At 38.9% G+C, this 69980-nt stretch overlaps 1 protein-coding gene across 1 annotated transcript; it reads right to left on the bottom strand.

Annotated features, from left to right (window-relative positions):
* Window positions 1–18434: 18434 nt before the first annotated feature.
* Window positions 18435–59810, bottom strand: CERK (ceramide kinase). Its single transcript, XM_036400887.2, has 13 exons — window positions 59584–59810; window positions 50575–50688; window positions 49249–49371; window positions 47171–47296; window positions 46574–46637; window positions 42269–42414; window positions 33573–33647; window positions 31962–32114; window positions 31050–31155; window positions 29182–29252; window positions 24281–24486; window positions 22084–22292; window positions 18435–21172 (listed from the first exon to the last, which is right to left on the bottom strand). The coding sequence occupies exons 1-13, from the start codon at window positions 59720–59722 to the stop codon at window positions 21073–21075; spliced, it is 1632 nt and encodes a 543-aa protein (XP_036256780.1). The 5' UTR covers window positions 59723–59810; the 3' UTR covers window positions 18435–21072.
* Window positions 59811–69980: the final 10170 nt, after the last annotated feature.

Here is a 69980-nt window from a genome sequence, read left to right on the forward strand (position 1 = left end):
GGTGAGAGGCTTAATGCCAAAGTCACCCATTTGAAGATTTTATATAGGATTTCTGATTTAGCAGAGTGATATAAAATATACTGAAAACATAATACAAAGGTAAATTACATTTACCAGAATACAGCAACAGTTCAGTCGCAGTTCGAATGTGATTTCCCATCACCATTCTCTTTAATATGCTCACTCCCACAATGGAGGAGGTTCCCAGTCACCAAGAAGGAATGTGTAGATAGAAGCCAAGGCCATTGCTCTCTTTGAAATGCTTTTGCTAGTTGTCCAGTTTAAATTCTGAGTGAGCCTTCTTCCATGGCTGAGCTCGACTGGTCAGTCTCAAGACACCAGCCTTACTAAAGAAGAGGTAAAGATTTCAGCAAGTTGTAAAACTGTTACATTAAAAATGCCTTCAAAATAATTTTCTTTTAACAGTAAGCTTTGGGGAGGTTGGTGATAAGTGTTCTACAGCCTAATTAAGAAGGATGAGCATTTGTTATTTTTAATTGTGTCTGACAACATATTTAATTTCCTCCTCCTGGAGTGCAGCACAGAGGGGCACTTGCAATCCACACCCCAGCATACTCTGAGGGCCTCATGCTGGGAGAGGAGCAGTGCACACCATCCAGCTGCTGCAAACAGCATCTCAGCTCTTGTTTTAGATTCTAATCCTTCCTTCCGCACTTTTAATTCATTATAAATATTTGTTACTTTGTTATTATAATAGTGTGTCATTATATAATTGCTTTGTTCCTGTCACCTGAAAGTATTTAGAAATTTTAAAAAATGATGATGCATTTTTGTGTTTTCTTGGCTAATTTAAATTGTGCTTCTTACACAAAACAGCCCACAGCTAGGCACCTGTATGACCAGTGCAGTCTATGTCCAGTTAGGAGTTTGACCTTATTTTGGGAACTATCTTATACAGTCAGTGGGACATGGAAAGCATAAATAGATACCTCTGAGCACAGGCTTTAAGGAAGGGGAACAAATGAGAAAGATGCTTTGAAAGTGATGGGGGTGGAGAAAATATGTATTAGCCAGACATGAATTGTAGTCAAGTAATAAACTCCCATAATAATCACAGAAAACAGCAACATCCACTCCTCTCAATACACTTCAGGGAGCAATACTCACTGCTGGTTTGTGAGGTCAAAACATCCACATGAAATGTTTTTCCAAGAACAGAAACAAAGTCATGAAAATTGATGAGCTAAAATAACATAATATACCCAAAACCAAGGAGTAAAGTCCTGACCCTTTTACCTTCAAATGGCGCAGTCCCCTCAAGATGTGGTAGAATGTGCAGGAAATAGAATTATTTGCCCAGTTTATACAAACTCACAGAATCAATGAAAGCCCATGATAATTGTAATGTTTTTGAGAGAATATATTTCTGCTGTGTTCCTCCAAAGGGCAGATTTGTCCCCAGGCTAGGTAAAAACCAGGTGGATGCTGGCATCTTCCTATGGCACGGCTGGGGCTGGCAGCACCATTGTCCAGGCTCCTGCTCTCTGAGCTGTGGGCAAGCTTTCATAGCCATTTTGTCAGGTATATTGGCAGTGAAGAAATATCACAAGCAATCTACTCTGTACATGAATTACTTTTTAAGTAATACAAGCAAATTAATAAAATAATAAAGGTTGTCTCTTCTGGAATAAAAGACAAAGAGAAAAATGGCCTAAATGTATTGAGAGCATTATTAATTATCCATAAGCCCAGTGACTGAGTTTCATTTGCCCTACTTAGGGCTCTCAAAGAGTGAACTTCCCCCTCTGGGTATGAGCTTACACTGAGTAATGATGCAATTGCCCCAGACAGCAGATCTAATTCCCCTGGATTGCTAATAACACCCCAGATGTCCAGACACTATTTCGAGCCACTCAGCCCCATTTAGGTCCATTTGCTGGCTCACACCCTCATGCCCGAGAGGTGACTGCAAGATGTGCCATCCATCAGCAGCACTCTCATCCCCTGCCTTTCCCAGAGGGATGCACACTCCTGCTCCCTGGTGCTGCAAGGGCACTGAATGTGCCCAGCTTGGAGGGGGCAGGGGCTGGGCACACACCTGAGAGCTGTGTCACAGCTATCCATCTCTCGGAAAGCCTGATCAAGGGATGGGGCTGCTTGACAAGCTGCCTTCCCCAGCCACAAGTGCTGCTCCAGCACGGGTCTCTGGAGAGGTGAGCAGTCCCTAGGCACAACCCAGCCTGGGTTACTGGATCCTGTCCATTATCCATGTTATCATTTCCATGTTTTCAGGCTTCCCATATTTTTTGAAGAGGACATGTGCACACTGTGAACTTTAACTCTCCTGGAATAAGGAGAGTTGTAAGGGAATAACTCTCCCTTTAACTCTCTTGGGGACAAGATAAGGAGAAAAATATGGAGGCTATTCAGTGATTATAAAGGAAATAAAGAGTTTCCCAAACTCAGCTTCCCACTCCTCACACATACTCACCACAGAAGAGCCAGAGAGGCAGAAATCCTCCTTGGAAGCATCCTCAGATGCATCAGAGTCACACAGGAGCTTCATACCCCAACCCACATGCATGACTCACAAGCCTTCCCCCACTATGCTATATCATGCAATGTTCTGCCAGTACAGACCACGCTGGGCCTTTTCCCCATTTGGCAGAAGTTCCCATGCATTCACCTTCCAAGACACACAAACAAGCCACCCACACAGATATGGGATCCCTCCAGGACAGAAGTTGTGGGAGATGGCTGGTTTGTCTTGCCTGCATGCATCCCCAGAAAGCAGTGAGAGCCATGCCAGAGAGTTTGGAGGAGGTGAGGAGCCAAGGACAGAGAGAGTTTATGTGAAGGGGGCTGATGGAGGAGAAGCAGTCACAGTTGTCACTCAGACTGAATCAGTGACAGTGGGCTGTGACTGACTGCCCCAGACAGGAGCCATGAGCAGAAATTTGGGCGTGTGTGCCCTACCACCAGTCACTGCAGCTGGCCAATGCTGTCATAGTGTCCAAAGGTGGAAACAGCACCATGGGCTGGCTCACCAATCCTTTCACCCCTCAGCCTCAGGTTAATGGGATAGGAAGGAACTCAAGGTCTAATTTTGGCCTCATACTAGAGGGTATGCTAACAAATTAGTTTCTTGATGTTCTTGAAGGGCACGTTCACAATTTCCCTCAGAGAGCACGCACTAACCAGTACTAGACATCAGCCTGAGCAGGCATAGAAAAGAGCCAGAGGCCAGAATAGTTCCAGTAGGTTTCACAGACATCTCAGGAGAGGTGGTGACAGCAATTCTGCTGACAGCCTGTCTAAAGGCCATTGCAAAGGCACTGCATAATGCACATGCCTTGCTTGACCTAAGATTTTTGATGCAGACCTTGTCCATGAGACCTGAAAACTAGATTGTAGATAAAAGTCATAGGATTTAACAGCCAAAGAGCCTCCTGCAATGCCCAAGTCTGCTCCTGTAGGTCCTCTGAGCAGGAACTAGTGGTAAATGCACCAGGCCAAGCATGGCAGCTTGCATTCAGGACCTGTCTTCTGTCTCTGGCTCTGTGTGCCTCCAGGTCCCTCTCCTGCTCCCCAGCCCAGGTCTCCACCCTTTCTGGCCAGCCCCACCAGGCCATAAATCATCGTCCTGCCCCACATCCATAGTGCTTTCTCCACTGTAATGGATCCCTGGCTGCACTGTCAACCAGCTTATTTGCACCAATCTAATTTATTTTATTTGCCAAAAATATTTGTTGTCATCTTTATCTCAAATACTTTCTAACCCAGGTGACATAAACAAATGAGACAATGATGACTGAGATTTTAGCTGAGTACATGACTCAAAGAAAGCAAGTGCTCTGGAACGAGCTGTGAACCCCAGTGCTGTTGCTCTCATCTGGGTCTGAGTGGGCTCTGTGACACCTGGGAGGCTCGTGCTGGAGTGTGATACCATTAAAGGATGGGAGGACACAGCAACAAATGGATTTTTAGCAGAACACAAGCCATGAATGTTGACTCTAGCTGGTGACCAGTGTTTTGTCTTAAACCTGTAAGAACTGAAGAAAGACCCAGATTACTACTAGTATCATTATTTTTTGTTTTGTTATTGTTAATCATTCTGGATTTGGGAGTTGTTGCTTTTTTTTTTTCCTCCCAGATGCTGGAATGAGTAGATGGCAATAGCATGGTCTTATGCATTTAATACAATTTTCTGGATTCTAGCACAAAGAATATATTACTTATTCAATAGGGCAAGAATTGAGTGTAAATGTGCCTCTGGTAATCCTGAACTATGGATTGATCTGTTTTTATACATGTTTTGCTCTTATGAGTTGCATTTTTAAGACTTTCCCTTAGTGAATCATTCATCAGTATGATCCTGATTCATGCCAGTAATCAGCTATCAGCACAGGGGTACACTGCCATTGATAAGGCATCTAAAGGCATCTAGCCTTCAGCTCTGTGGTCCTGTTCTCCTTGCTCCAACATCAGGGACTATACTCATTTTATATGTATGTGATACCTTGGCAGTGGCCACGGCCGTACATAACTTGGTCACCAAAGTTACTGACCTTACTGACCTCCTTGCTCTGGCAGGGCAGCACTGTAGCTCATGCTCCATGCCAGCTGCTGGCAGTCCTGCCAGCATTGTTACAGGTGGAGCCTACCCAAGTGCATGGGAAGCTGGCTGGTAGAAATTTGGCAGAGGGGGAGATGGGAGATGTGGTCTCTGGGAGATGCAAGCTGCTGGCAGTCAGTGTACACCCCTGTACACAGCAGCTCTCCACTTCCTTTGAGTTGGTAATTTCCCCATGTGCTGCTTTCCTGTCATGTCTGTGAATGCCCTAAGCACTTGTCAGCCATGCCTGAAGTACCATGTTCTGTCCCAATAATTCACGAAAAACATGGAAAGAGGGTCCCAAGGAAGGCTATGAAGATGAGCAAAGAACTGGAGAACCTACCCTTTGGGAAATGACTGGAGGAGTTATGTTTTTAATCCCCAGGGAAGAGAAGGCTCAGTGTGAACCTCATTAAGCATTCCAGTACTAAAAGGGTGGCTACAAAGAGGATGGATGTCCCCTTCTCTTTACAAGGCAGCTCCTGGAGTAGAGCAGAGGTAACAGGTACAAGCTGCGCCAGGAGAGCTTTTATCTCAACATAAGAAATTTTTTACAGTGAGAACACTCATTCACTGGAAAAAAAAGCCCCCAAAGATGTGGTGAAGTCCCTGCTGCCAGAGGTTTTCAAGATGCAGTTGGGTAGGATGCCAGGTCATGTCATCCAGGCTCATTCTCCCACAAAAGGTGGACCAGATGGTCTTTTGAGGTCCCAAATCGGTGGTTATTGCCCTGTATGAAAACAGTTTTTCCAGTCAGAGTTCTGCTATCTTCATGATGGCATCGTAAGCCTGTACATCCATCTCCTGTTCCAGCTCTGAGTATAACCATGCCCCAGTTATGTATGTACTTCCTCACAAATGGCAAATGGTAGGGGAGCGCTGGCCACGTGATAAGCAGCTATCTTCCTCTGAGACTGTGGGTCTGGTAAGGGCCATGGACAATCTAGCTTAGGAGTCCTTAAGAGCAGGCATTTTTCAAACCCATGAAATCACAGACTTTTATACTTCAGGCACTTGATACAGCTGAAAGTAATTGCTCCAATGCTGAAAAACAAAATTGTTCTCTAGGGATGATAGTGTTCTTTAGTTAAAATCACAGGAAAATAAATAACTTACTTTTCTAAGAGAAAGCCAAAAATGTCATTTAGAGCAGAGCAATCATTCTTAAAAGGCAGCACTTGTCTGACACGACTACAGAAACAGCACTCTTCTCAGGAAGGAGCTTCTGTGGTTATTATTGTAATTCGTGCAGGTCCAGCTGCCTTGCCAGCAGCATGTGGAGCAGCTTTAATCACCATTTTAAACTAATGTGGCAGATATTTATGATAAAAACAGTGGTGTCAGCTGTGTCAGATGCTGTAAAAAAACCCTCAAAACAATCAGCTGTCAGATTGATTAAAAACCCACACATTTTCCTCTGAAAGTGCTGAGGTAATTTGGGGAAAAAATATAAAGAGCAAAATTAGTTTAATCAAACTATTTCAATGATAAATTGCAGCTGGAAAAGCCTCCTGGGGTTACAAAGAACGTGTTTATATTGTCAGGTGTGTCAAAAGGAAGATTAGACAGAGATATTTTACTGACAGGGGAGAAAAAGGGAAAATTGTTTCTCTCAGTTCTCTGCTGTTGGAGCATCCCAGAAGTGCCATATCCCACCCAACACAGCCAAGTGATGTCCCCTGACTGCTGCCTGCCCTCCTCAGACTTGCACCAATGAGAGCAATTGATTCCACAGAAAGAGTCAGGAACAGTAAGAAGTCACCCAATGTCACCTTATTCTTCTGAGCCTGCTCCTAAAACAACAGCTTGGGGTGCAATGATGGGTCATGGTCTGGCACTGCCTGTCCTGCTGTGGGGCCTCAGAACAGGGCCAGCCTGTGGCTGTGCTTTGCTGTGGTGTTGCATCAGCCCTCCTCTCACTGCCTTGGTCATGGCTGGCTAGGACCACACCTCTGTGCTGGGGCTGGCAGGAACAGCAAGTTTCTGAGGGCCACAGTTCCAGAGAATGCACCTCTGTGGGGAAATTAATCCTGCTGCTCTGTACTTGCTGTGCAAAATGATAAAGCCAATGTTCATCAGGTGAAGGTGGGGCTAAACCAGCTTTGTTTATGTGATATATGCTGTCATAATCCATGCTAAAGAGTAAACACATTAGAAGGGACATGTATGAAAATGATCAGACAGCTCTGTGTATTAATCTTAAATTTAAGAAAAAAACACCTAAACTCATCTCCTTGGTTGTTTCTGTATTTTTAATGGGAAAATTAATATGAGGAAACAGAAAAATTTACCAAGCTGATCACTCAGTGCCATGTGTTAAATGTTATCATTCAAGAGTGTTGTACACAGAAGACAGCAAATATTGTAGATATGTCAGGGATGATTCAATGTTACTGAAATAACTTGAGAACATAAGCTCTCCTTACCACTGTCAGAATAGCTAGACGTGTTTGATTTAGTTCATTCTGTTGTGCCGTGTTGTTCTGCTTTTTCTGCTAACTCCACAATTCAACCTTACAATTGGGAATTCAGATAACACAGCCCTTCACTTCTGATCTTAGCTGAATACCAATGCCATAATTTTATGCTTCCTTGCTTTCTCTACTCCCTGACCTTTCATGTTTCTTGGGGGACATCTCATTTCCTCTAGCTTTCAAACACCTTAACACTTATTTCTTTATATTGGTGATACAATTAAGTACACATCCTTAATTGAGTTACAAGCAAATACATAGAATAATAACAGGGTGTTTATCTTTGTCAACCCTAGACAGGTAATTAAAAAGTCTCCTTCACACTCTTCTAGGCAAACAGAACCCTTTAAACTGATATGCCGCCTTTACATAATGTCAATAGACTGTCTTCTCCTCTCCTCTGTTTAGATGGCCTTGTGTATCCAATAGAAAATGCAAATTTGCCTTACTCAAAACTCAGCTGGAAATAAACCTAACACTCCTATTAGTTTAGTTCCTCTGGTTTGGAGTACACTGAATTAGAATAAAAAGTTACTTCATTGCTAGAGCTGACAGAGCACAATTTCAGAGGTCATACCTTGGGTGCAAAGTCTGCTCAGATTTTCAGCGCAATAATTCCTGGTATGTGCTTGGATTTAACATATATATCAGCTAGGCAGAGCAGCAGGTTTTCATCTGTGGTAAACTGATGTGGCTCTATTAAAGGTCAAAGGAGATGATTTCCATCAGCTGAGGACATCGCTGACTGCCATTCATGTCTTGTCTCTTTGCTCTTCAGACGAGGAGGAAACCCTCTGGCATTCAGCAAGGTACTGATGGCCAAAGGCTCTGTTGAGGAACAGCTGAATTTCAAAACATTTCTGTAAGGCTGTTGAAGAGGAATGGTCACATGCCAAAGGCTCCAAAGCACAGTCAGTTTGGATTTTGTAATCAGCATGCCACTGGCTGGGGCTTGGGCTCAGCCAGTAACCTGACCTGGGATACCTCAACTGGCAGAGGTCTGGCTTCAGCTTGTAGTTTGCTCTGCTCCCTATTCCTCCACTGCTCCCTCCAGGGACTGGCACTTCTCCTGCTACCTTTTCAGTAGATTTGTGTTCTGCTTTATCATTTTCCACTACAGGCCCCAGAGATCTTAATGCTCCTGAATTAAAAGGTGCCCATAGGAACACAGACTACACAGCCTTTTTGGCCATGGGAACAGCCATTTTCCCGCTTATGGCTTCTGATGAAAGCCAGTTACAAGCATTAGGATGGATGCACTCCAATCCAATGTTGTGTGGATTATGGATCCCACTGTAAACAAGCCAGCTCATAGTAAGAAATGCAAGGAACATTTGCCCTGAAGTCACTCCACCCTATTTTCTGCAAAATTGCTCTTACACATATATCATTGCTCTGCTATAGAGGAGAAAATGTGTAGAGCATAAATATTGACATTCATATTGTTCATACTTGTACATGCTAAAGAAATCATTATTTTTTTAAGGCTTTTTTTTAAGGAAAGTTAAGAGAGAGAACAAACACCTTAGCAGTGCCTCACAGCAGTTCTGTTTCCTTGGAGATATGTTTTTAATGTAGAAATAAATAAGAAAAGCTCACGGTTCACAGCAATGTGCTTCTTTTACCTAGTGTTTTAGACAGAAAAGAAGTGTGAACATGACAGTGCCTTACCCCAGTGGTGACGTTATGTAGCCTCATATCAGTGGTACTTGGTTTTTAAGTGCTCCCTTGGGGAACATGCACTTATTTGCAATTGAACTATACGTAACAAATAATAATTTCCTATTGCTATTGTTACTCATTTATTATACATCAGTATTTCCCCTTGATGAAAGGAGTTTTGGAGAATTTTCAAATGCTCAGACAGAAAAACACTCACAAAGCCACAAACCCAAAGCTGATCAGTGAAAGCTGATAAGGTGAAAAACCCTCTGGTGCCCAAAGACATGTCCAGATGTCAAACATCTTTTCTCAGGGATGTACAAGTAAGTGAGTCCCTCATTCCAGATATATGTCTGCATCACAAAATCAAACAGAAAAGTTCTAGAAGAGAAACAACATAGAGAAGAGCTTGACAGCCTGTGTGCTGGAGCAGCAGGCAGCCAGACTGAGGGAGTGCAAAGGTGGAGAAAATGAGACCAAAGGAACAGAGAGCAGAATTATCAGGCCAGTAATACAGGTACTTGAACTCCAGAAGGGCCAGGGAAACAAAGTAATGGGAATAGTGGAAAGTCAGGACAGCAATGAGGAAGTGGAAAAGCTGGGGGAGACCAGGAGTGCTCAGAAATACTGCTATGGCCATAAAAGGAGCAAACAGGGCTGAGTCCAAGAGTCAGAAACTGGCAGGGAAAGAAAAACCACACCAGATCCAGTCAGGTTTGTTCCCACCTCCCATACACCACATGGTGCTGACTGGAATTGACAACATCTGGTCTGTCCTTGCAGGCTCTCTGCCTAACAGATATGGCAGCTGATTTTCTCTATTTATGACATTTGTCCACACTTGCTTAGGGCAGAGCAAAGTGAGAACTAGAACTACCTGAGACCTGGTGGAAACAAATATTTAAGCCATCTTTGATTGTGTGCCCAAGACACTTGCAACACAGGCAAATTCAGCTGAGTTGAGAAAGTTGGTATATGAACAAGGGTCCCAGATGCTAAAATTTATGATTGCACTTTTCCCCTGCTTGACGTGTTTCTGTGTTTCTGTCCCTTTTTAAGGAAGACATTGTTCAAATTGTTCAGTTCCTTGAGACAAAAAGCAACTACATAGCATCTATCATTGTTTGATCACATTGGATCCTGTAAAGAAAATTAAAAGTAGAAATCACCAGTGTGAAGTGACATGCAATTTGAACTGAAATAACGTTACTGCAAATCTCATCTGTAGGAAGCCATAGGAAATGGAGTTGCCAGACTACCTTAAAAATGAGTGCTGTATTTTGAAATGTGGAGTTATTTTCAAGAGAACTAATTTTCAGTAGAGGGAGCTGCAGGATAAGGTCAGACTTAAAACTCTGAATAGCAGTCACTGCAGCAAGGTAGATTTAAAAGTATTTATGCTAACATGCAGAATTATTAAACAGTACCAGAAGGTTTTTTATCATAAAATTATTTAAACTTTAGAACTCTCCACTGCATCTTAGGGTGTGGAAAAACAAGTGACGTATATAACTGCATGTAATGGCATTGTTTGATGTTTTACTGAAAAATAATCTTCTGTTTTCCTGGATTATAGGGACTCATTTGTAATACAAAGACTCCAAAAGCAAAACAAAGCTATATTTCTTCCCTTATTGAAAGATAGTGGCAATATTTCCTATATGGTAACTGCAGACTGCACATTCAGAGATTCAATCAGTGCACATGGGAGAGCCATAGGCAGAGTTCTCTCTGCTGTCTCCATCCACTCATATTTGTATGCAAAATAATCTGCTCCTACCCAAAGGCAAAACTCGAGTGTGTGCAGTTTTCTGTGGATGTGTCATTTTCAAGGGTTATCCTTTAGACTCAGCACGCACTGAGCCTTTTTCCCCTGACACGTCTCTACCAAGGCAGGCCAGGCAGTGACATCTGAGCTCTGTGCTGTTCACAGATGTTTAGCATTGCTCAGGCTGGCAAGAGCCTTCTCTGTGCTGACACCACTGCGTCGGCAGTGTCAGCCAAGATGGAAAAACAAGATCTTGACAGGTCCTTGAACAGAGAAAAATGAGGTTACAGCAAAATATTTGATGTTATTTACAAGCCTCAGACTACATCCAAGAATGCAGGCATGTCTTCCAGTGGACTGGCATGAAGAGGCCTCAAAAATAAATACACTTTGTCACAATTATTTCAGCATGTCAAATTGCTCCCAAATATTCACAGTCAAAAATATGCTGTACCACAGGAGTGGCAGCAGTAGGGCTGCTCTTCAGTCACTCAATTCACTGTACCAGTCCTCTCCATGACATATCTGTGTCACCTGGCATGTGACACAAACACAAATGACAAGGCTATGCTCTTCCACCTGAATTCTTATGCACTCCATAGGCCCTGCTGCCCTGTATAAAAGGTCATGATGCAACAACCTTTCAGTGTCAGTATTTTTCCTGCTCATTAGAGGTTTTAACAGGCTGGTACTCACAGAATCACAGAATATGCTGGGTTGGAAGGGACTCAAAAGGATCATCAAGTCCAACAACCTGGCCCTGCACAGCACCATCCCTGCAAGTCACCCCATGTGCCAGAGAGCACTGTCCAAACACTTCTTGAACTCTGTCAGGCTGGTGCTGTGACCACTGCCCTGGGGAGCCTGTTCCAGTGCCCAAATAACCTCTGGATGAAGCACCTCTTTCTAATATTCAACCTAAACCTCCCCCAACACAATTTCAGGCCACTCCCTCAGGTCCTGTCACTGGTCACCACAGAGAAGAGATCAGGGCCTCCTGATCCCCTCCTCTTCCCCTCATGAGGAAGTTGTAACTGCAGTGAGGTCTCCCCTCAGTCTCCTCCAGGCTGAACAGACCAAGTGACCTCAGCCACTCTTCATATGACTTCCCCTCAAGGCCTAGCTGGCTGCGAGAAGAGAAAGGCAAATTAGCAAACAGGAGCTTGGAGAGAGCTTTGGGTAGGTAGAAAAGCCACCAGAGCATCTCAGAAGCCATGCTGCCCAAGCCATTACCTAAACAATGGAGCGTCAGTAACTAGCTGGAGGCCACCACTCATGAGATCAGGCTTACTATGTGATCTAGGACTTGCTTCAGGACCTTTCAGCCTTTGTAGTACAACATACCCACCTACAAATGCTTTATTTGTAGATCAAGTCCTTACTTGCCAGTGCACTGGCTTCCAGGCCTCACTGCTTTCAATGAGCTGCCTGTGCTCAGCTGCTGCAGCTCTGGTGACTGCAGTGCACAGTCACCAGTCCTTTACAGACATTGTAATTAATGTCTGTGTTGCACTGCAGTGCACAGTCACCTCACCAGTCCATTACAGACATTGTAATGTCTGTGTTGCACTGCAGTGCACAGTCACCAGTCCATTACAGACATTGTAATGTCTGTGTTGCACTGCAGTGCACAGTCACCAGTCCATTACAGACATTATAATGTCTGTGTTGCACTGCAGTGCACAGTCACCAGTCCATTACAGACATTGTAATTAATGTCTCTGTTGCTCTGCAGTGCACAGTCACCAGTCCATTACAGACATTGTAATTAATGTCTGTGTTGCTCTGCAGTGCACAGTCACCTCACCAGTCCATTACAGACATTGTAATTAATGTCTGTGTTGCTCTGCAGTGCACAGTCACCTCACCAGTCCATTACAGACATTGTAATGTCTGTGTTGCTCTGCAGTGCACAGTCACCAGTCCATTACAGACACTGTAATGTCTCTCTTGTACTGCAGTGCACAGTCACCAGTCCATTACAGACATTGTAATTAATGTCTCTGTTGCTCTGCAGTGCACAGTCACCAGCTCCATTACAGACATTGTAATGTCTGTGTTGCTCTGCAGTGCACAGTCACCAGTCCATTACAGACATTGTAATGTCTGTGTTGCTCTGCAGTGCACAGTCACCTCACCAGTCCATTACAGACATTGTAATGTCTGTGTTGCTCTGCAGTGCACAGTCACCAGTCCATTACAGACATTGTAATGTCTGTGTTGCTCTGCAGTGCACAGTCACCAGTCCATTACAGACACTGTAATGTCTGTGTTGCTCTGCAGTGCACAGTCACCAATCCATTACAGACATTGTAATGTCTCTGTTGCTCTGCAGTGCACAGTCACCAATCCATTACAGACACTGTAATGTCTGTGTTGCTCTGCAGTGCACAGTCACCAGTCCATTACAGACACTGTAATGTCTCTGTTGCTCTGCAGTGCACAGTCACCAGTCCATTAACACCATCTCTGCCCTCTGCTCTGTTTCCTAGGAGCTGTTCTGTCTGTCCCTGTTGGTTGTTGCTCCCAGTGTCACATCTGCATTCTAGAGGCAGAGTATGGCTTGTGTCAGAGCCACCAATGCTGTGCACATCCTAGCACGAGCTCCTTTGCCACCAATGCTCCACGTTGGTGCTCCTGAGGGCCACAGGTCACCCCTGTCACCCACAGCAGCTGCCCACCCATGGAGATACCCACCTCTTCCTCCCGAGTTCCCAGCACACATTTCAATGTGTATGAAAGACAACAACTGCATAGTCATCAACAACATGAACTCTTCTGCTAAAATGTCTGAGGCCCCAACTCAAATATAATACCCACCTCATTTCCTGATAGATGTCAGCTGATTACACCTTCACATGGCCCACAGCCTGTTGGTATTGTCTAAGGCATCAGTGGATGTCAGAAAGAAGGGCACAGCAGGGGTCATTATGGCCCAATGTGAGTTGCCCAATCTTTCTGAATACAGCAGAGATGCATTCCCACCTGGGTGGCTTCATGAAAAACACTAAAACCACAGTAACTGTAGTTCTTTCCACTGATACCTTGCATTAACAGCATAGGAAGGCATTTTCCACTCCACAGGCAGCTCTGGCTGTCATTACTGCAGGATGTATGCAGTGTCCTGGAACTGAAGAGAATTCAAATTCAAAAAGAGAATTTGTGCCTTTAAATGGGAATAACATTCACTCCCTTTACCACTGCCCATGCCAAGTGGAGAACACAACTCTGGTGTCTCAGTAGCTTTGTTAGAAGGTCGAAACCAGAACTCCTGGTAGAAACCAATGCAAGCAGCCACAGCCTCCCACTCCCCTTGCATGTGCAATGTGAGGTGCATTGTGTTGGGTTACTTCAGTAAGGGCAGTGTGAATCAGCAACTCTTTCTTGGCCTCCTTTTTCCTCTATTTCAGCTCCAGTGAAAACACTGAACAGAGTCACTTTTGTTAATAAACTCCTGCTGTGCTTTCTTATAGCAGTGTTACAGGACAGATTTATCCCAAACCAGTGACATTTCCTCCAACAAATGAAGGCAGGGCAGGCAGAAATGGCCTTCAGTCCCAAACCTGAGCAATTGACACAGGTACAGTACAATGCTTTATTTACTGCATGGGTGAGTTTGGACTGCCAAGTCTGCATAGCCAGTGATCTTTGGATATTCCTGCTCACTGCATCCTTCTTCTGCACTGGTCCATGCATTAGTGCCTGGTGTTTCCACCACAAAAGCTTCAGGATGGACTCCCTGAGCACAGGAAGTAGCAACCTTGTGCTTCTTCCCCACCTCACTTTCTTCCACTGAGTCTGTAAAGTCTTTAATGCAGCAAAAAATACAAATTGTGTTGGCTCAAAGCTTTGCCTGCACACAGAGGAGAAGAAATAGCATTATCTGCTGTTCTGGTGAAAGAATATGCCTATGTTTACTCTTTCCCAACCCTACTCTCAACGTGTTGATGATTTTCTGAAAGTTCTTACTAGAAAATTACAACCACAGCAACATCCAGGTGCTCAGGTTTTGCCTGTTTTCCATAGAAAATTCAAACACTGTGAGACACAATAGAAATGAGAGGCTCCAACTATCTAAGAGCTACTTACTGGGTTGTTCTTTGATGTAGGGGCAGGGCAGCATCTACCAGCAGAGTAATCCTCAGAGCAGTTGTTTTCTGATAGGTTTTGCTGAGGGGAAATGTCTACCTTAAATGCATCCATCAGAGCTTTAAACAGCATTCTGTGAAAGCATGATATCTAGATACTAAACAGAAAATTATTTAAGACTTTATGCAACTACTCATTCTAGAGCAGCCCTGTCAGTACCAGCTCTCTTGTACAGAGCCCCTTCTTTCGTGGTAAATAAAAATCAGCTTCAAGTGGTTTTTCTTATCAATAAGTACTTGAATATTGTAGGGTTTTTCCTTCTATGTCTGAATAGTAATACTGTCTAGGCAAAGAGCAGGAGACTGAGAGCCAATAGAATAGCCCAGGGAGTGAATTCCCCAAAGGCAACAAGCTGCTCTCTGTGCCCACACAGAGAGGAATGTATGTAAATGCATTTGCATACATGCTGTATATAAATACAGCAAGGGAGATCCAGCTGAGTGACCAAGAGTTTCTAACTCACAGTCAGATTTAAGAAATCTGTTTTGATAGCTAATCTGCTTTGCTGAATATCTACCACTGAAAGCTCAGAAGAAGAGATTACACAAACACATTCTAGGAACTGCACAGGTATTTCTGCAGGGGACAATTTTCTGTGGGGACTTCCCCTGATGTTACAAGACCTATGGGACAGACCCTTAGCTGGGGTGAGTTGCTATCCCACCACCTTGACCTCAGCAGCATTCAAACACTAACCTAGCATTTCTTCTTATTGTCCAAACTCCCCTTTCCTAAAATACAGCTGCTAAATATTAACATAAAAAACAGTCTTTGGGAGATTAAATTGAACAGTTATTTCAGAATGTTTCACATTGCTACAGGAAACCATGAAGGTGCTTTTACAGTTCTCCTTTAGCAGCTCTTCTAGCTGTGCTGCTGTTACGGTAAAGTTTGTGAGTGGAAATACAGGGGGTGACACAGCATTTTTTTAGAAATATGTCTTCATAACAGTGATGAAGCTTTTATTTTCTCTACCAGTTGTAAATAGTCAAACTTCTAGCAATCTACTCAAACCTTTAGTGGTAGCTTTACTGTGCAGTTACAGTACATGTACCCAGGCAAAGCTTTCCAGCAGAAAAAATGGGGAAAAAAAATCTGTATTTTGTTTTATCTTTTATTTTTCTTTTTTTTTAATTTATTTTGTAGTTGTTCTCTTTCATCCTTTCCAGAATTCAGTTGTCATGGATTTTTAAATTTGCATCACTTCTGTTATTTGTTCAGTGTTTTTCCTTTATGAATAATTATTTTTCCATTATATTTTTCCTGTCCTATACTATTGAAATATTGAAAAAAAAAAGATTAAAAACCTGTAAATTTTATTTGTTGCTGGAGGATTTCTATAAAATAAGCCAGAAAATTGCACCTTAGGTAAAATTGCTACCAACAAGAACAAATCATCTTTTCAGACATGCAAGAATCACAAAGGAGCTAACATTTTTTGAAGACAACCTCATTGGAAATTTTGGTAGGTACATATTAGGAATAATTTCTCAACTGCAGGAAATTGACTAAAAAAAATAGTTAATCCTCTCATTGCAGAGTATTTGAAAGGCATGACTGAAGAACGAATGCCCCATCCCTTCTAATTAATTGGACTAGTCATGTAATAATTAAGAACATGCCTTTGTGAGATGTAGATCACGTGGGTAAGAGAAGTCTGGGAAGACTGCTCCTTCATTATGGACAGAACTCATTTACTGCAACTTAAACATCAGTTAGAATCTATTAAATTAGTGCACTCTCCCGCTGAAAAGTTGAAATAAGAACAATGTCACTAATGAGAATAAAAATGAACTCCTATTACTCATTTACTTCACAGAGACTGAGGCAGGAATTCTAGGGAAAGGAATTCTGTGTTCAGTTCTGGGCTCCTCATTAGAAGAGGTGCTGGATCATGTCCAGAGAATGGCAATGGAGCTGGGGGACATGTCTGGAGTGCAAGTCTGGTGAGGAGCTGCTGAGTGAGCTGGGAGTGTTTATTCTGGAGAAAAGGTGGCTCAGGGGGGACCTTATTACACTCTACAACTACCTGAAAAGAGCTTGTAGCCAGGTGGGGGGGGGTCAGTCTCCTTTTCTGTAAAAAAGCAAGAGAACAAGAGGAAACAGAGGAAACGGCCTTAAGTTTAGGCCAATATGAGCTTTAGAGTCAAGTTGATCTTTGAAGTCTCTTCCAATCCAAGTCCCTATGAAGTTGTGTGAGAGGAGGTTTAGACTCAGTATTAGGAAAGACTTTTTCATGGAAAGGATTATCAAGAATTGGAAAAGGCTGTCGAGGGAAGTGGCTGACACAGCATCCCTGGAGGTAATTAAAAGACATGTAGATGTGGCCCTTAGGGACATGGTTTAGTGGTGGACTTGGCAGTGCTGGTTTAAGGATTGGACTTGATGATATTAAAGGTCTTTTCCAACCTAAATGATTCTAAGATCCTATTATTCTAATACAGGAATTGCAAGACATGTTTCTTGCAAGAGAAATTTCTGAGTCTAGATCATCCTCCTCAGGACAGTGTAAAGAATGATTGTATAGCTTAGGGGTCAAGCTAAGGACAGGGAGGCCCCTCAGCAATTACAGTCAGGGGCAAAACAAAGTCATCTTGGGGAAAATTAATATAATTTATTGCCAGTTAATACTGGAGTAAGACAGAAATATACCCAAACCTAAATGCAACACTTCCTCTCCTCCCTCTCTGCTTCATTCCTATGCTCAACTTTACATCTGACTCTTCTACCTCATCCCCCTGCCTTGAGCAGTGCAGGGAGATGGAGAAGTGGGGAATCTAGTGAGTTCAACACTTTCTTCTTTCTCCTTTCTGAGGAGGAAAGCATCCCCCACAGGCCACAGTTCCTGTGAAAAATACCCGCTCGTGTATGTGCTCCTCTCCATGGCTGCAGCCCCTGCCAGGAAACTTGCTCCAGCATGGGCTCTCCATGAGTTGCAGCTTTCCTGGGGGCATGTCCACCTGCTCCAGTGTGAGGTCCTCCACAGGCTGCAGGCAATCTCATCTGGTGCCTGGAGCACCTCCTTCCCCTTTTTCACTGACCTTAAATGTCTGCAGGATGCTTATTCTCCACTCACTCCTTTCACAGCTGTTAAGCAGCACTTTTTACCCTTTCTTATTTATCACAGAAGTTCTAGCAGCGCCAGCCCATGAGCTCAGCTTTGGCCAGTGGCAGGTCCATCTTGGAGCTGGCTGGAGAAATGACTGTCAGACATGGGGACAATCCTCTGCTGCCTTCATCCACAAGTCCCCTCTGCATCCCCCAAAGCCTTGCCACACAAAAACACTACATTTCAAAAGGAGCAGTGTCTGCAGTGCTGAAAAGCATGTTCTCCTTCTGTGTCCATTGTTTATCTACAATGAACATATTTTACTTAGAATACATGCTTCATCTGTAGCAATTACTGCAACAAAACTCTAGATCCCCCCTCTATTTACCACAGTATTTATAGTATAATACATATTTATGCATCTTAGAACACCAGCTTCTTTTCTTTCTACAGCAATTACAACTCTAAATACCTGCATTATAGTAAGTTTCATATTCAGTTTACCCTTGTAGAGTTGCTTAGTATTAGCCTCAGTCCAGCTTCACTAGTTGCTTTCCTCCATTCTCAGTGTTTGTTCACTCACACTTGCCACAAAACTGTCATCAACCCAACTGGAAGGTTATGAATTGCTTCCCTCTGTTTGATCTTCACTTTGTTTGATCTGCTCACAGTGGTTACATTAAGCGTACAACTGCCAGATTTCTGTCAAAGTGAGATTTTTTTTCAAATTAAGTTGTGAAAAGAAGAACACCAATGTGCTGTTGTACAACGCAGTTTTATTTCTTTAGTGAAATGCCCTAGCGTCATAAAACAGAACACATTTTCTAATCTTGAAGCCAGCAAGATTGGGAAAAAAGAAAAATCAAAGCTGGTTTTCCTATACATAATTTCCATACTAAGATTACATTCAGAGAAAAAAATCCCTAGAATTAAAATGTAAGAAGACATTACTTACACAGCTCTCTTAAAAATAAACTGGACATGTAATACAACTCACATATGGTGCTTTGCTACTTTAATATGCTACAAATACAATTATTCAAATGCAACTATGCAGCTTTTCTATTACCTATGACCTTTAAATTTTATTATGTTGCAATACCTTTATTATTTACTTCACACTTCCTTACCATACTACACAATGATCTTTCATCCTTCTCTGGTGGCTTTTTTCTCAGAAAGGAGACCTTCACTGTGGCTTTCTTTGGAAACACCAAGCACTCAGTTTCAGATACTCAAATATTCAAAGCATTTCAATATACATCCACTATGAGATTATGTCTCCATTTTTCAAGTAGGGGTCTCATGACTTGCTAGTAAACTAATGGAAAAAGCTGGTTAGTATTTATTCCAGTTCTCATTGATGAGAATGTGCTCTGAATAGCTGCAATGCCTCCAACTCCCTCACTGTTGGTAAGCTGAGTGTGCACCACTACCTCCTGCACAAGAATTACTCTAACTTCAAAGTCTGGGTACTCTCACAATATTCATGGATTAACCACAACAACCATAGACATTTTTTAACAAATGACACTTTCAAAACATATTCACATTTGTAGAACTGCATAATTTCATTTTCAATGGGATGTTAGATCAAAAGTACTATTTCACTTATTAAACATGGCTTTAAAAATACAGTATACGTAACACCTGTTAGAAGTGTCAGAAAAACATTGGATGAATCAACATTTCAACTCATTGCAGTAACAAGGAAAGCAAAGAGCAGTAGCTCTGGAAAAGTATTCAAGTATTTTCCTGAAATACTATATAACAAAATAAAGATCCTAAACTTTGTATGATTGTACTTGAGGCAAATATAATTTGCAAGTGCTTTTTTTCATATAGAGCAATATGAATAATACTTTGTAGCAAAGATATAGAACACAATTGTGACAATACACAAAACTGGAATGTAAATAACTTCAATAGAAAAAAAATAACCTGCCATTTATAATAATATTCAAGTGCTTCAGTACTGAAATGACCAATTACCATGGCTTACATTAATCACATATATGAGAGACATGAAACTAACACAAACTGGATGACAGAAGTACCAATAAATATACATGAATACAGAATCATCAGCTGCTTGGATGCAAAAAAAATTCAGATGAAGTCAGTTTTAAAGAGAACGTTAAACTTAAAGAAACACTTTTAAAAAGATAGAATAGAACAGGGGCTAACTTCTGTCCTCATGCAGGAATAAGCCTGTACAAGAAAAGCAAAATTTAGCCCCAACCCTGGACACAAAACATGTATATGCCACAATACACAAAACTATATACAACTTAAATAATCACTCCATAGCTCTATATGACAGTCTCATGTTTTTTATTATAAAAACAAATCAGCACAGTGAATTCATGATTTGTCAGATGCCAGTTTCTTCCCTTGGCTTCACAAAAGCAAATTATTTTGTTTCCTATTTAGTTAAATTATTTAAGGATTTTCAATCATCAAATCATATTTCTAAACTTAACACTTCAACATCTTATTTTGCAAAGACATTTTAACACATGGAGTAGAATGTCCAGAGAATTGTGAAGAGGGAAGCTTTTAATATGTTAATATCAGATATTATTAAAACCTAAAACTTGCTGGTGTTTGAGAACTTATTTATATTTTCCTTTCCTGTGCCTTCCTGATATTATAGAAGTACTCCTGCAATTTGCTTACAAGACTTGACAGTTGCACTGTGTGGTATTTGGTATCATCCAAACAGTCATAAAACCTTTTATAATCCAAAAAGCATGATGCAAGGGAACCTTCAAAGACAGAATATATAGGATGAGGTGTGACCTGTATATAGTTGTGCTTTTATTTTTCAAATATCTGTACACTACTATTGTTATTACTTAAAGCCAGGAATGTGTGTTTGAATTGCATTGATAAGTTGCAAGGTATTGTCAAAATTACAAAATGAAATATTTTAATTTAAAAAAAAAAGCAAATGACAACACTGTTGTCCAGCATTTAAGCCACACACAATTACATAATACTCCCAGCAGAAAACATCTTCTCAGACACTGAAAATGTCTTATCTTGGTGCCAGTGGGAAGTCCAATGTTTCATAACATTTAGATATTATTGCAACACAACTACTAAATTAGCTGTCTAGAAAAGCAAAGAGAATTTATCAGTCATCATGAATACACAGATATAAGCCAATCCCATCTTTTCTAACATAATAGATTACATTGCTCCAATATATATTTTAATGATTACAATGTTTTTAAAAAAAAATGACACAATACAATAAGATGTCTAAAATTATAGTGAAGCCATAAAAAAAATCTAGAAGTTTAAAATACTTGTCAATTTGACTAAAATGCATATTTACTCAATTTCCTTGAGCTTTTATTTTTTCTTCTCCTCATTGGAGGAACAATGTCTATAGTAATTGTTCAATGCTACTCTGGCTGTGGGCAGCTTCATCTTTACAGTCTTCCTCAATTCCCCTCGCAAACAGTTTCATTAACTGGCAGTGAACCCTGAAAAATATAGAAATTAGTAAGAAATAAATGGGTTCCACATTTTTAACTTTAGTAATTTAATTCTAATAATCCATTTATTTTAAACAGCTGGACAAAGTTTCTTACTCCTGACTACAGAAACCACGCCCTCATTTTTAGATACAATCCTTCCCTGCTAAGAGGGCTGGATGCTTTCATGTGTCCTCTTTTATGCCCCTTGTCCACACAGGAAGTTCTATAGGCACCTAGATGAGTCAATCTTTATAAAACTCCCCTTTGGACTGCTAAGGGATTATATTTTAACACTCATATGTAAATATTATGGGTTTGGCTCCCTTTGTCTAAAAACAACAAACAAAACAAGGAACCAAAACTAATCCAAACAATAACAACAACAACAAAAAAACTAACCAAAAAACTCTTTCAAATTTCACAAACTTATTTTCAGATTTGATTATTTGCACAGCTGCAATATTCTTTCCCCATATGTGAAGACTAGAGATAAGACTGTGCTGTGTGCAAAAAAACCACAAAATATGGGACACAGTATTTTTGTCAGGCAAAGACGTTTACTTAAGCAAATAGAAAAAGCTATTGCTCAGAGTAATGAGGCATTCCACACATTTAAAAAGAATCCTTCCATCACCATCTTCACTTTCAGCACTTTAAACACATAATAACAGTTCCTAAGAAGTAAGTATGACTTCAAAGGTAGGGCCATCCATCTCAGAGTGATCATTTACAACATACATGGCTGCAGTGTTCTCTGGAAAGGATTCAAAATGGTAACAAAAATATTTAGGTTTATTATCAGAAGACTCGAATTTGCTATGCACAGGCATCTTTTTGGGATGCCTTTATAAGCATCTTCAAAATCAATGAGAAGGCTCAACGTGTTCTGCTATATAGACAGAAAAATCAATGCTTACCTCACTTCAATTGCTGAACTATCCAGAGTTTCTCCATCACAATTCCAGGTGCTATTAACAATATTACAGCAACAGGCTGGATGATCTCTGCAGAACTGGCCAAAACGTTTCTTTCCAATGTCCATGACATTGCTTTCATTGTCTTCTGAAAGCTTTGATGTAAATTGAAAACACTTAACCCGATAAACATCTACAAATGGAAAGTCAAACTACAGGGAAAAAAAAAAAGGCAAATCAGGCAATTATAATTAAATACATTTGATGTGTAAAGCCACTCAGCATTTTGTACTCCAGGAAAAGTCTGTCCACCCCAATTTTCTAGAAAAGCTTACGTGAGGTATAAAGTGATACTTGCTTTTGAAAAACTGCACAAGTCAAAAAAAATAAAGCCAAAATGAAATCTTACTTCTCAATGGTCACTGTATAGTGCCTATTATAGCAAAATGGTGTAACAAAAGCTGCATGGAAGACCATCCCACCCTGGACTGCCTCCTGACTGAGGCCCTGGACTGCAAGCTGATGGAGATAAGGGACTCAGGTCTGGGCTGAGGAAGGAGAATACATTCACAGGAGGATTAAGCCCAGCATCTTCAGGGTGGAGACCATGGCCCCGGGCTATCACTTGCCAGGCTCACCAGACCCACACATCAAAGGGGGGAGGAGGAGAGGATCTGGATGTGTGCTGAAAAAGCCTCTGGTCAGAAGCAGTGAATGCCCACCCTCTGCTGTGCAGAGGAGCTCCAGGGGCCCTCACCCTTGAAAGGCACATCCAAGGGACATCCACATGAGGGACAGCAGAGGGGGTGTCATGGCCCATCAAAGGCTGCCCTCAAAGGGGTCCCCAGACCCTGCACATGATGCAAAATAATGCAACAGATCCACAGTCTTACAGGCGACAGTGTCAAACCTGCTCCCTTCGGGGGACACACCTGGGTGCTCCCACCTGCACTTCCCATTACATTCAAAGAAAATAAAAATAATTTTAACTAGTTAATTCAGCTAGAAAAAGCTGAAGACCACTTAGATGGCTGCTCTTAAAATCGAGGCTGCAGATTTACACTACAATATTGAACAAATGCTTTAATACAGGAATCATCAATTGAAGGGACAATAAATTAGAGGATGCCTCCATCAGCCCTAAAAGCAACTTAACAGATACAGAGCTAACTATTCAGCAAGCTGTATATGGAATACAGACAGGTCATTTAGCAAAGACCATGGAAAATATCTGTGTGTGTCTACAGGAAGGGGATGACAGGGAAGCAAAGGTGAAAACCAATCTGTAGTGATGTATAGTCACTCTTTTCTTTTTGTTTTTTTTTTCCACATTTTCTTAAGTTTTCAAGAAGCGTTTCCCAAGAAGGGTTTTTATGGTAGACACTAACCTGAGATAAGGACACATGTACGACCTTGCATTTAATCTCCACTGCAAAACCAGCATATCCCAGAGAGAAATGGGATCAAAGCAATTTTTTATTGCTTTTATGCACTAGATATGACATTAGTCCATTGTTCAGGTAATTTCCAGAGATGTTAATAAAATCAGGTTGTGAAAAATATTAAATATGTGTAGTCACAGTCATAACTTGGTTTCAAGAGATATTAGGATCCAAAGCAGTGATGAATCTTCCTGTCTGACAGCTACAACAGATGCAAGAAATAATTTTCAAGCTGAATGCATAAAGCTCATCCTGGTCACTAATATGTAGTAAAATACTGCTAAAAGCCTGCAGTCTACAATCAAATTGCAGTTCTGGTAACTTAATTCTAAAACATATTTTTATACAGTTCTCAAAAGTGATTTATTATTCTTCACCACAGCTACTATCTACCTCAGCTACTCATGCTGTGAGTAGTTTCTCATGCTGTGAGCAGTTTTTCATGACAACTACATGATGGCACAGTTGTGATAAAATAACTTTAAATATTGCTCAAACAGCAAACACATGGAAAATGTTACAAAAATGAATTCAGATGGCAAAAATGGAATTTTGTTAAAATGCTAAAAGGCCAAGGAGTTGACTTTGGTAAAATGTTTTGAGCTGCTTTTTTTTTCCCCATGATACACATGCTGAGATTGCATCATGCAAAATGCATAAATTAAAAAAAACCAAACCTGCTTTATAGATATTATTTCTGTCCTATAAGAATAACAATATTTAAACCTTTGATGGATACAGTCAAAAGGAATACACACCTGATCATCTTGGTTCGTGTGTCTGACAAGATACCGTAGAAAATCGAATCTGGAGCATTTCCGAACTAGGATGAGGTCTGCTGAACCATCTGCCAAATGAGCTGCTGGTGAAAGACCTTTGGGACTTCGTGGACAGGCACAGCTCATATTTACTGCATTGATGGCTAGAAATTTCCCTTTTATAACCTTCCATTCTTCTTCACCTTCTGAAACACATCAATAAAGATGTGGAGACAGGTGATCATTTGATCTATTCACAAGAACACTAAAAAGCAATCAATGGCAACTTAAAAGTCTTCCCTGGCCATATTCATGTACTGTCAATAAATATCTAAAATAAACTACATTTAAAAATAATATTTTTAAGTATATGTTTTTCATACACTAACAGAGAAAGTTGCTTTCTCCCTTCTGACTGTGACAATCTCCCATAACTGCTTGCCTGCTCTGGCATATGCATGCTAAATTCAGGATCAGTGCTATCTGGGAAAACCTGCAAAGCCATAGGAAAGGAAAAGACAGGCAAGTTACAACTCTTGTAGTATGAAAGTTCAGAGGGATTAACTTTTTAAAATTCTATTTCTGCTCTTCAACTTGTTAATCTTAAACAATGATGCAAGGATTGTAGTTTAGTATTTGGCTTCTGAAGCAATATTCCTCTTCTGCCTCAATGCAGCAACTTAATGTTTTTAAAAAGTCAAAGGGAAGGGATGACTCAGGGAGCAGCAAGGACCAGCAGGCAGCATAGCAGGAGGCTGCTTCCACTCTAGCTCCAAATGCCCCAAGATTAGAACTATTAACAGAGTTAAATGTTCCTGTGTGCAAATCTTCAGAGATTTCTGGAAAACAACACAAAGCCTCTTTTCAATACCTTGAAACCCTGTTGGAGATTACACGTAGACAATGTGTGCTGGCATTGATACTACCAGGAAGCAGAGAAATTTTCTAGAACAAAGAAGCATTGGCAGGCAATGCAGACTTGATGCCAAAACTGTTTTTTCTTGAATATGGATAAAAATATATTAAAAATGCCTTTTTTATTTTTAGATTACATGTATTTGTCTTCCTTATTGCAATAAGAAAAAGCCAAAAAGCAGCCATAACACTGTTGTTCTCCTACCAATATAAGTGGACTCATTTCAAATGAACAATTCCACAGAAGTAATGAGTGCAGAACAGACTATGGACATGCATGCTGCTCTAAGACTGGGAAGAGTGAAGTGCCATTAGGGGTAAGATTAAGGAGCGAACAAAAAGTGCTTAAGTTTGTTTATGTATACAAGGTAGAGATTTTGAGGAATGTTAACTGGTATGGACTTGATCTAACATGATTTAGTTCCCCACATTTTGGTTAACTTACAGTGATTTTCAAGGTGCTTTTCTGATGGGATTCCAGATGATGTTTATGCTATATATTTCATGTCCTGAAATTCTGATATTCCTTACTGTCTCAGTTCTAGGAACTTCACATTTACTTTAGAGAATCATTATTACAATTGTCTAGGTTATTTTGAACCTGAAGTCTGTGATGCATTCATTTTGAATCAACATGTTCCAGGCTCTATGCATCAGGGAAAACAAAAAGAAAAAAATTGTTTCTGAAGTATTTTGTAGTTGTTCACTCTTTGAACTTCTCTTGTTTTCTGGAATTCATTGAAAGTTCTTACTATCCACTCTCTAGTAACAGAACAACAAAAACAATTTTCCAGGAAAAACCATGTAAACCATGTGACAAAAGACTTAAGGAAAACAAAAAGCTTTATTATAATTTTTCCATCTAGACTATTCCCTCTACCTCCTGAGAAACAAATCAGAAATAGCAAGAACAAACCGCGGCTTTTAAATTAAACATTTTTGCTTAATTTGCCACAGTGCTTTTTAGTATTGCTTGCTTTACTGCCGATCTTTTTATGTTGCTTTCAAACATGACATTACCAAAAGAAGTAATTTAAATCAGATTCAAAATGTGCATCTTTAGAGAGCTGAGACATATCTAAATGCCAGACTATAGAATGACAGTTCAGGCTGGAGGCAAATGACAAGACCCTGCTCTGAGATGAAGGTAACTGAACAGAACATGAACTACTGGAACTGAAAACAATAGACATTTTCCAATACACAAACAAGAAAATGCAAACATCTTCCTTTACTGATAAATTCTTTTGCTGTTTCTCTGAGAAGCATTAGTAATTTAGTCATCAGTGTGTCTAGATATGTATTAACATTTAAAGTATGCTTAAGGTAAAATGCTTCTTTATGTTACTGTAATAGATGGTTTTCATCTGGTATAAATCTCAGCATGTAACCAAAGAACACCTTCACTGTTCAAAGTAAGAATGAAGTCAGGGTATCAATCACATTTTAAATGATGAACTCTTTTTATAACCATTTTGCAGTGTGTATCACTGTAACAGCACAAATTATTTGCTCAAAATATCCTACAGGAGGGCAGTCATAAGGAGTGAGTGCATAAGTGACACTCATCAGTGGCCTATTGTGTACACACACTGCATGAAATGCTGAAATCAGCATAAAGTACTAACAGTCAACATTTACTCAGCACATGCCCAGAGATGCCTGCACAATACAAAGAAATATGTTCAGCAACAACCAATCAAGCATCCTTCTAAACTGATCTGAATTACACACAAACCTGGTAGGCACAATGCAAGAGTCAGCCAAGACACCCTGCTGAGTGAAAAGCTTCTCTGAAGTGGAGATTTAAAATCCTTTCTATAGTGAATCAAAAGTAGCTGATTGTATTATTTCCTTACCAGTACTGCATGGATAAGAGACTAGACTGCAAAGAAAGCCAGCTACCAGAAGTAGAGTGGAATAAAGTAAACAATATCCTACATAATCAGCTGCTTAATGTCACTTGCAATGTTGCCTAAAACTGTCTTGATTGCTAACTAACCTGTAGCTTTCTAGTAGCTCCTTTGCTAGATGAAAGGGAACAAAAAGGCAGATTTAAAAACCAAACCAACCAACCAACCAACCAAAAAAAACCAAACAACACACACAAACGTGAAAAAATACACATAAACCAACTGACAAATAAAAGATAAAAGGTCGGCAATTTATAACTACAATCACTTCTCAAAATGACAAATTTTTTTTCTTACCAAAGAACCTACTGTCATATTTATATTATTATTTCTATGCATTATTTATACTCTAAAAAAATTTCTTTAGTTGAATCTGGGCATAGATTAAAATAACCCAAGAAATATTCTGATTTGACCATCTCTTGTCTGTATCAAAGATCTGAAAGCAGCAGCTAGGATGAAAGCACTAAGCAAGTGTAATGGGAATTCAAGTTGCACAGAAATCTTTATGCTACCAGTGAATCTCCACAGTATGATGATCTTTTGGCTAACAAATGCCTAGAACCTGGCACAGTCACAGTGCAAAAAAACTGCAATTGTAGGACAATGTAGGTCATAAGGGCCAAACGCTTGTCATGAAAATTATAATTGTAAGCACTGGGCTCTACAATAAGAAATAAAAACAGAGTAAAGGCAGAAAGAAGCACCCACAGGAAGCCCTCCTGCTCTTTAAGACGGGCTTATCCAAAATGATGAACCAAAGCTGGAGGCAAAACTCAAGTGAATCTACGTTATCTTTCTCTAGGAAGGCTCCAGGTGTAGCAATATCAATACTTCTTCCCATTAGGATGTAGCAGCCAGGCACAAAGAGATACAACCAGGGGAATGACTGAAGAGAATTCATTAACACTTGTTTAAACAAGAGGAAAGAAAAGTTATGCCCATTAGAAAAAAACCCTACACAAGTGTGCACAGGGGTTAGAATGGGGATGAAAGAGAGAGTAAGGACAGCATAACTAGAGAAAGAGGACAGAAATCTCATTTATCATTTATAGTGAGTATTGGTGGGATGTTGTACAGAAATACTGAAGTCCACTAGATCAGTTACTAGTTGACCAAGTTATCAGCCTCATAGTAGGGTGACATTTCTGCTAACAAACACAAATTTTTAATCCTGATCTATTCTAAAAGTTATCTTAATGAACTGCTTCCTTCTATGACACATCACAGTTTATCCATTCAGTCCTTTTCACGAAAATCCATTGTCTTAGCTCACAGAATATTATTTTTCTTAAAGAAAAGAAACTAAACACACTGAAATATACAATTAGTATAATTTTATCAGAATTTTCTGAAGTTTGGGTAGAGAAGACACCTTACATGTTTTTCACATACTTAGAATCCGAGTGTCATAGAATCATTTTGTTTGGAAAAGACCTCTAAAATCAGAGTCCAAATGTCAAATTAGCACCACTAAACCACATCTGACCAAGTGCCACATCCATGTGTCTTCTGAACCCTTCCAGGACACCACTTCCATGGTCAGCCTTTTCCAATGCTTGACAACCCTTTCTGTGAAGAAATTTTTCCTAATATCCAAACTAAACCTTCCCTGGCATAATTTGAGGTCATTTCCTCATAACCTGGAAGAAGAAAGAGAACCCCACAAGGCTACAACCTCCTTTCAGGCAGTTGTAGAGTGTGATGAGATCTCTCCTGAGCCTCCTTTTCTCCAGGCTAAACACCCCCAGCTCCCTCAGCTGATCCTCACAGGACTTGTGCTCCAGACCCTTCACCAGCTCTGTTGCCCTTCTCTGGACATGTTTCAGCACCTCAATGTCCTTCTTAAAGTCAGGGGTTCAAAAGTGAACACAGGATTAAAGGTGTGGCCTCATCAGTGATGAGTACAGAGAGGCAATGACACAGGTGTTTTCTGTAAGCTGAAAGAAACAATGGATTATCAAGTAACTCAATGTTTAAAAAACCAAAATGCACGCACACTTGAATTGCTATCTTCTGAAAAGGAATAATTTGTGTAATACTATCACATTTTACTTTCTTTTGATAAATTACCTTCATGTTTCAATCCATGTTCCTTGTTCTGTTCTGCCAGCTGTTTCTCACTTTGCTTGCAAATGTAACATCTGAAAACAAAAATACCATTCAATTCCTGAAAGACCTCCACTATTATTCATTTCAACTTTTTTATTTTACCCAGTCATTACAAGATCTTCCCCCACCACAACATGCACCACAGCACTGACAATCCTCATGTGGCATGAACAATCATAGCCATGCACACATTATTTAAATACAGTTCTAAAGATTACTGGATGTCAGAGGTAACAGCAGCAGAGAGCTACAAGATCACAAAGGTTGGAAGGCATCTCTGATGTGACCAATGTTGGTCTCACAGGAGAGCTCAAAGTTGGCCTTGCAGGATCAGGATGCTCAGTGTCTTATTCAGTCAGGTTTTGAGGATCTGTGAGGGTAAAGTCCAGAGACCTCTGGGCACCTTGTTCCAACATCTGACTGCTCCAACACTGAAAGACACAGACATACTGGAGACACTCCATCTCACAAGTGTCCTTGCTCATCCAAATTGCTTTTCTATCCTGGTTATTCAAGGTACACTTTCTGAGTATCAGAATGGATTATTCTTGAACTCTGAGGAGGTACCAACTAACTCTCCTATGCCTCTTTGTACTCCAGGACAGTCTCCCATGGAATCTTGCCAAGATACCCAAATAAACCAAAGTCCAAGGTTGCAATTCTACTTTTTGTCTCATTTACTTCTCTCAGAAGTTAAAACTCTATAATCTCACAGTCACCACTGCCAAAACTGCCCTCAACCATCACATCCCCCACATCTCCACTTTTTATCTTCTGTATCAACACTGGCAGAGCAGTTGTTCTAGCCAGCCTGTCAATCACCTGCATGATCAATCTCATTACCACACCCCAGGATTCTCCTAAATTTCTTGTGCCTGGCCCTACCCCTTCCAGCAGTCATCAGGAAGGATAACTGATAACTGATAAGGAATGCCTGTGAGGCACCAGGCATTCCTTACTCCATTCCTGAGACCTGGATGACAGCTCTCTCCCTCTGAAGCCTCCCCTCTCTCTGATGCATGAGGGCACCTGATGGGTCAGGATAGCTGCTCCAGCTGATACTGGAGTCTGATCTCCAGTCTGTCACAGCACTGGCACAGCAGTCGTATTGTTTCTGGATGAAGTTTGTGGCTTCAGAAGTGGCTTTGAAGTTTGGCGCAGTGACAAGTACTTTATGTCTGATAGCTAAATCTATATATAAAGAGGAATAATTAATACTAGTGCTTAACTTCAAGCAAGTAAAAGCAAAGAGAAAGGAAGGAGCACTAGGAGATTAAGGCAGGTCCCCTGACTAAAGAAACAAGTGAAGCATATCAGAAAGAATTAATACAGCATCATAGTAGCATACAAAGAAACAGGCTAAATAGGCTAATTCCTGAGAGTACCTGTCCTCAGGACAAGCCATGCCAGCTGTTATGGTACTAAAACAACCACTAAAATTTCTAGATGCAGTTAGGATGTGAACACTTGAGAATTTCTGAATTATTATTTCCATTTGTAGAAGCTACAAGCCATCGAGATTTTGATTTCTTAGTAGGAACACAGCATAGTATCCTCAGCATCTTGTAACTGAATCCTGTGCTGTTATATTTTGCTTCACTTAAAATTGAGGGAGAAGGAGAACCAGCTAACAAAATTTTATTAGATTTCTGTTTAATGATCTGATAAAATGAGGTGTTCTTTTTAATGAGTCAATAATTGTTTTTACAAGCTTATCTCTTTCAGAGTAAGTCTTTTGATATTAAAACAAATAGTTCTGTAACCTCTATTTATGTACAGGCCTTTTTAAATAGTTCACACCAAATATCCAGAGATAAACATTAGCCTACCCTGTTCTGCAGCTCTCTTTATCTCGTGGAGATCCATGTGTGTGTTTTGCTGGTTGATAAGCAATTGTTCCTTCATAATAGTGATGAGAAAGAAAAGTTTTGAAGCCTACATTAAAAAAAAAAGGCATTATACACCATTAAGTCATTATAAGTCCACATGGCAAATATCTCTGCATACATTCCTTGATTTTTCATCTCTTTCCTTCTCTAAGGACTGCAAAACAATAGTAGCCCTCCTCAAGCTCAGAAGTCCTTTTCTTATGATGTTTTAGACTGTAAGGAACAAGAAAATACCACAGCACCACTCCAATGTTTTAACATTTGTCGGAAGTGCCATTATTTCACTTGACAGCTTTAAAAACCGACTAAACAATTTAGTAATATATCACTGCTGAATCTTAAAATTTGCCTGCACTTAAACTTTCCTCAAGTATCTTCTTTCCCTAACACAAGATAAATCAAACAGGGCAAAAGATACTTTCCACTAGCATAGGATTTATCCAAATTTTAGGTAACAAGACTAAATCACTCATCTCTCTCTATAAGGGCAAAATTAACAATTCATTCCATCAACTGAATGTTCAAGACGGAGGAGTGCCTATCTCTCTTTAAGTGAGTAAAAAGTAAGTCAAAACGATTAGGACAGAGAAGTTATTACTTTTTAGGCCATTTTCAATAGGTGGCACATATTCAACACAAATTTACTGAGCCCACTCTCAATGTTAACCCCAAAGTTACAGAGCTTTATGTAATGTAATCCAATATACTTGGTACTACAAAGAGTTTAAAATCAGGTTCAGTCTGTTTCTGATGTTTACAAGCTTGGAAGAAGGTTGGTTTGGAGAGAATAAACCAACTATTCCAATATGCTTACATGCTGACAAAATAATGTAGTAATTAAAAAAAAATTACCTGAGTAGTCATATCTCATTGGACCCATCCACCGCTTCTTCTCACTATCTTTCAATATATCTCCATAAAAACCATAACCCAGCAATGACACAGAGTATTTCAAAAATGTGTTGTTGTGATGTACAGAAGAGACATCCAGAGGCTGACAGTCACCTATGAAGATCAGAAGTGCAAGGGTTTGTCATGCCTTATTTCATTTGCAGCTGCAAGCATGATAGTAGCTTTAACACTGCAAAGTCATTAAAAATAAAAAATACATATTGCATTTATGTCAATATATGTCATAAATGCATATACTTCTTACACATAAAGAAAATGAAATATAATTTTTAATACTAATTTAATTTCATACTTCAAAAGCTTTAAACACTAAGTGAGAAGAAAGGGCTCAGTATGCTAAAAACTTGTAATGAAGAATTTACAGTCCTTTACCCTGTAGCAGTAGGAGGGGATAGAGTTGAAGAACTATTTAGATTAGAAAAGGCCTTTGGGATCATCAAGTCCAAACGCTAACCCAGCCCTCTCAAGGCCACTACTAAACCATGTCCCTAAGTGACATTTTGTCTTTTAAGTATTGGCACCTTGTGTCAATGCTTAACAGCCCCTTTCCCAGGCAGATCGATGCAGTATCTCCTGTACATCTCCTGGGTACTACTTACACTTCTGTGTCATACTATCAGAGGATATTCAAGCTGCAAGGAGCCTTTGAGGTTTCTCATCAAGCCTTCCACTCAGACCAGGTTCAGCTATAAGCCCAGGTTACTGGGCTTATCCAGTCAAGTCCTTGAAATCCCCAAGAACAAAGAATACACCACTTCTCATGCAAACTTTGGAATGATGGTGGAAGTTGGGGTGGGTTTTTTTGCTTTGTTTGTTATTTTGGTGTTTGGGGTTTTTTTCTGTTTCACAGGTAGGTTGGACCAGATGACCCACTGTGGTCCCTTCCAACCTGACCCATTCTGTGATTCTGGGACTTAACAACACAGCTAAAATACTATGAGATAGTAAAGCCACATCTTTCCAATCCTAGTCCAAAGGCTTTAACTCCACAGATGCTGAACAGAGTAAACCATAGGTTAGTAAGAGAAACACATGTAAATCTTTGCAACACCAGATCCTAAAACTGCAGCTGTTACTCAGTAATGATATCAGAAGGCATTGTAACTCTAACTTGGCAAGGGGATACTGAATTGCCCAGGACAATTGGACAACTAGCACAAAATAGTACCATTCAAGTGTACATGCATTTCTCAAAGCTTTTATTTTTCTCTAAGATAGATATACATATGTATAGAGATACAGTCCAACAACTGATGCTTATTGCTATTTACTACTTTCAAAAGAATGACAGAATTCATGAAAACTTTAGCACAACATTTTTGAAATATTATGTTCCCTTGAAAACAATGAATTACTGTAGGGAAAGCAATCGATTTTTAACCTCCCAAATTTCAAATCAGAGACTTAAATCCCAGACAAAAACTTTGTATTTCAATTCAGCCATTATGTTAAAATTACATTTCACAGACATAAAGGAAGAACTAAATGAAAATGGTATTTTGGGCTACTTCCATTGTTTTTGTAACAACACAGCAAACTGCGACCACCCACCTACAATAATATGAAGAGCTGAAGTTACTGGATCAGAAATGCCAACAGTTGAATAGCATATGCAATCTGTTGATCCTGAAAAATAAAAAACTAGGCATCAATTTGTATGTTTGCAAAACAAGTATTATTGGCACAGTCCTCCAAATAAAAGCATGATATTCCTTTGGTTTGCTCCTTTCTGTTTTATGGAACAAAGTAAATACAGGAATATTGTATTATTATTTTTATTATTTAAATTGTAACATCCCACCCCCCATGAACACAAGTTATTGCTCTCCACACAAAGTACAAAAATTTCACAATATAAGCAATAAATATATAGCAGTTCTAAAGGGAAGTGGGTTAATTTACATGGAAAATTTACCTATTACATTATAGCTTTTATATCAAATGAAGCAGCCATACATTGATTCTCCTCTGTTTAGGACTTCTTGCTCATTGAGATCTCATGAAAGCAAGAGAAATTGACTGGTCTGCTGTTTTTTGTGGTACTGATCTAAATTTCAGGATGTCATCTTATATAGAAACTTCTGCTCTGTTCTATTATTTGAAAATTAGTAAAAATACTTGCTTTCAGGAATTAGTTTCTGGATAACAAAATAGACAGAGATGTACCTTTACAGACTTGATGCAAAATACCTACAAGAAGAAAGTGGGGAAGCTTTAGGTTTCACCTATATGCTGTTTAGAAATTGACAACTCTCCCTCCCTGTTTCCTATAGAAAACAAGAGCCTAACACAGGGATCTGGTTTCTGCTCTGCAGCAGGGACTTGGAACTCAGATCCAGACAGACAGAAGTGTATTTGGTGCAGCACCTAACTCCGAATTTCTTACAGTTTCTCCCAACCCTTCCAAGAAACTGAATTCCTTCAAAGTCAAAGGTAGATAACTGAAAAGATAAACTCTGTCCACATACATGTTCTCAGATTTCCTACCAATGCATTAGGTGGAAGAGCAGCTCAAATACAGTGTACTTGATTTCTGAGGCCTTATCAAATTGAAATAGAAACTAATAATGGAGGAATGAGCAACCATTATTTAAAAACCACTTTTAGTTCTTTTTCATTTAGGAAATAGTCAGGGCATTAGCAATTAATAATGGGAGCAAAGAAAATCCTTTCCTTTTCAGAAGATTGACACCACTTCCCCTGCATGTGAATGGCAGGACAGAAGCTTTTACCAAGTAAATATTATGCAGAAATCTACCACAGTGAACAAGCAGCAGCTCCAGGAGCCAGTTAAAGAGAATATAACAGAACTGAAGTGTGACTAAACAGATCTTCCACTACAAGGCTGAGGTTCAAGACAGTGACAGTGTACCATTACAGGACAGAGGACTCCAATTTCCCTTGGTACCACAACAGATGGGGTACTCAGATGATGATCTTGTGTTACATTTAAGGTTCTATAAAAGAAAGTATTAAGTGGATTGCTGAAGCTATACTTTACTGCCAAGTTTCATATTGTCTCCTATGCTCATGAACAGAAAATTCTGACTACTTTTGAAAAGAAAAACAATCACTGAGAAATCTGGCCTAAACTTCTACTGCTGAATGTACAAGCCTAACACTTAATCCAGCATTTCTCATTTCTTCCACATCTGTGTGCGTTCTGCTCCTACAATTACCTCAATTACATTTGTCTTGACGCAAACAGAGCTTCCAAGTGGTTTTACACACAGATGGGAGGAAAAGAGGAGAATCCATGCAAGCTACTTTTCAACATCAGAGGCCCATCTCCCTGTGATCTTCTATATTCAATTAAAAGCTGATTCATCTGTTTGGCAATTACACAGAACTTATTTACATTTCTATTCATTAACTAGTAAGAAAAGTCTAAAATTAAAACCGAAGTCTGAAATTAATTCTGAGATTCTAAAATGGGAGACATACCAACAGTAAAATACTGTTGTCTTTTTCCTCTTGGAGCTGGTAGTATGGAGCAACAAAACCAGCGACCTATTTACATGGATGTGACTACTATGGCATTCCACACACATGAAAAGAGAATGTAACTTGCCATAACACCACACCAAGCATGAACTTAACAGTACCTGTTAAAGGTCAAAAAAATGTTAATGATGACTAAGGGTTTGAATTCTTTTGAATACTTAACCAAACAAGACTTCTAGATCTTTAGGTGGATCTTCACTAGATGTAGAACCTACAACTGCTGCACTCTGAACAGATGGACACACAAACCCACCAAAATCTGGATTATTTCACCAGTATAAGTCTGATATGAAAAGCAGGATTAGAATATAAATACAACTTGAATAATATCCCATTATTAATATCTTAGGATTGCCAGAGCACTCAGTTCAGACAAGAAGCTTCCCATAGAGCATGACTAATGTTAAGTGGTGGTTATTGTACACTCTGACAAAACCAACAGAAAAATTATGTACATACTCTGCCAGATTTTCTTTGGGGATTTTTAAGGCAACAGCCTGAGTGAAGGAACATAAAAGAGGTTTTTATGGATTGCAGAGAACTACAGGCAAATGTGAAGGAAGTAGTTGGACTACTTGCTAACTGGGTCCTAATTCACTTAAAAAAAAGACAAACACATTCAGTATAAAAACTAATTATTGCATTGGTTTGTTAGTAGAGAAGAAAATCAGCATGCAAAGCAACGATTAAGTTTCAGGTTAAGACACACACAGCTATATGTGTGCATGTTACACTGCAGACAATATGCCAAAGCTTCTGCCCTGGTCAAGGACATATTGCCAGGAATAGCTGATGGCAGCTTCAGCTTGAGTCAAGGTACTCACACACAGTGGAAGGCCTTGGAAAGCAAGACATCTGCATGTGACAAGCAGATACTACAGAAGATCAAGAGGCTCTGCTAATCCTATTGAACAGATGCCCCCTGCTATAAGTTTAGATGCTCATCTAAATGCAGACACCAAATGTAAGCATGAAAATTTGAGTGTCAGTTTCAAACTGAAACTTACCTTAAGGATATTAATTTCTTTATCTAAAATGCCATCAACCATCAGTGCTACAGATTATTCTTGTGTCCTCCAACTCCAACTCTAGCACTACAATCATCTTGCAAAGGACAGTACATTTCAACAATGGTGGCACCACACCACCATACCAGAGGTAGATGCTGAATGTCTGAATTCTCCCAGCTAAAGAAAGCTTTCATCCCAGATACTTTGATATTAAGAACTCACTGAAAACATGAAATATGTAGAAGGCACAACATTTTGTGTTTGATAAAGTAGGTATAATTACTTTGAATCTTTACCACACATCACTCATTTTCCTTAAAGTTGTTTTTTATTAGGTCTCATACAACCACATGATTGTTATACAGGCAAGTTCTTCTGTGTTCTTTTCCTCCACAAGTATGAAAAATGCAATCTTTTATATAAATACATTTAATGATATAAAATTCAGGAAATCCTTCCTTTTAATTAATCAATCACAAGGAAGAACAATCAAGATATTTATTGAAGTATGAATGAGCACATACCCTGCATAAGTAAGTTTTGTTAAAGCAATAGTAAAGAAAGCAAAGTGAGGGACTGCAGTACACAGAATGAACTACAGCCAAATCACCAGATTTCCCCTTTGCATGTGAACATTGTTACATATTTGTGAGTAGACAAGTCATGCAGACAGGTACACTCAAACACCCCTTCACAAGTTTAAATTAGTAACAGAACAACCAAAGTGGTTAGGCAAAAATCAGATAATTTGCTGGCTGTATGGAAGAGTTCATGCCATGGATTGGTGGACCAACGACAGTCAAAGAGCTAGACTTAATAATCTGAATTATGATTAGATTACTAACTAAGGTTTCTTAAACCAAAACACACACATGGTGTGGGGTACAAATATTTATCTTTGTGCTTTTATTGATGGAAAACTAAACAAATTACAGACAACTGAAGTATGAAACCAAGCAGGTGACAGAAGCAAGTCAGCTAGATGTTGATCCTATGGAAAACCATGAATTTAATAAAGAAAAAGAAATACTTATAGAGCTCAAGAGCATTGCTCTGTGTGAGATACTTTAGACAGAGGGAGATGCTCCCAAGGCACCTAGAGAATCCTCAGACAAATTAGTATAAGAACAATATTTGTAGTGAATAAAAGTAGAATAGCAACTTCAGTGGGGGTCTCATATTTGTGCAGAGTTTTTGTGAATCCGTAATCCATGCAGTTATCATACAGATGAAATGTCAGGTAAGCTGCCCTAATGACAGAGTAACTGCATGTTTTTGGATCAGACAGCATTTAATACTTTGAAAAATTCTACAAAACTATTTTTCTGAGAAGTGCTTCTTAAATGAGAAGGAGCTGGCACATTTGAAAGTAAGGAGAGAAGCTACTGCTACAGGGAGAGATGAATGGTCTGGGCTTACACCCAGGTACCTACTCAAAGTTTTGTATATCTTCCTTTACACATACAGAAACCAAGAATTCAAGTTTTATCTGCAGAACAACAGACTGGCTTAAAGAGAAACAGTCCAGAAAGACTTTGGTGTAGGATTTTTTTGGTAGATAATTACTTCAGCGTAAGCTCAGTAACACAAGACAACAAAAATGGCTTAAGCTAATAATGGCAGATTTTAGAGATGAAATGAACATCACAGGAGTAAGTAATATTGGCTTGCTTGTCTCCATGGCAGGCCCACTATATTAAATGCAGTATTTAGCCCTAAGACTGTCATTTCAACAAGTTTAATGGATTTAAAGTACTGAAGGAGGAGCATAAAACATGCACTTCAGATTTCAAAGTGGATATAGTTAACTTTTAAATGAGATGCTAACTAAATGGCAAAGATCATTAAATATTACCAGCTTTGTAGCTAAGAAGGCTAAGAACAGATCACTTGGAGTAATTAAACAAAAAAGATAACTTTTATTGCTATGCTTTAGCATTTTAAAGATAATTTTTACACTCTAAATGACAGTGGTATGCGTCCAGTCACACTTCACAACTTGACTTGAATCTATCTTTTAAACTTGTGAATGAATCCTCCATCTTTTTCCTTTATTACATTCATACAGAAGCCTGTACTGCCTTTGGCATTCTTAACTTCTACAGTGACACATCAACATTCTGATTATAATCATACTGCATCCTTCAATCCTAAACAGTACAGAGCTGACCACCAGAACCCAGTGATCTGGATACACTAGAAACCTAAAATCACCATAGCTATAAACTTTGTGTCTGTACTTTACTCAATATTCCCAAGGGCTTAGATTTTCCCCTACAGTGGGTTGCAGACTTGATTTTTGCAATGAATACAGTACAACAACACAGAGTGAAGTGGGTTTGTTTTTTCCTATCTGCTAAGATCATTAAAAATATTTAATCTAGTAAGTTTTTTAAACTAAAAAAAGAACAGCAGTTGACAGCTCTGTCCTCCTATTTTGTGCCAAGAACAGCATTCTATTCTGTGTAATAAGAATAGCAAATTACTATGGTTTACTCCAGAGGGTGCAATTTTAATACTAAAACATGTGGATGAAACCTCAGTGTCCAAGCTGTATCAGGACTCATTCTCTGTTTTGAAGTTCTATGGAGACATATTACTAGTCTGAATGCTGTGAGACCACATGGCTGAAAGTGCTTTTAAGGCTAGTAAGAAATAACTAGCTTTTAAGGCCTAGAGGAAAAAATAAGTAAACAGAGATTTCCAGAGATACACTACAGCTTCTAAGTACTCTTAACAGCAAATCCATTTACAATGGCAAACAGTCAATTTCCACCGACAGATTTGAAGAATGGCTGCAATGAAGAGAAATTCAAAAGTTAAAACTGCCATTTGAGTAGAAGTCTTTTATCCAGGTCAACACAACCACAAGTTATTCCATAGAAATGTTTCATAATGCATAAGAATAAATTATATTTTTCAACAATAAGATACACTAAGGAAAGAGGCTGATGGAAAACTGACGCAACTATTCAAGAAAAAAAAAAGAGCCAAGCAGGAACTTGCTGCAGAAAGTTAGAATCATGATAAAAAAATAGTATTCAACATTCAAAAAAAAGAGCTTGCACAATGGAATTCTGCTATGAAATAAAGCTTATCACTGAAACCCAGTCATTTAGATGAGTGTTTTAGCATTAAATCTCTTTTATTTGTAATTTCAAACCTCTGTACAATTGTCAGTCTCTGAGCAAAGACCATCTGCTGAATTTAGTTTTGTTTGAATACAGAAACTGTTTAATCACAACCACAAACCACAACCTGCCACATTTCTCTTAGCACAATGATACCAGGAACTAAGTGATAAAAAAGGTGAAAACACTGATCCACTGACACCTTACCCCAGGCTCCTGTCATCACTGAGTAAACCATCTCTATAGGTCTTCATCTCTAAACTATGGATAGTCTTTGTTTTCAATATCTATTAATGAGTTCCTAGGATATTGTAAAAAGGCTGGTTATAAAGAAGTAGAACACAATGGATGAAGTTTTATTAGATGTATGGTTAGTATTTCATTATTACTTTTGACTTATATTTCAGGACTACTGGTTTAGTTTAAAAAAAAAAAAAAAACAAGAAAGGTCCTCTTAAGAATTTAGCTTATTTTTGGAACAGACTTCTTGTACTAGTGATAGAGCTAGAGTATCTGTTGGGGTCAATACATGGCCAAAACTCCATTGTATCAAGCAAAGATGAATAGAGAACAGCTTTACCATGGGCTGGAAATATATCAACCAGAAAAAAAAAACCCAAATCTTGCTGCCTTATGCTATTTCATACTCAATTTAAGGTCATTGTAATGACTAGATGTGTCAAGACTTGTTCAGTGACTTGACTACCTTTTTCAATAAATAGGCACTTTCCCATATATACAGTAATGGATCATTTTAAATACCATACAATAGACAAACAGATCAAGATATATATTATCCTCTCCATTTCCAAACACTTAATTAATAGAACTTTAAGGTCAGCTTCCTTACACATCATTATAAAAACTTTCTGAGGGATTTGAATAATGACTTGGAGAAAATATTTGAACTATAGCACTGATTACAAGGCTCATGTACCTCATGTCAGTTCTAGGAATAGAAAATACAGTATACATTCAAATAGCAAAAGGATACAGTGGACAAAACACAACAAACAAAACATTAAAATATGTAAGAAAAGTGGCTTGATACATGCTAACAAAATTAAAATGTCAATGAAGCTCATACTTTTTGGGTGCAGAAGTAATGCACCCAATGAAAAAATGCATTAGGATAATGTTGAAAAAGCAAGGTTAATCTTTCCTGAGGACAAAGAAATTGCTCTTAATATTGAGGTTCTGGTTTTTCAATTGTATCTTCTTAGGGTCACATATCTCCAGTAGGCAAAACCTTCTGAAACCAGTAATGTAAACAAAATACCTTTAGTTCAAGAAATTTGCCCAAGTAAGAAAAAGGATGAGAAGAAGAACACTTTGAATTCTATTCTTCTGAAGTTCATTATACATACTGACTTAAATACAAAGCTTTAATAAAATCAGAATATACTTAAATATAATAGGAGGGTGAAAAACCATAAGGGGATATTCACATTGTAACTTTTAGATACCAAACATTTATTATACTGCAAGCAGAAAAGGTTAAGCTTCTTGGAAGTAACAATTCAGAATGTTTGGGTCTGGATACATTTTTCACAAAGATGAAAGGAATATAAAATTAGTCACCCATAGCTTGAGAGTACAAATGTTGTACTTCATTTGGTATAGTTTTACAACCTGAACTAAATTTTCTCAGAAGCTTTTATTTTAATTCTAACCAGAAGCTTACAATGTTTATTTCATGGCCAGTCCTTTAATTCAAAGCTCAAGCATCAGACAAGAAAAGTGAACAGCATAGAAAAGATACTGGACTGACCCCTGTTAAAGAGTTAAAACAGTTAATTCAGTCCTGTAAGAGAAAGCAAATATGTTAATCTGCTTTTGAAGGAATCTTTGAGGACCAAAGGAGCAGGATGAGTTAAGAGCTGGGACACCAGATTGAAAACACTAAGACTGATCCAAAGAATGCCTTTATGGTCAATAATAATAACAATAATCATATCAAGAAAGACTTCAGTGTGAAGAATGAATTCTCTCAAATGACAGCAATCAGGACTGCGTGAAAAAGTGACTGAAATTGACAACTGTGAATGTGTAGCCCCTCTAACAAGGGGCAGAAACTGCAACTTTGTCTGGAAAACGAGAACTGGTCCTCAGTTGTAGATGCCCTGTACTTGCTGTGAGAACAAATGGAAGAAAAGAGAGTCCAGGAATCTTAGCATTTGTTTGGAGTTTGCCAGACCAGCAGAAAGTTCTCATTATAATTCTAACTAAATTAGTGGATTTGGAACTGGAAAAATATTTATCAGGTAAATTTCTGTTTAGTAAATTCCACTCCTTAATGGGTTTAGAAGGGCATTACTGTCAACATCTTATTTCATTTTAACACACAGTAAGACACAAAAAAAAAAGTTGTTAAATTCTGAAGTTATACATCAAGATTTGATTTCCTTTACAAAATATTCTTCCTAAATAAAATTGCACGTGATCAAAAGTATTATATGGATACAAACAGCTTCGGTTAGATGTCTTGATAGAATATCATTGCTCAGATCTTACACGTAGGCCTAAATTCATCAAGCTACGAATAAGGAAAAAATGTCAAGAATGAATGAATAAATTAAACTGAAAGTTAGCCCTTTCTTACCAGCAGGAATTATGCCAATCCTTATATTGCACTGGACTAACGATGCTTTGGGATTATTTTGGTCTATGCCAGAGTCCTTCTGCATTCTTCCAATGAGACCATGCATCACTTCACTGAACATGCCGTCCCCACCAACACAAACAACACTGCCAGGAAACACAAATTAGAATGCACACTAACAGTCAATAAACAACACAGCAAGTGTTCTACTTAGGGCATGCACTGGGCACACCAAAAATAGTTGTTCTATTATCTTCCTTCATTTGTACAAGATATAGCAGCCCACAGTCAACTAGGCAATTAACAAAAAGCAAGAAAAAAAATTCAAGCTCCAAAACTGCAAATGCACCTAGATATATCTGGAACATAAGAAAAAAATGTTGGAATGCAACCTGCAAAAATCTTTATCCTCTACTACTGTGTGCAGACAAACAAATATTAGTGGAAATTCACTATACAAATAAAACACTGAACGGGACTGTACATACAGCTCTTGAAGTACACAAAATGGAAATAGGGTACCTTTACTAAAAAGGGAAAAGTTAACGTTTGCCACTTCAGGCAGAAGTGTAGTTTACACTATTTAATAGGAATATACATTAGATGAAAGCCAAAATCCAGAGAAGTGCCTGCCTGCATCTTCCTTTGAACATGCTCAGATCCCACCAAATTGACAGAAGTCATTTATATCTACATAACCATTCATAATGAGACAGAGTTCTAAATGTTACCAGATGCAAAACTTTGTTTCACAAATTTAATTCAGGTCAGAGCTGGTACAGCAACTGCACAGATCCTGAATATGTTAAAGCTCAGCAGAGAGTCCACAGCCAAGCAAAAACTAGGAAGTAAAAAGACTCTTTTACAGCAGTATACATTTTATGAACAACAATCAAACACACTCAGCAAGCATAAACATTCTTTAACTAAACAAACTAATTCAAATACACTTTAAAGGAACACATGAGAAATCCAGAGTTACATATGTAGCTCCTAGCACACAAGTCTAGGAATGTGTACTGGTATCTATAGCAATAATTTCCAACTCAAACTAATACTCTCTGATATCATCAATAACAGATATTGCAGAATGAGCAAGACAAATTAATCTAATTTTTAAGTATAGATGATTTTAATTTTAGTTATTATTGCATTTTCAGCAGATGGAAAGCTGTCATTTTTTTCCATTAAACAATGGAAACAAAAAACAGTCATTTTTTTCCATTTACAGTGAGTACAGTCTTAAAAACATGAACTCTCCAACTCTAAGTTAAGACCTAGGAGACTGAGAGAGAAGGAATAAAAGGATATTTGTTTTCAATTTTTTTTCTCTTCCAATAGTTTAACTACACTATTCCTGAATTTTAGCCCAATGTTTCTCTGCAGACTCAAAAAAAAAATGGGCTAAAGAAACACAAATTTCCATGTCAGTTCAAGGGCAGTGTTGTCTCAGTAGTAGTCTGCTCAAAGCTCCATACAGCCTTGCCTTTAACACTTCCAGGGATGGGGAATCCATGACTTCTCTGGACAGTCTATTCCAGCGCCTCTCCACTCTCACAGCAAGGAGTTTCTTCCTTAAACCTAATCCAAACATTCCCTCATCCAGTTTAAAACTGTTCCCTCTTGTCCTATTGTTCTATGCCCTTGTAAAATGTCCCTCTCCAGCCCTCTTTTAAGTCCCCTTGAGGTACTGAAACTGCTCTAAAGTCTCCCTGGAGCATTCCCTTCTTCAGGCTGAACAAGCTCAGCTCTCCCAACCTGTCTTCATAGGAGAGGTGCTCCAGCCCTTTGATCATCTGTAACAAATAAATACTATATCCAGACTCAGAGGGGACAGTTATATGAATGTCTATACCTATCAAAGGTAAATTTGATAAAAACTTCACATATGCAATAACAGCACAACCAAATTCACAGCAAATATCAGAAGACCAATGTACAAGTCAGACATAAAATGCACATGTGAAGGCCCCTGGTGAAGAATGTCTGAAAGAAGCATCTTAGAGTGATTGTTACTTGTTGGCTTTATTTTACTGGAGGGAGAGCATTTCACTTTTTAAATAGATGACAACAGTAAACAACACCTGCTGCTAGAGGACTTCAGAAGCTAAGCCACAAGTAAATTGAGTTTTTAAGAACTACAGTCCCTTCTAATCTCAGCCATTCTATGAACTAACTCAAAAAGTAGGGAAAAAACCCCAACCAGAAACAATTTTTCAAAGGCTTGTGGAACAGACATATGCATAAGAAACCACAGTGTTATGTGTCACTGCTTCCAAACATGGCTATTACCTGCATGATATTGCAGCATGTTCTGATTGACGCACAAAACCCTGCTATGTTGTAACCAAGTGAATATTTTAGGTAACTGTGCTTAAAGAAAAGCTGTTCTATCATTGAGCTATTAGGTGACTACATTCACTGTAAGAAATTACTATAAGGCAAAATAGGAATACCTTATTCCTGTAAGGTAAAATAGGAAGAAAAAACAGGAAACATACATAAGATATTTGAATCAGGTGTCTAAAGTAAAACAATTGAAAAGAAGTAAACCAATTATCATTAAGAATCCTGTATCTACTTGCAGAATTCCATGTATACTTTGCCAAATAGGGAATCTGGAGATGAAATGAAGAAATTCATCACTGAATGAAAGGAAAGCCACACAGCAGAACCAGTCTACAGGGACAGCTGAACATCAATTAGATGCAGGAATCCAAAGAACCTTTTACTCTAGGTGAGGAAAGTGAAACCTGAAGAAACACACATTTATGTGCTTCAACCATTTTTTAAATTTTCACGATAACCACTTAATCTGCTATTTAAAAAGTAGTTTTAATTCAGGAAGTCCTTCCTAACATCACTGTTGACCACAGAAAAAGAGTTGTACATGAGGCACAAAAGTTAGGCTTGGAAAGACAGGCTGCAGATCCCAAGCAAACTGCCACTCAGGCCTAATCCAGGAATAGAAGAATCCTAAGAGTCTAAAAAGATGCAGTGCTCTGGCCTCTATTGGTCATCTTGGAATGTTAGAGAGAAACCAAAAAAAAAACCAAACGAAAAACCCCCCAAAACAAAACAAACAAACAAAAAAAAACCAAAGGAAAAAAAAACTCTACAAGATGAGACTTTGAATCTGCCAAAAGTACTTCAGATACTACCACAACTGGTCACTGCCACTTCCTATAAAAAACAATTTGCTAGGAGTGGACATGGGCTCATTTGCCTCCCGTTCTGCTCCATATTGAAATTTCGCCAAGCGTAAGCACACTTATTTCAAATCACAGATCAAATTAAAAGGAAAAATAACAACTAACTAGGTTTCTCTAGGATCAATGTTTTCCTCCTTTGAACTTCTGAAAAATTAAGAAAAATCACAGCATAAACAAAACTGTTTATTTGAAGGCAAGTAATTTTAAAGCAGGTGAAGTCTGGGAACTCAGCCTATGAATGTCATTTCTTACTAACACTCTTTCCCAACATCATACCTTTACTCAAAATAGGCAATGTATATAGCAAAGTACCACAGCAAAAGTACTCTGAAAAGACTTAATGTGTTTTCTTTTTGCAATTTACCAGTTTAAATGTACCTGTTAACAGGCACAAAAAAGAATTCTAAAATACTGTACTTATGAGTGCTTATCTGCATACATTTTCATGTTTTTTCAGACATGTAACTTGTTTCATGTCATGGACTGGAAACTGAAATTACCATAGCATTTATTAAAATATTCTGGTTCTACAGCAGACTCAATAATGGAATAATGGAATGTAAGATCACCATTCAGTCAGATCTTCTTTTAAAGCAGTAACTTTGAAAAAGAAGAAATGCAAATAAATGCAGCCACGATGTAGGCACTATTGAACAGTCATATACAGCAAGAGGAACCACCTGAAACATTTCTGAACAGCCCATGTTTTTACACACAGGCTGAATGCTACTGGTGCAGTGCTCTGAACTCATGTATATCAAGACCACTAAACATTTCTGGGTAGCTTTTGAGCTATAACAGAATGCTCAACTGAGTAGAATTAATCTAACATTCATCTTTTGAACACAAATCTCATGCAAACATTGTTATACTATGCTCGAATATATTGTGTTGAACAAGTTTACTGAAACAGTTTACTTTTCTGTTATACTCCTAAATGTGGATCTCCTACAAAAAGGAACATGCCTCAGGACTTTCAGCTGTTGCAATAAATGTATTAGTAATGAATGCTACCCTTTTAAATCAGAGACAGAAACAGACCAATTACGTAATTACTGACTCAAATATAGTAAAGGCAAGTAAAGTTACTTACCCATCATATTTATAAATATTAACTTCAAATAAGTTGTCCTTAGCATGGTTAGCATGTTCAGTTACTGTGAAGAAATAAACACATTACAATTTATTATTAAAAACTATAATAAAGCTATATATAATATAGAATTATAAAAATAAATTCATTAATAACCATGATTCTATTACTAATGTGACTATAAAATAGCCTGTCCATAAGATGTGTCTCAAAAGATTTTTGCCAGGGAAAGAATTAAAGGAGACATCCACAGTACATACAGAAAAAATATTTCAGTAAAATTTGCACAAATGATCAATTAGCTTTAACAGTGAAACTGAAAAAAAGGCAGCATCTTTTACTACGAGCTTAAATATCTCAAGAGCACAAGAAGTTTTATTTTAGTAAGTAGGAAGCCAATAGAAGGCTGCCATTTACACTGTATTTAGAAAACTACTAATGCTACTACTACCTATGCTGTATTTAGATAACATTCTCTACCATTTTCTTTCATTTCCTTAGTGAGAAAAGGTAACTAACAGAAAGAACTTCAGCTACTCAGGATTGTTTTAGAGTTCATACTGTGCATATTAAGAAATTAAAGTACTTATTACTCACTAACAACATCAGTGGATATAGAAGCCAGACTGAAGAGTGGAGCAACTTTCTGTTCATAAATCCTCTTGCCTTGTCTTTTTCCTCCATAGGGATTAATATACACAAGCAGCTGCTTTGGTCTAGACTCTGCAGTAAGGAAAACCATAGTGCACTGCTTTTGTACACAAACCAAAAAATTCATCAAGTCATACAAACCCAAACCTATTAACATCAAAGCAAACACAGCATAATAGACTTGTAACTCTTTAACAAAGAGCTATAAAAGCCTGTTTCATCTGCTCTCTTTATTATACTGGTATCAACAGTATTGAACAAATTGTTAATAAGACAGCAGATGAAATTCAGAATAATTTCTTTTGACTCCCTATCTCACATTCTTACTTGTCATTCTTGCAGTACCTTCCCACTACACAAGATACTCTAATTACATGAGTATTATGGGCATAGAAGACAAAAAGGGCGGCAACAGCAAAGCCACTTGTAAGTGAAGCATACATAAAAATACTTTTACATAAATTTATTTAAACTTTTTTTTTTAATAACATGGTTAAAATCCATTTCCCTTCTGTGATCAAGTCACACTAAGAATGCCTCACAAAACTACATGCTGCACAGCAAGTGCTTGAGCTACAGTGTCAGTTGCCCTAAAGTGTTACCCCTTCTCCTCTCCAAAAGCACCTTTGATATTACTACCTCAAATTTGTCCAAACAGTTATGGATTTACACTAGTAGAGTCAATTAAAACAACTATTACACCTCTGTATTAACAGAGATAAAAAACAGTAATGCTTGCTGCACCTGGGAGACCTCCTTTTTCAGGGAGCAGACAAGAACATTAACATACTTCCTCAAATGTCATTCTAGATTATTAGTTTAAAAGGAAAAAATATCAGATTATTACATCAGCACACTTTTACAGCAAATCCACCCAAGCTAGACAGACTGAGTGGTTTAAATCTGCCGTACACTCAAAGCACTCTTCTGCCCATCTGAGAAAACATTCCCTTTCCTGAAAGAATTTGTTACCAATAAAATGAACAACTGTATTCAAATGAATTGGCTCAGGCCACATTTCTCACAGGTGTACTGAATGGGTGCACAAACCCCATTTTTTGGAAAAGACAGATGTTCCTTGTGTAATGTATACAAAACAAAAACATTTAGAATGCTTTGACTACCTGTTCAGAACAGTTTTTCTAAAATACTAATTTTTATTCTATAAGCTTTAAGTATTTGTTTAAGTCCCACTGTAGGTGTATTTGTATCCAACCCCTTCTCCAGCTCTGTATCTCAAATGGGCCTCAGACCTACCCTGTAGAGAGCTCATCCCTAATCCCATCTCCAGCTGTTCCACTCCAGCCTCCCTGGCTGGACCCAATTGCTTTATCTCACCTGGGCTGTAAATTGGACCCGTATCTATCCCCATCCTTGCTCTGCCCACCCTGCTCAGATACAGTGGGACCCTGGTGAGCAAGGCACTGCCTCTGCTGCGATCACCCTTGAGCTCCTTTCTATCAGTTTCTCTGCTCCTGCTGCTTCCTGACATCTATCAATGTATCTTTCAGGAATAACTCCTTCAAAATTACTTTTAGCCTCCCATGAAGTAGATGTCCAAGAGTCTCAGAAATTATTAATGGGAACTCTTCCTACATAAGACACATTTTCTTGATGACAGAGTCTTTTATACCCATAAATCTTCCAATTGCTACAGTCCTTGACCTCAAATCTCTAGAGTACCTTAAGTCCCTGAGCTTACATCTACCCATTACTTTTTCCAAAGCTACTGTCATTTAAACCCTCTGCTAAGCTTCCAATGTGTCTTTATTTTGTGAAAATAATCTATGTCTGGGTAAAATTATATGACACAAACAGTCCTGACTGATTAAAGCACTCAGTACAACTTAGGGAATACATAAGATAAAGTAGTGATAAGGAAAGACTTCAACTCTTGGCTCCCTCAAATTTTGAGCAAAAGCTGCTCTTAAGAGCTCAAAAAAGCAGATATATCAAAATAACATTGATTGATGTACAAGCCTCCAGAATGATGGTGCAAATGTTCATCGTTTATTCAAACTTACTCTGCATTTCAAGTAGTTCCTTCAGCGCCTGTGTCCACTGATTACATAAGTGCTCATCAACACACCAGAACGTCGCAGCACTGCACCGCCAGCGGTGATTTCGGGCTTTCTTCACATAATGCACTATTGAAATTTAGAAAAAAACAAACAAAAACCAAAACCATTATGAGATGGTTCTGTGAAATGAACAATGCATTTCAGAAAGATCTCCAAAATACTGACCTGTAATTAACCTCCACTACACACTTCTACAAATGACAGAAGCATTCAGAGTATGACCAGCATATTTGTAGAGAGTCCAAATGAAAACATAAATGAAAACACTTGCTAACAAGCAGACATCCAAACAAAGACTTCTTTTAAAAGAAGCCATGTCTCATCAACTAATTATAGACACACTTGTTCAGAAGTTCACTGAGCTTAGCTATTATCTGTAATAAAGTCTGCAAAATCTACATAAAAAGCCACAAGCTTAAGAAGATAAGCCATGCTGACATCAACTCTCATGTAACCAACAGGGTGAATTTATTCTATAAAGCTGAAATTTGAGAAAAAAATATTTTGTTTTAAGACCTTATACTTACACTTCATATACAGTATCTCAAATCACTCTTACTGGAGAACTAAAGGTGGGGAAAGTACAGCATAAAATTCTGGCATGACATCTTTTCAGCACAGAAGTCATCACCCTTTTCCTAAATCAGACACATATTTCTGGCACTTTGTTTTAAGAATGCAGTCAATAATACAAAGTAACTTTAATGCATACATCCTGATGGTTAGGGCAATTTAAGAATGTTTAGGACTCATTCTTTCACCCTCTCTCGATTTTCTGGTAAAGAAGTAGAAAGCAGGTGTCCTGCAGCAGAGTCATTCAGCAGCAAAAAGACTCCAGGGTGAACATTCAGACATTAGTTTGAACTTCATTAAAAAACAGCTAAACACAGCATGTGATCTTAAAGGAAGAGTTTTATATAAAAGAGTTTTGTATAAAAAAGGATCTTTAAATATAAACCAACAGATTTTTGGTGGGGTTTCTTTTGTTTGTTTTTTGTGGAACTTTTGCTTGGGTTTATTTCAGTTTGGGATTTTGCTGGGGATTTTTTTAAAATTTGTTTAGGGGGGGATCTTTTATGGTGTTTTTTTTTTGGTTGTTGTTTTTGGTTTGTTTTCTTTGGGTTTTTTTTGTTCTTTAGATGTGGAGTTTTTTTAAACACATCATTTCTGTTAAAAAAACCCCAAAACTCTGACAACTCCTTTTGAGTCTGCCTTAAACTATCTTCACAGAATAGCAAGCACAAGCATCCAGAGACTTATTTGCCTTACCTGTGAAAGCATGTAGCTTTGCCATTTTTTGCCATCTGCCAATGTTACGTTGTTTCTTGTTAAACTCAGTTTCTTCTACAGCAATGATCTCAGAGATTGGTACAAAACAATTTTCTGTATGAACACAAGATCTTACAGGTTAGAATCTTCAAATATCACCTGAATGATTATTTCTATACCTAATATGACACAGACATATGATTAGAGCAGTTGCTCAACAAGCACAGCCAAGAGCATAACTAGAAATTTTCTGAATATTTTCAATTTTCTTTTGTCTTTAGTCAAAGCACATAATCCATGACCACCCACCAACTACCTGAAATAGTATTTTAAATGCCTATGATTTCTCAGAAAATAAGGTATTTCATGTATAAAAATATTTTTGCATGAAGCCAAAATCCAGCAACATTGATTTCAGAGTAATCAAACTGCCCCTCCTATGAGGCCTAGTCCAGATACTTCACAGTGAACAGCACAAGCTATTTCAAAGAATGTGCAAATAAATCTAGTGCACAGACTACAAAGGGTATTTGTTATTCTCAAGTAAGTATTTGTCTTATGAAAGAAGGGCATTCATATGAATTCTTAAGATTTTAAATCCCACCAAGCTTTTAAAGTTTAGTATCTCTTAAGAAGAGAATTCTAGATGTTATGTTTATGTACTGTGAAATATTTTCACGCATCAACTTCAAACCTGTTTTTCCGAATTAAAGGGCCTCTTGTATGAAATAATTCCTCCAACCTCATTCTCTTTTCTTCTATAGTTCCTAAACGTCATCTCAGACTTCTTAACTCCTGCCAAATTAGACTTTTGTCTCATTTCCATTACTGATTTCAACACTGTTCTGTTGTTACTTCATCTCAAAAAAGTGAAACTTCAAATGCATGCCTTGTATTTATGTACAAGCAAGTCCTCTCTGTATGCATATGCCTGTATAAAAGATTTATATTATAATAACATAGTCTTATGTAAATAATCTCTTATAGAATAAGAATATATACTTGCTTCTCTCACATGTACAAAGGGAGTGATACCAAGATATTCGACACATAAAATACAGACAATAATACCATTGTTACCAGGGTTTATTCTACATTTCATTTTCCTCACTATCTTGCAGCAGTACAGTGCAAGTGGTGAGGAATGTAAAATAACTGAAAAGTTTCCCTGACCTCTTCGCAGTGATTATTGCAATTCATTTGCCACCAATTCACTTTGATTATTTTTTCCCATCCTATTTAATTGGTTTAGTCAAAAGAGTGTTTACATATCATCATACTTATGGACAATTTGTGGACTACTCACTCAAGGGGTTTTGGTATTTGATGTGATTTGTACCCATTTTGTAATTTTATCTTCCTTGAATTTTTTAGCATCATTCAAAAGAAATGTAGCCTTCAAACTTTACTTTGAGATCATTTAGGAATCTGGCTGTTTTTCACAGCTTATAATAATTATATTTACTATACTCAAGGCACAATAGGGAAGTGCAGCAATCACATAATGTTGTTATAAAGATCCAAGAGCAGAGATAAACTCTGAGATGTATGATACTATATGTATTTACTGTATATACACACCTGCAAGACTATATCTAGTACTGGACAGTAACAGCTATTTGGTCTTCCTAATAGATACAAGATCTGCTAATATGATTAACCTATACATTTATCCAAGGAAAAAGAAATACAGGACAGAGATGGTACAATAAAGGAAAGGAAGTACATTCTTCAATCTTTCTTTTCCAAAACTGCTTTTAATTATTTTTCTACTGGCTCTGCCACTGATCCATATGTCAAAATATGAAAGAAAGCTTGTTGCATCTATGAAGATTGCATTTAAATGGTAATTTGTTTTGTTACTCCTCAAAGATATGCTATAAAACTTAGAAACTATATATAGATCAAAATTTAAATGACAGTGCTCTAAATAACATTTTTGGAAATAGTTGTACATAGTGCATACTTATTAGTATGTATGCTGGGGGCAGCAAGTGAAGTAATTATTTTATTAGGTATTTTTTATATAATAAAGCTGTTCAACTGAACAGATAGCAAATCGATTTTGAAGTACTTCCAAACCTGTATCACTGAAAGCATTTCTTTGGAGTATATACTTCAGCACACATTACACAGCGTCTATTAACCTTGAAACTACTTATAAGCTCTCCTATTTCAGTGTTCCCCCTCTGATAGCTGCATGACTGTTTTGATTTTCCAGCAAATCTCTTCAGAGACGTGGCAAAAAAACCCAAAAAGTAAATATTTTTAATTTATATTTTTTTTATCTTATAGCACTGGAGTTACAAATCTGAAAAACAAATTCCTGAAAAATGGAAAGGCAAAAAAACCAAAGGAACAAAAGTGAAGAAGAGATCCCACTCTCCATCTGTAAACCTTTGGCTTTGGTGAAAGTCTGGCGAGTTTCTGTTCTGGCCATACCAGCTCTGCCAATTATACCCCTCAGTACTACATAGCACCATAAAAGCACCAAGCAACCCCACTGTCCTGACAGCACACTCCAATCTTAAGCAGTCAAAAATCACACACTACTGAACCCAGTAACTGCAGATGGCCAGAAAGATGCAGAGCTGTCTCAAATAACATGTGTATTCAGAACATTCCCTACTGCTTGTAACAACAAATTCCAATGTGCTTGAATAGAACTCAAGAATTTTTATCAGGCCAAATATTTCTTATCACTATTTGACTTAGTGCTACATAGAATATTGTTTCATCTCATAGCAAACCAACTACTTAGTCCCACCCCGTCCCCCTTTTCCCCAAAAGGAGGAAGCTTTCAATGTGAAGCAGAGACCTTCAGTATGAGTACAATAGTCCAGTTCCTAAGAACACAATGCCCTCATGTGCCATTTAGTCACCAAAACCTGCCCCATAAAATATAGTACTAACCCAGCCTCTCTTGAAGCTTCACGTATTATATAGCTTCACTAATTATAGTCCTTTCCCACAGCTACTTTTGTAGCATTTACCCTATTATCAAGTAGCATGAGACATTTATTTCACTGACATAGCATAAAGGTGTTCACTCAAAGCTCTTCACCTTTATGTATTTCTCCCAAAACATGGAAAATCTTATTGCCACATTAACAAAACAAACACACACACACACAAAAAGTTACTTACACCAGTACTACAAGATGAACATTAATGAAAAAAGGTTGAAATATGGACTCAGACAATATCAAACAAAGAACTTTACTTGGCTCAGTCCAATCTATTAAACCAAGCAGCACACAACAGCTTCTAGACAAAATTTTCAGCATGGTAAATGGTTAGCATATTAGAGACAGAGAGCTGACCATCCACAGAAGGTGGATGAAAGGGCATGGCAGAAAAAGGAGTAAAAAGTTAAAAAGCCAAACAAAATACACAGCAAACAGGTGACAGTCTTCTCAGCACTCTGGCTGTGCCAGTCATTACTCATTCTGGGTCACAGTGCTCTTAATCTTAACACTCTTCCTAAAAGCAAACTGATAAATCAGCGCAACGCTGGATTAGATACACACTTCTTTTCCCACATTAAGCAAGTGGGAGAGGGGAAAAAAAACACCCCACAGAAATAAAACCAAGGTAAGCACATTAGCAGTGGGCTTTCTTGGTGCAAAATGCAGCCAGCAATTGGGAAGTGTGTTTTTCTGCGTTAAGAAAAGATTTTTGGTGCGTCATGGCTGTCTGCCACTCCCACAGAACACTTCCTGGGTTTATAAGCACTCACTCAGAACTCCAGTCAGACTTGTTCATTCATCACTGCCAGCTACAAACAGCTACAAGTTTGGCTACAGACCAAACTTCCCCCTCACAAATGTGTCAGCTCAAGGCAACCTAGACCCATGCACAAGCACAAATATGTTGCTGATCACAGCATTTGGTTTATTCTTAAAACTTAGCTGAGACCCACGGATGCAGCAGCATTTAGAATTTATTTAAACTATTAGCATATTCTCATGACTTAAAAATATCAACAAGGAAAAGGCTGGGATATAGGTTTAAAGAAAAAGTGTATTTTCACTTTTTCTTTAAAAAAAAAAAAATTGCTGTTAGAGCCCACATGAAGGGTCAAGCTTCCAGGTTTAAGATTTCCTTCACCTAAAAGCAAGGGAACAGGATACTTTCTATCAGAAGGTACATGGTATTATACCAATCATGCACTATAGAAAGCTGTGTTTAATAAACACTAGAATAAGAGAAGGTAGGATATTGAGCAGAATTACTGACAATTCACATCTTAAAGGAGGGGGAAGAAAAAAGGTATCACAACTGATTTAAATCCTGTGGAGGAGTCACAAACATCCAAAGATCATGATTCCACCATGCACAGCCATGTATAAGGAAATTTCCTTCTTTTATTTTAAAGTAAATCTTCAAGTACTTGGTAAGCCAAGAGACCAGTTTCTACTGTGATCACACACTAATTCACATCACACGAATCTGAATCAAAGCACAGCAGTTTGAACTTGGGTCAACTTGAATATTTAAATCATACTATTGAATGTCTTCCCACTGCTTCTTCTGCATTTCCAAATATAATCTTTCCTGCTCAACTATGAATATTTCAACAATAAAGTAGAGAGTAAGATGCACTTATTTACCTTAAGGGGGGGGAAACAACACAGCAAAAAGGTGTATGCTAAAGAACGTGCATTTTTTAATGGAGTGTATTTGAATAATGTATCTCCCAGAAAACAACACATTCCAAAGAGGCAATGCCTGCTGCAGCAACTGCTCCCCACATCCTACCTGTGTAAGGAGTTGTGGCATTGCTTACAGAGAAACATGGTTCACATTTCTGCACACGCCCGCCCGCTGCCAGATGGGAATGACTGATGACAAATGATCCCGACTAAGGATGTGCCAACACTCGGCAAGCACCAGGTTCTGGACAGACCTTGCTGCCAAGCTGGCCCATCCTCTGCTAAGTACCCTGTTTATCAAGCTGAGCTTTCTTTAGAATCCACCAGAATGACAGCACTGCTGTGAATGCTAGGACTGAAGGCTTCCTCAGGTGGTTGTTTTGGAAAGGACATATGGAAGAGAATTCTGAAATACAAAGGCTAAAAGAAAGCACACATTGTAAGTGAATGCATAGAGCTGAGGGTCTAGTTTGGTCATTCTCTTCATGTTTTACTTTAGCAAAAAAAGAAAAAAATCATAGAAAAATGACAGGAGAATCTCATTCTGCATTTGTAATGCTTTTAGTACCAGGCACAATAAAACCTTAGCCAATGCTTCTGAAATACCTCTAAGTATATATGTACAATATACACTCTGCTATGAATTTGTTACAAAAAGTTTTATCACGTGTTACTTGAGAAAAACCTGACTGTGCCATCAACATGAGGGCAATAATAAAATAATTTAGCTGACCAGCTTTGCATATGCTATTTATGATTCATGACTGAATCTCATGGAAAAATGTAACAAGGTTGAAAAATATAGCTCATCAGAAAAATTTAAGATGAAGGCATCCCTAGGGAAAAAAAAATGCATAGCTGAAAGCAACAGAGAAACATATGAAAATACAGGTCAAAGCTTTTCATGTAAGTTCAAACATGTCTAACCATCAAAGAACAGGAAACAGGAACCTGATTACGCTGAAGAGAGAACTTGAAAGTATGATGTTGTTAAACAAAGTCTAACAGCAGGAAATTGTATTTCAGAATTTAAAAATATACCATGACTTGAACAAACATTTGATGTTTTTGTTGTTGTTGGTATCTTCCAAATAACAGCTTTAAAAAGAATTGTCCTGAATTAATACTTCTGCATTTTGACAGAATAGGATTTAAATACATACACACACACACACATATATATATAGATGTATGCATATAAATATCACTGTACAGAGATGAGAAAACAGAAGAATCTCCCCATACTCTCTAAAACTACATCTACTTTCCTGGACAACAAGACAAAGTCTGTGTTGCTTCCTATCTGTTTCTGATTTTAGATGCAACAGGGAAAGGTAAACATTTTAACACTTCTATAATACACCTAGCTATAGCTCTAGTTCTGCATATGTCAGGGTCTGAAAACCTTTAAAAAACATATACCAAACAATTTTCATTTATATACCAAAATTCAAGACAGTAATAAATGCTCTGAAAATAAGCAGCCTGAGTTTCTACAGTTTAAAGACAACTGGTTCACTGTAATAGCTACCTACTAAACAAGAAATATAGCACTTTTATACTCCATAATTTAGTCTGTATTTAGACACAATGTAGTCATGTAGTCAAAGGCTAAATGGTAGAAAGATACCAATCTTGGTCAAGCAACTCTTCTGAAATTATAGGCTTCTAACTAACCACCCTCCATATTATTAAGTTTATTTATATATTGTCATGTATGCTGCTCATATTTCCAAAATAATTGTAGAGAGCACAATGAATCATCATTGGTCTTAAAAAGAGCTTGGAGACACCAGGGCAGCAATAATACAAAACTGTGATGAAATTAAAGCTCAAATGCAGGGAACACATGAATTAACTAGTGTGTTGAGAAGGTACATTATTGAGCACTACATTAAGCCCATTGTATTGAGCCCTACATAAATTATACCTGTGCCTCCACAACACTTAGGCATTTCTTTTTCTTCTCTTTTCCCTTGTCATTTCACATGATGTTTTCCAAAATATTGTGAATAGCTGTGCTACAAGACAGTGGCTGCAGTCTAACCACACTTGCCACCACAGCATCTCCAGCTGGGTACTACTCCAGAAACTGCCTCATCAGTAACTCATACTTAACTCTAATTTACTGTGTCCCACTCTCCTTCCACCACTCCCAGAATTCTGACATTGGGAACATGCTTCAGGGCAGGTGCATACACTGTTTGGTCTACCAGGAGCAAGTCAAGAAAACTTACAACTTAAAAAGTAGTAAGAATTCACAACTGCAAGCAGCTGTAAACTTTAGAGTGCTCATGAGAGAGCTAGTGAGAATCTATGGCACTCGTGCTTGGTCTAAAGGAATTCATCAGACAGGAGAATGGCACCCCCCTTGAACTTGCTCTAGCCAACACAACAGTCTGTGACTGTTGTGATGTGACTTTAGAGACAATAGTGACTTTGAAAGGCATTTTTAGAAGGATTTTACACAATTCCACCAAATTATCTCCAAAGTAAGAGCTAGGTTACCTAGTGGGAACAATTATCCTGCAAGGCCTAAAACTTTCTATTTTAAATTTAAGATCCAGCTACCTTTATCTAGACTAATTTTATAACATTTTGAAAAGTATAAAGCCTATTTTTCACAACAATGTTTCAAGTTCAGCAGAATCAAAGAATCAATTTGTCCTTAAAGTCTAAAGTTCCTTTAACTGAGAAAAGTTCAGGAATTTTTGATTACTTTTTTCATCAGTATTATTGATGAACATTAGATTATGTCAAACTACTTGCACAATAGCAAGGGAAGGATAACAAACTCTATTTTTGTATTATGAATAAGAGGGGTTGTACTTAAAACATAACCAAATCTCGGTTATGTAAACTGTCGCACCAAATTCTTACAATTCTTGAGTTCTCTTTCTCCTTTTTCCCTCACCTTCTTGAAAATAGCCTCAGGCCAATAAGATAATATGATAAAATCTGAAAAATACTTAACGAAGGTACATTATAAGAATAGAAGAACTATTTAACTATTTAAGTTTGGGGACTTGCCAGGGATTAGAAACATCTATATTCAAACCTTTCTCAGATAAAGCTTCTAGTCAGCCTTTCTATTATTAGTGTCTGTCTCAGATCCTGCAACCTCTAAAATGGAGATGACAGCAGTTTTCAACTCTAGAGCAGCTGCTGTGAAAAAAAGGACATTACACATTTTCAAACGTTCCCATGCCATGTTAATAAGGCTACATTAACAATGGGAATAATTACTATATAAAACCACTGAAGTCGAAGACCCTGAAAAAATACCTCTCAAAAGTACAGTAGAAAGTTTGATATGCAAACATCCTCACAAGTTAATCTGATTTTTTTTCAGGTATTTTCATCAGTGACTTCTCAGACTGGCAGTTTTGTCCATTTACACTATGCTAACTGCACAAAAGGGCAACTGTAGAAATCACTGTTGCCACACTGCAAACTGGTATCCTGTATTAAATATTTCCAAACCAGTAAATCTCAGAAGTTAAACTTTCTTTGTAAAATTTCCACTAAGCCCCTGAGAAAGCTGAGTTTTCTTAAAAGCTCAAAAAAACCCCAACCCAAACAACAAAAGTAGTCGTTGCCTGAGACACTGCCTCAGCATGAAAGTGTTTTTAACCAAAAGTCTTGTTGTAACTAAAAGAACCAAAACTGCTTCTAAGATTTTGTAAGTCTCTTATGTACTGCTATGATTACTTTAAATACATTACAAACTACGCGCTTCTCCGTACTCGCGGCGCCAAACAATGGGGCTCAGCCGAACAAATCTGTGTTGTGCCCGGCCAGCTGCGGGGACAGGTGTGTGTGTCCCCGGTGCCATCAGCGGCACGCTGGGCACGGATGCTGGCCCGGGCTGCTCCGCGACACGCGGGACGCGCTGCGCTCGCTCGCAGGGGCTGCGGCTCAGCGAGAGCAGCTCTCGGCTTTGTTTGGGAAGGCACAGCCCGACCAGCGCCCAGCACAGCCGGGGCTGCCGAGCACGGTCCCGCCTGCATCTCCCCGCTCCGAGCACCCTGTCTGGCCCCGCGTAGGACCGGGCCAGCCTCCGCTTGTCGGACTCTGATCCCGGAGGCGCCGCACAGGCGCCCGAGGGCAGGAAGCGCTCACGCCGGCGGAGCTCTCCGGATGCTCAGCGAGCCCCGGGCGCGGAGACTCCGCCGCGGGCGCCAGGGCAGCGCTGGCCGCAGGCCGCCCCCGCCGAGACCCGCGCCGCGGCAGCGGGGACGCCGCGGACGCCCTTCCTTCCCCCGCCGCCGAGAGCAGGCGCCTCCCGGGCGGCCCCGGCCCGCCCGCCCCAGGCCGCGGCAGGTGCGCCCCGGCCCCCGCCCGCCCCACTCACCGCCGGCGCGGCGCGGCGGGCGGGGGTCGCGCCAGGCCAGCCGCCCCCGCTCCTCGTCTAAGGTGACCTCCCAGGAGCGCCGCCCCAGCCCCAGCGAGGACACGAGCCGGGGCCGGCGGCCGCCGGGGAGCCGCTCCATGGCCGCCGAGAGCCCGGCCCGCCGCAGCCGCTACCGCATGGCCCGGCGGAGCGGGCGGGCGCCGCGGGGCGAGCCCAGCAGCTGCTAACGGCGCCCCCGGCCCGCCGCTACCCCGGCTGGCCCGGGCGGGGCGGGCCCGGCGTCAGCGCTACGCCAGCGCCGCGGGGCGGGGCCGCGGCTCCCGGATCGGGGCCGGGGCCGGGGCCGGGGCCGTGGGGACAACGGGGACGCCTTGTCTTCTCGGCCCGCTGGAGAGGGACACGTGCCCTACGGCCCTGCAGCCCACCCCAAGCCCCCAGCTCCGGGCAGAGACACCAGGGCTGACACCCCAGTGTACGGGCTTGGATTGCTTTCGTGGGGTTTTTTGCGGGGCGACGAAGCACCCATGTCAGTGAGGGTGGTCTCTTCCCTCTTTCCCTTTAGACAGTGGACGTGCAATGAGTGCATACAAATGTCTGGTGATGCAAATCTCTCCATCTAACTTCATTTCCCTTTACATAAAAACGTTTTGGGTTTGCCTTAAATATAGGGAGAGTAATTCACTATAATTGAGCTCTTAATTCTTTGCTGCCTTCCCCCCTTGGTGTTGCTGAAGTGTATAACCATCGGCATCCTACCAAAATACAGGCCAGACAGAGCAGCAACCAGCCTTCCTCCAAATCTGAGTGCTTCCTACAGAGTTTAGCAGAAAACATCTCTGGTCTTGTTCTTACCTGGGTCCAGCCCCAGGGCCAGCACTCCAACTGCCTTTGCTCAGGCTGAAAAAGCTTTTACACTTCAGCTCTGCTCTGAACCTTATATATGCATATTTCACTCACATTTTACAAGAGGGAATGACTTTACACATTTGCATGGGGGAATATACCAAGTAGGAATAACTTTAAATTGAAAGAGGGTAAGTTTAGATTAGATATTAGGAAGAAATTCCTTACTGTGGAGGTGGTGAGACATTGTAACAGGTTGCCCAGAGAAGCTGTGCATGCCTGGTTCCTGAAAGTGTTCAAGGCCATGTTGGATGGGGCTCTGAATAAGCCCGTCTAGTGAAAGGTGTCCCTGCCCATGGCAGGGGGGTTGGAAATAGGTGATCTTTAATGTCCCTATTCCAACCTATTCCATTCTGTGATTCTGTGATTTCATCTTCTGAAAACAAATGAGCTAGGCACCGTCATCTAAGTTACATGTTGAAGATAGTCTTCCTGTACAACAAATACTAATTGTCATCTATCTCAGTCATTCCAGTAGTCTTTCCTCTGGCCTTAAAAGACATGATATTACCTTTATTGGTGAACAAACCTAGGTATGCCACACTTCCACAGTTTCGAGGAGTACGTTGTCATTGTTTTGTTCTTTACATTTTTAATCTGTCCCTCCACAAACACCTGTAAAACTCTTTATACTAAGAGTTAAAGTTTGTTGCAAAAATCCATTGTGAACAATAGTCTGCCAAGTGCAGTTCTGAGCAGTCATTAATATCTCACAGGTTCCTTGTATTTTGCCACCTATGTCATCTCTTATCATCCATCTTGCTCTTGGGTGGTGTAGTGGGTTGACCCTGTTTGGATACCAGGCATCCACAAAAGCCTATTGCTCCCCTCTGTAGCTGGAGAGGGAGAGAAAATGTAACAAAGTGTTCATGATTGAGATAAGGACAGAGAGAGATCACTCACCAAACACTGTCACAGGCAAAACACACTCAAATTAGAGTTAATAATTGAATTTATTACTAAGAAAATTAGAGCAGGATAATGTGAAATAAAGTAAGACCTTAAAAACACCTTCCTCCACCCCTCCCTCCTTCCCAGCTGTACCTCCTTCCCCTGCAGAGGCAGGGAAATGGGGCATGGGGCTCACTCAGTCCATCACACATTGCTTCTGCCACTGCAGGGAGAGTCTTTCCCCTCCTCCAACAAGGGCTCCCTCCCACAGGAAGCTTTTGTTGTTGAGATGGTCCAAGATTGAATGGATCACTAATACAAAGCTGTTGTCTTAAAAATATTACAAAGGGGTACTTATTTATCATTTCTCCAATGGGCAAAGTAGATCTAATCTTTTATAGCCTACAGTCACCAAAATCAATATTCTTGCACCGTGATCCATGTTAGCTGATGAAGTAAAAAGTTCATTCCTTTTACCATTCCTGCCTATGATGGTTTCCTTTTATTCTTATTAATTTGAAAAATCCTTTTCCTTACTTAAGGCTGAAGTCTTGAACTGTAAAATACAGAACTGATAAAATATTCTCTGGTTTGTTAGAAGCCTACTAAAGTGTACTAGCACCACTAGCAGGAATAGCATCCACATTTCTTACTTGCTTAGATTAGAAAAAGCCACTTCTTTCTTCCTTGCACACTGTTTTAGTGTTTTGTTCACAGAATCACAGAATGGTTAAGATTGTAAGAGATGACAGTGGTCATTGGGTTCAACCTTCCTACTCACTCAGGGCCATCCCGGAGCACATTGCATAGAATTGCACCAAAATAGTTCTTGAAAACCTCTGGTGAGGGAAGCTCTCTGGGCAACCTGTTCCAGTCCATGGTCAGCTTGACAGTAAAGGAGTTCTTCCTCATGTTCAGGTGGAACTTCCTCTGCATCGGTTTCTGCCTGTTGCCTCTTGTCCCATTGCTTGGCATTACTGAGCAGAGCCTGCCTCCATCTTCTTGACACCCACCCTTCAGATACTTATATACATCGATGAGGTCTGCTCTTATTCTTGTCTTCTCAAGACTGAAAAGGCCCCTCTTCCTCAGCCTTTCCTCATAAGAGAGATTCTCCAGGCCCTTAATCATCTTTGCTGCCCTCCACTTGGCCTGCTCCAGGAGCAGCATGTCTGTCTTGCGTTGAGGAGCCCAAGATTTGGGATACTCCATGCTGCTACAGGAATGTCTTATGTCTTGCAGGAATTCTTACCTTTGCTTTGTTGGGTCTGCTCTGGTACTCTCTGGTAGATCCCTGAATATCAACATGTGCATCTGTCTCTAAAAAGTAAAGGTCAAATTTGAGCCAACATATTTTTATTTTCAGTCAGTTTTAGTACTTTATGTTTTTCTTCCCTGGTTGTAACAGGGAAATAATTTCTAAAGGACGACTGATTTAGTAGACTAAAGCACACACATCAATTATGCTTTACTACTTATTACCTAAGCCTGTAATTACCACTGAGGGGACATTACTGTGGATGCAGTGATGCCAGTAAATTGCAGGATTTATTGCCCTGGTGGTAAAGATGTCCCATCACAGGGCTACACCCTGAGAAATGGCATAGTTGTAAAAACACCTCACTTTATTCACAGGTCTAGAGAGGCCACAGGAAAGGTTGCAATTGTAGTTAACTTGGGAACAATAATACATTATGTAATGAGTACAATTCACACTGTCAAATGGGAAGAATGCAGGAAGGTAACACAACTCACCAAGTTTATTGCTATGATCCATTTACTACCTATCTAGAAAACAGCACAGTGTTTAAAGCCAATTTTCTCTCCTCAATGTCTGAGTTTAGAGTAGGTCATTCATCTCAAATGACACCAAGTTAAGTGGTGCAGCTGTTACTCTTGGGGGAAGGGATGCCATCCAGAGGGATCTTGACAGCCTTGCAAACCTCAGTAAGTTTGACATGGGAAGGTGCAAGGTCCCACACCTGGGTGAGGGTAATCACCAGTATCAGTACAGGATGAGGGATGAAGGCATTGGGAACAGCCCTGAGGAGAAGGATTTGGGGACACTGGTGGATGAAAAATTGAACATGACCCGGCAATGTGTTCTTGCAGCCCAGAATGCCAAGTGTATCCTGGGCTAAATCAAAAGAGGTGTGGCCAGCCTGCCTCACCCTGAGAAACATTTCTCCTTCTCCCCCTTTACTCTGCTCTTGTGAGACCCACCTGGAGTGGTGAGACACTGGAACAGGTTGCTCAGAGAAGTTGGGGATGACCCATCCCTAGAAGTGTTTGAGGCCAGGTTGGATGGGGCTTTGAGCAGCCTGGTGTGGTGGAAAGTGTCCCTCCCATAGCAGGAAATCATTCTATGATTCTGAGATCTCTATAAAAAGTACTTAACTCTAGCAACTCTGTTATACTGAACAGTATCATTACATGATAATGCAGGCAGTCAATTAAGGAACTCTTCTAAGCAGGTACATCTATTTAATCAACAGCAGCAGAGACATATTCTTCAGCATGACCTGCATTACCAACGTATTGATTTAAATAATTATAAAGTCCAGCTATCCCTCTTCTAAATCTCTTGCATGTGTACTTCTTCATTAGGATCCTGTGAGTAATTTATTTTCCATAGTGAAAATCAATCATGTATTGTTTTGGCAGAGGTAGAAAGTACTGTGTATCCAATCTTATCTGAGAGCATGAGTCTAGAGTGGAAAAGATCCTTAACTACAGTGAAAGCTGGATAATGCTCACATAAATATGCTGAAGAACATAAATATGCTGAAGAATCATATTCCACCATAACTGGCCACTCTACTTAGTTAGGTGTTGGAATTCTAAAGGGAATCACAGATTTGTAGCAGGAGCTCTGAAAAGCACAGCTGGTCACAGACATGTAAGGGAGCCCTTTAGCTGCTATGCCCAGTGCATCCAGGGAGATGGTAGCAGGCTCAAGGTCTCCTCCATGTCCCAAGGAATGTCTGCAATTATGCTCAGTCCTGCTGAGGGAAGAGAAGGAAGTCCAACATCAGTGAAGTTGTTCCTAATATTGTTCCTTGAATATGTATGTGAGAGTCAGCTGTGGTCTTGTCCAAATGACAACAAGTGCAGAAGTGAAACTTTAATCTCATTGCTCAAGAATTTAAAACTGAAACCAAAATCAGTAAGGGTTTTGCTTTTTCTTTCTTTTTTTTTTTTTTTTTTTTTTTTTTTTTTTTTTTTTTACTGCCCACAAGTAACTATGAAATATTTCTTTTCTTCCAAAGAAAAATACCCCAAGAAAGTTTTTAAAAGGCTGCTTGGGAGTCATAAAAATTTTTTATCTCAGTTCATGTCATGCAACTTGATGTACTTACACATAAATCAAATTCTGTTCTCAATTATACACATAAGTCACATTAGAACAGTGTAAATACACCAAGAGATCAAATTTGGCAATTGAAATACTTTTGGAAAATGAAAACTAGCTGACAAAGATAATATAACAGAGGAAAATAAATAATTTTAAATATCAAAATCCTGACTAATATTCTAATTCCTTTTCTACTTATCAGCAAACAAAGACTAAAGCATGAGTTCTGCATTTCTGCTGATGGAAAGAATGACATCACCTTCTCTAGAAAAATACCTGAGCTATTTTAAAGCTCTTCCACACTTTTATCATAAAAGTTTAAATTGCATTTATTGTTGGAAAGGATCTGAAAAAAAAAGGAAAGAGTAATTTTAAAGGCTTATTAAAAAGGATGATTGCAGCCCTTTATTCACTTGAGCCAAAAGGTAATTGAGAGAAAGTTGTTGATATACAGCAGGATGTGGGAAGAGATCCAGAAGGTACTTTGTTTTTTTATGAAGGGAAATGTTACATGCTGTTCCTGAACCATGGAAATTTACAGAATCCTTCTTTTCTTCCAAAGCTCCAACCTCCCTGTATATTCTCTGCAAAAACTTCCTATCTGTGAAAAATACTAATTATTTGTTTCAAGCTGCTGTAGCTGTAGCTCCCACCTACAGATATACACAGAAATATTGATTTGTTATTCTTTGTTAAGTCCCTTATTTCTATTTTAATTATTAGTCTCAACCAAAGTCCCAGAGGAGATGTAAGACCCCCGCCTCCCCCTCAACTAACTGCATCCTTTTAAAATGGATGAAATGTAAAGGTCCCTGTCTGCCAGAATGATGATGTTCTTTGGCAGTGCCAGCCCAGCCTTCCAGTACCTGGAGGAGTCCTACAAGAAGACTGGGGAGGGACTTTTTACAGTGGTATGGAGTGATATGACAATGGGGAATGGTTTTAAACTGAAAAATGGTAGGTTTAGATTGGATACTAGGAAGAAATTCTCTGCTGTGAGGGTGGTGAGGCACACAGCTCAAGAGTTCCCACAGCTCCTCTGGCACGGGCTGCCCAGAGGAGCTGTGGATGTCCCTTCCCTGGAAGTGTTCAAGGCCAGGCTGGATGGGGCCCTGAGCAACCTGGTCGAGTGAAAGGTGTCCCTGCCCAAGGCAGGGGGGGTGGAATGAGACATTTGAGGTCCCTTCTAACCCAAATCACTCTCTGTTTCTGCCAGTCCACGTAGAAAGTGCTGGTGACATCAGAAAGTTTCAGTCTTCTGTCCAGCCCTCAACTGTATAATAAGCCTATTTTTCTTTATACAAGGTGTGCTTCCAGTCCCTCAAAACCAGGCCCATGCAGACCTTGCCTGGAGCATGTCCAGGTGCTTTTTAACAGAAAAAACTGCTGCATGTGTAGAGAGCAGCTATAACTCTGGCAGGAAGATAATTTTTTATAGTTCTGATATTGAAGTATTAAAACTATGTATCATGTTCAATAGCAACCTCCCTTGTATGTACTAACTTTTATACATTCTGAGTATAAGAACAGTAGGATTTTTTTATGGTTTGTAACTGCCTAAAGGGTTTTTTACACTATTACAGGGCATGTGTGTGCCACCAGCATGACACAATTGACAAATTTCCAGTGCAGGCTCCAATCTATGCAATAAAAGAGCTTCAGGATGAAAGTATTGTTAACATAAACATTCCTACCATCACCGAGGCAATAATTTTTTCTCCCAACTCATTTTTAGACCTCTAAGTGGAGCCATCTTAACTGGATCTTTTATTCCCAGAGTACTTCTCTAATTGCTTTGTTTCAGCAGGCAGGGCTCTAATCCATATCAGGGCTCTTCTATCCTGCACCAGGCAGCATGGCCTCCATAAATGAAAAATAAAGGAAACTTATTCTTACACTTAAGATGGAGAGACAATTTATTTTTATGCTGCTTTTAGAAGAACACACTGTAAAACTACTAATCAACACTGCAAGTAAAATAATAGGAAAGCACAGGGGAGAAAAAAAAATCACACAGACTGTGGAGGCAATAGAAACAGCCCCTTTCCAAAGAGAATATAAACCAAAGCAGTTTCTGTTTCTCTGAAGCAGAAAAGAAAAATCTGGGGAGTATATTTATAAGACTTAAAATAACCAATTAGTGAAATATTTTAAAAATAAAGCAATCTCACAATGAAAAATATTATTTACTTCCTTCAGTTCTGGATAGCCTCATTAACAACACAGGTACTAAATAGAAATACAGATAATCAGATTATCAACACTAGCAAATAAGCACTGCCCCATTATTTATTGTGACACTTCAGACCAAATATTACCTAAGATATACTTAGTTGGACTAATTAGTCTAGCAGATAAAACCAGATAAAGTACTTAGTACTTAGGCAACCCCAGAAGCATCTCTGTAGGCATCACCCATGATCTTACTATAATAATATATAAATACTATATAAATGCCAATGATCATCTTACTATAATTTAAAAAAAATATAAAAAACATATGAACAGCAATGTCATCCATGGCAGTCAAATCAATTATTCATTTCCAACTATCAGTGGAAACATCTGTAGCCTCCCAATGTTAATAAATCAAAAAAAATATAACAAAGACATCAGAATGTTTATGCAAATAATCTACATTCTTAAAAATGTTCTTGATTCTGTATAGCTGCCAGGATTACAAATCAACCTGATACAGACTGAATCAGATGAAACATAAGCCTAATTCATATTATTATGTTAAATAATTTTCCTTTTTTTCCTTATCATCAAGGAAATGACACTGATGTATCATTTCTGACTAAAGCTGTAATCATTCCTGTGAACATAGGTAGTCTGAGCTCACTCAGGAGCTAGTGAAATGCCTAATGACCAGTTACCAAAAAATCCTCCTACTTCCTATTTGACATTTGGAAGGTTCTTCAACACTTTCATCTATTTTTCTCCTTTTGAAACTATCACCTATCAAATATACTATGAAACACAAACATTTAAACCAGCCTTCTTGGAAGACATTTTGACAGATATTCACAGGCTCATGTGTCTTTCATTATGTCTACATGACTGTGAATAATTGGTTAAAGATGGATCTTGAATTCCATCTTACAGGAGCAAGAGAGGTTCTAAGACACAGACACTATTTACAAGACAGCAGAGTTACTATATGAGGAGGAAGGATGCTCAGAAGGGCAAAGACATTTACCTAAACTAAAAATATTTGATGGATTAAACTCTTTCTTGTGAATACTGTCATTTTTAAATTGAATAGTTATAATTGAATAGTTGACAGAGTTAACTTTGCTGAAAGTCCACTTTGAAAAATTATTTATAATCAAGATTTCTATTTTAATATTTTCATTTACATTTTTCCACCATTTTGATTTCATCAGAAAAAAAAACAAGCCTACACAATACCTTCAGCAGAACAAAGTTATTCAGAAAAGATAGGAATGTAAGAAATAAAAAATAATATTTCTTTTCTCCATCTTATTAGTTTTGGGACACAGTTTCATCAGTTTTGTTATTGATTCATTATATAATTGGAAAGTTCAGAGATACACAAATTCATTTTTTCACAACTACCCACCTTTGTAAAGACAAAGATCCTGTTTGTAGATTCTTTCAGAGTTGCATTTTCAGATTTAAGGTAAATGAGGGAAGGGTTTTTTTTCTTTGAATAAGAGTGATTTCTCCTAGGCACAAGTTTAGTTAATTCATGTGATTTAATTAACAACATTGCTTTCTGTGGTTAGTCCAATATTTTAAAAATATAATATAAACCTAAAGTAAACGCTTAGAAATGTAGGTGAATTTTTTTTTCAGACCAAGGTTCTGAAAGGTAAGATCAAAGATGGATTGAAACAGTTTGTCTGAATAGAGAAATTTTCACTTTGATTGTTTGTCAGATCGCTACTGTAGTAGAGATGATGACAGCTGGTATGAAGTTGTCTGAATCAGTGATACTAGAATGCAAATACATGCCAGTACTTTGCATAAAATCCACAAAGCAAAGTTATTTATGCATATGCCTTCTGACATCTCAGCATGCATGTTGACTTGAATTGACATACTCTCTTTTTGATTTTCTGGTATTATATTTAAATGGAAAGCTAAGAACAGAAGGCACAGTAAAATAGAGGCACAGTAAAAAAGAGGGCAATGGTGAGGAAAGAGGTTCAGCTCATAACTGAAGTTAAAAATTTCTTTCTAGTAAACAAATATATTTAAGGAACTTTGCTCTACCCAACTTCATAGTTGTTCAAAGGGATGACTGTAATTTTGGGGATAGTTATGAGTAAACTGAAAAGAAAATTCAAAGACTGAACAGTAATGTAATACACATTTATAAGCTGTTTGTTTTACCAGGTGGCAATGGCTAACTAATTTGGAGCACCCCATTTTATAGGAAACATATTTAGAGCTTATTTAGAGTCTACATGTAATTTGAAATACAATTTATACAAATTGTAGCTTTTGATGAAAGTTATATGTTTTTAAAATATTGCACAGGGTTTTAGTCAATCAGCTAATTTAGTCAGAATGATGAATCAGATTTCAGTGCAATGCCTTGAAAAATAAATCATCTCAAAACCATGTCCAGACGCTGTAATGTGAACTGTTTTGCAAAAATCATGACTCTGAAATGACAATTTTAGATCATTATGGATGAGGAATGACAATTAGGAGTAATCAATGTTTCAAAAAAGAACCTTGAGTGCAAAGAAACTATTCAAACCAATTGCTTTTATGGTTGTAGCTATAAGTGGAAAAAAAGATTATATTCTTAATGGCAGATTATTTGTCTTGATTAGAAAAGAAAATGCAATAATGAGACTTGAACTAATAAAACATTTGTACTAGATTTAGCTGTAAAAAACTTCCTCTTCTGTCACAGTAGGATAGGCATGAGCCCATAAAGGCACAGAACAGTGACTATAATAGAAACCAGGGAAGTAGTATTGAGTTAAAATAAATATTCAGTGTAATTAAACTTTAATTAAACTTGTACAACATTTCATTCCTCTTGCTTTTTTTTTTTTTTTTTTTTTTTTACAGAGTTATGAGGCTGGGACTAGAATTCTTAGGACAGAAGCTGATGTAATGCTATAGGTGTCTTTCACAGCCAGCAATCGCTGGCTACTGAGAAATCATGCGTGATTACTGCCTGTACCACATGGTTAATTATCTCAACATCACAAAGTGTCCTGGTCATGCATGGAAGTGCCATGAACACTGAGGGACAGAACAT

The sequence above is a fragment of the Molothrus ater genome, chromosome 5, assembly GCF_012460135.2.
Source record: "Molothrus ater isolate BHLD 08-10-18 breed brown headed cowbird chromosome 5, BPBGC_Mater_1.1, whole genome shotgun sequence".
Lineage (NCBI taxonomy): Eukaryota > Metazoa > Chordata > Aves > Passeriformes > Icteridae > Molothrus > Molothrus ater.

Excerpts from the sequence above, each read along its gene's own strand:
- CERK (XM_036400887.2), bottom strand. The coding sequence starts at position 59,722 with ATGGAGCGGCTCCCCGGCGGCCGCCGGCCCCGGCTCGTGTCCTCGCTG. Across the intron at positions 50,689-59,583 it reads CCCGCCGCGCCGCGCCGGCG|AAAATTGTTTTGTACCAATC; the intron begins GTGAGTGGGGCG and ends GTGTTCATACAG. Across the intron at positions 21,173-22,083 it reads AGTTCAGCAATTGAAGTGAG|GGTTCACTGCCAGTTAATGA; the intron begins GTAAGCATTGAT and ends TATATTTTTCAG.